Below are 72089 nucleotides of genomic sequence, written 5' to 3'. Positions count from 1 at the left end.
AACTAATCCTTTGAGATGTGACTTATATTAAGTTATGCAAAGTTATACTAGTGGGAATAAAACCCTAGGAAGCACTCTCCCATCAAATATTTATTTCCTCTGCTTTGCCTCATTTGAACATAGAAATGTGCATCCTCTCTGATTTTACACCAGACTGAAGCACATTTTAAAATTTCTATTCTGAGGAGGCCTCAACATAATCATTTGAGGAAAGAAATAAAAGCTCTCAAGAGACCCACATGCAGAACATAGTAATGAACCCTAATTTTTGAGAATTCTTGAATCAAACTTTTAATAGGAGTTTAGGGAAGAAGTCTAAAGAGACTCTGAAGAAGTTTACAGGAGAACATCAGTATATTACAAAAGCCTTATGAAAACTGCAGAAATAATAATGGTTAAAAATAATCAGGGGCTGGGCATGGTGTCTTATGTCTGTAGTCCCAGCACTTTGGGAGCCTGAAGCAGTTGGATTGCTTGAGCCCAGAAGTTCGAGACCAGTCTCAGCAACATAATGAAATCCTATTTCTACAAAACAAAACAAAACAAAAAAATGTGGGAAATAGAACAATTACCAGTTTTTTTGAACTTTATTTATTTATTTAAATTGACAGTTAAATTGTATGTATTTATCATGTATACCATGATGTTTTGAAGAATATATACATTTTGGAATGGTTAAATCTAGCTAATGAACATATGCATTAGTTCACATAGCTATCGTTTTTGTGGTTAGAACACTTAACATCCATTCTCAGCATTTTTCAAGAACACAATGTATTTTATATTAATTGTAGTCACAATGCTATATAACATATCTCTTGAACTTATTCGTCTTTATCTAACTGTAATTTTGTATCCTTTGACCAATATCTCCCCAGTCCTCCCCCTCTACAACTGTCCCAGTCTTTGGTAACACCATTCTACTCTCTAGTTCTGTGAGATCAGGTTTTTGAGATTTCACATGTAAGTGAGATCATGCAGAGTTTGTCTTTCTGTGCTTGGCTTATTTCACTTAACATAATGTCCTCCAGGTTCATCCATGTTGTTGCAAATGATAGGATTAAATTTTTATGGCTGAATGTTATTCCATTGTGTATATGTACTACATTTTCTTTATTCATTAATTCATCCATTAATGGACCCTTAGGTTAGTTCTGTATCTTGACTCTTGTGAATAGTGCCGCAATAAACATGGGAATGCAGATATCTTCTCTTTGGCATACTGATATAATTTCCTTTGGATATATGCCCATTAATAGGATTGCTAAATCATTTTGTAATTCTATTTTGTTTTTTTGAGACAGAATCTCTGTCTCCCAGGCTGGAATGCAATGCCACAGACATGGCTTCCTGCAGCCTCAACCTTCTGGGCTCAAGCAATCCTTCCACCTCAGCCTCTCAAGTAGCTAGGACTGCAGGGACTTGCCATCACACCTGGGTAATTTTTGTATTTTTTGTAGAGACGGGGTTTTGCCATGTTGCCCAGGCTGTTCTTGGGTTGTTGAACTCCTGAACTCAAGGGATGTGCCCCAACTTGGTCTTCTAGAGCGCTGGGATTACAGGTATGAGCCGTAGTGCTTGGCCTTTTTTTTTTTTTTCCTATTTTTATTTTCTTTTGGGAACAATTGTATTTTTTAGTTTTGGGGAACTTCCAACAGTGTGCAAGGATTCCCCTTTCTCCAAAACTTATCTTTTGTCTTTTTGATAATAGCCCCCTCTCTTTTTTTTTGAGACAGTCTCTCTCTGTTGCCCAGCATGGAGTGCAGCGGCACAATCTCAGCTCACTGTAACCTCCACCTCCTGGGCTCAAATGATCTCCCTACCCCACCCTCCAGAGTAGCTGGGACTATAGGTGCATGCCACAGTGCCCCAGCTAATTTATTTATTTTTATTTTTATTTTTTGTAGAGACGAGGTCCCACTGTATTCCCTGGGCTATTCTCAAACTCCTGAGCTCAAGTAATCCTCCTGCCTTGGCCTCCCAAAGTGCTGGGATTCAGGCATAAGCCACCATACCCAGATGATAATAACCATTTCAACAGGAGTGAGGTGATATTGCATGTGGTTTTGATTTGCATTTTTCTGATGATCAGTGATGTTGAACTTTTTCTTATATATCTGTTGTCATTTGTATGTCTTCCTTTGAGAAATTTCTATTTAGGTTGTTTGCCTGTTTTTAAATTAGGTTATTTGTTTTCTTGCTACTGAGTTGTTGAGTTCCTTATATATTTTGAATATTAATCACCTGTGAGATAAATAATTTGCAAATATTTTCTCCCATTCTATAGATTGCCTCCTCACTCTGTTGATTGTTTCCTTCACTGTGTAGAAACTTTTAAATTTGATGTAATTAGTTTGTCTATATTTTTACATTTGTTGCTTATGTTGTTATATCCAATAAATCATTGGATTTTTGTTGTTATATCCAATAAATCATTACCCAGACCAATGTTATGGAGATTTCCCACTTTGTTTTCTTCTAGAAGTTTTATAGTTTTGGGTCTTACATTTAGGTCTTTCATCCATTTTGAGTTGATTTTTGTAGGGAGAGAGATGGGAGTCTAGTTTCATACTTCTATATATGGACATCCAGTTTCCCCGGCACCATTTCTTGAAGAGACTGTCCTTTCCCCAAGAGTGTCTTGGTGCCTTTGTCAAAATCAGTTGGCTATAGATATGTGTATTAATATCTGGGTTATCCATTTTATTCAATTGGTCTATGTGTCTGTTTTCATGCTGGAATCATGCTGTTTTTGTTACTACAGCTTTGTAGTGTATTTTGAAGTCTGGCAATGTGATTCTTTTAGCTTTGTTCTTGTTGTCCAGGATTGCTTTGCCTTTTCAAAGTCTTTTGTGGTTCTATACACATTTCAAGATTGTTTTTTCTATTTCTGTGAAGAATGTTATTGTTTTAATAGGGATTGCATTGAATCTGTAGATTGCTTTAGGATTATGGTCATTTTAACAATATTAATTCTTCTGACCTACAAGCATGTGATATCTTTCCATTTGTATCCTCTTTAGTTTCTTTCATCAGTGTTTTGTAGTTTTCCTTCTAGAGGTCTTTCATTTCCTTGATTAAATTTATTCCTTGCTATTTTATTTATTTATTTATTTATTTATTTATTTATTTATTTATTTATTTTTTGAGACAGAGTCTCGCTCTGTGGCCCGGGCTGGAGTGCAGTGGCCTGATCTCAGCTCACTGCAAGCTCCGCCTCCCGGGTTCACGCCATTCTCCTGCCTCAGCCTCCCGAGTTGCTGGGACTACAGGCGCCGGCCACCTCGCCCGGCTAGCTTTTTTTTGTATTTTTTAGTAGAGACGGGGTTTCACTGTGTAGACCAGGATGGTCTCGAACTCCTGACCTCGTGATCCGCCCGTCTCAGCCTCCCAAAGTGCTGGGATTACAGGCTTGAGCCACCGCGCCCGGCCGCTATTTTATTTTTAATAGCTATTGTAAATGGGATTGCCTTAATGATTTCTTTTTTTCAGCTAGTTAGTTGTTCATGTATAGAAATGCTACTGATTTTTGCATGCTGCTTTTGTATCTTATGACTTTACTTTTCAGTTCTAAGAGTTTTTAGGTTGAGTCTTTAGGATTTTCTATATATAAACAGGGACAACTTGATTTCCTCCTTTCCAATTTGAATGCCTTTCATTTCTTTCTCCTGCCTAATTGCTTTGACTAGGACTTCAATTATTATGTGGAATAAGAGTAGTGAGTGTGTATTTCCTTGTCTTGTTCCAGTTCTTAGAAGAAAAGCTTTCAGTATAATGTTAATTTCGGTACGTTAGACATCAGATTCAGTATAATGGGTTTGTCATATAAGGCCTTTATTGTGTTGAGGTACTTTCTTTCCATACTTAATTTTTTGAGAGTTTTTATCATGAAGGGATATTGAATTTCATCAGGTATCTTTTCTTCATCTATTGAGATGATCATGTGTTTTTTGTCCTTCATTCTATTTTATGTGATGAATCACATTTATTGATTTGCATGTGTTGGACCATCATTACATTCCTGGGATACATCCCACTTAGTCATGGTGTATTATGTTTTTGATATATTGTTTGATTTTGTTTGCTAGTATTTTGTTGAGAAATGTTCATCAGGAATATTGGTCCATGGTTTCTTTTTTTTTTCTGTGTCCTTTTCTGATTTTGGAATCAGGGCCTCATGGAATGAGTTGGGAAAAGTTCTCTCTGCATCAACATTTTGAAATAGTTTGAGAATAATTGATAATAATTTTTCTTTAAAGGTTTGGTAGAATTCAGTTGTGAAGGCATCTAGTTCTGGACCTTTCTTTGTTGGGAGAGTTTTTATTATTATTACTGATTCAATCTTGTTACTTGTTCATGTCTGTTCAGGTTTTCAGTTTCCTCTAGGCTCCATCTCAGTAGGTTGTATGTGTTGAGGGATTTATAAATCCATTTCCTTTTGGTTTTTGAATTCATTGGCATATAGTTGTTCATTGCAGTCTCTAATGACCCTTTGTATTACTGTGGTATCTGTTGTGAGGTCTCCTTTTTCATTTCTGATTTTATTTATTTGTGTTATCTCTTAATTTTTCTGTCCAGGTAAAGATTTGTGAATTTTATCTTTTCAGAAAACCAACTTTTTGTTTTGTTGATCTGTATTTTTTTAGTCTAAATTTTATTTATTTCTGCTTTGATCTTTATTAATTCTTTTTTTAGAAGAACACATTTTATATTTATTTATTTATTCATTTATTTCTCCCCCAGTAGGTTATTGGGAGTACAGGATGTATTTGGTTACATGAGTAAGTTCTTTAGTGGTGATGTGTGAGATTTTGGTGCACCCATTACCTGGACAGCATACACAAGACCCTATTTGTAGTCTTTAACCCTTGCCCCCTTCTCAACCTCCTCCCAAGTCCCCAAAGTCCACTGTATCATTCTTATGCCTTTGTGTCCTCATAGCTTAGTTCCCACATATCAGTGAGAACATACGATGTTTGGTTTTCCATTCCTGAGTTACCTCACTTAGAATAATAGTCTCCAGTCTCATCCAAGTCACTGCAAATGCCATTAATTCATTCCTTTTTATGGCTGAGTGGTATTCCATCATATATATATACACCACAGTTTCTTTATCCACTTGTTGATTGATGGGCATTTTGGTTGGTTCCATGATTTTGCAATTGCGAATTGTGTTGCTACAAACATGCATGTGAAAGTATCTTTTCGTATAATGGCTTCTTTTCCTCTGGGTAGATAACCGGTAGTGGGATTATGGGATCAAATGGTAGTTCTACTTTTAGTTCTTTAAGGAATCTCCACACTGTTTTCCATAGTGGCTGTACTAGTTTATATTCCCACCAGCAGTGGGGAAGTATTCCCTGATCACCATATCTATGCCAAGTTCTACTGTTTTTTAATTTTTTGTTTATGGCCATGCATGCATGAGTAAGGTGGAATCACTTTGTGGTTTTGATTTGCATTTCCCTGATCATTAGTGATGTTGAAAATTTTTTCATGTGTTTCTTGGCCATTTGTATATCTTCTTTTGAGAATTGTCTATTCATGTCCTTAGCCCACTTTTTGATGGGATTGTTTGTTTATTTCTTACTGATTTGTTTGAGTTTGTTGTCATTTCTGAATATTAGTCCTTGTGAGATGTATAGACTATAAAGATTTTCTCCCACTCTATGGATTGTCTGTTTACTCTGCTGACTGTTCTTTTTGCTGTGCAAAAGCTCTTTAGTTTCATTAGGTCCCAACTATTTATCTTTGTTTTTATTGCATTTGTTTTTGGGTTCTTGGTCAGGAAACCCTTGCCTAAGCCAAAGTCTAGAAGGGTTTTTCCAACGTTATCTTTTAGAATTTTTATAGTTTCAGGTCTTAAGTTTAAGACCTTAATCCATCTTGAGTTGATTTTTGTATAAGGTGAGAGATGAGGATCCAGTTTCATTCTCCTACATGTGGCTAGCCAAATATCTGAGCACCATTTTTTGAAAATCATGTCATTTCCCCACTTTATATGTTTTTGTTTACTTTGTTGAAGATCAGTTGGTTTTAAGTATTTGGGCTTATTTCTGGGTTCTCTACTCTGTTCCATTGGTCTATGTGCCTATTTTTATACCAGTACCACACTGTTTTGGTGACTGTGGCCTTACTGTATAGTTTGAAATCAGATAGTGTGATGCCTCCAGATTTGTTCTTTTTGCTTAATCTTGATTTGGCTATGCGAGCTCTTTTTTGGTTCCATATACATTTTAGAATTTTTTTTCTAATTCTGTGAAGAATGATGGTGGTATTTTGATGGGGATTGCATTGAATTTATAGATTGCTTTTGGCATTATGGTCATTTTCACAATATTGATTCTACCCATCCGTGAACATGGGATGTGTTTCTGTTTGTGTCATCTATGATTTCTTTCAGCAGTGTTTTATAGTTTTCCTTGTAGAGCTCTTTTGCCTCCTTGGTTAGGTATATTCTTAAGTATTTTATGTTTTTTGCAGCTATTGTAAAAGGGGTTGAGTTCTTGATTTGATTCTCTGCTTGGTCCCTGTGGTGTATAGAAGAGCTGCTGATTTGCATACATTAATCTTGTATCCAGAAACTTTGCTGAATTCTTTTATCAGTTCTAGGGGCTTTCTGGAGGAGTCTTTAGGGATTCTGAGGTAAACAATCATATCGTCAGCAAACAATGACAATTTGACTTCCTCTTTACCAGTTTGGATGCCATTTATTTCTTTCTCTTGTCTGATTGTTCTGGCTAGAACTTACAGTACTATGGTGAAGAGGAATGGTGAGAGTGGGCATCCTTGTTTTGTTCCCGTTCTCAGAGGGAATGCTTTCAACTTTTCCCCATTCACTATTATGTTGGCTGTGGGTTTGTCATAGATGGCTTTTGTTACATTGAGGTATCTTCCTTGTATGCCAGTTTTGCTGAGAGTTTTAATAATAAAGTGATGCTGGATTTTGTGGAATGTTTTTCCTGCATCTATTTAAATGATCATGTGATTTTTGTTTTTAATTCTGTTTATGTAGTATATCGCACTTACTGATTTGCGTATGTTAAACCTTCCTTGCATCCCTGGTATGAAGTCTACTTGATAATGCTGGATTATCTTTTTGATATGCTGTTGGATTCAGTTAGCTAGTATTTTGTTAAAGATTTTTGCATCTATGTTATATTATTTTGCTGAATTGATCCCTTTATTATTGTATAATGACCTCCTTTGTCTCTTTTTACAGTTTTTGGCTTAGAGCATATTTTATTGGATATAAGTATAGCTAGTGCTGCTCTGGTTTCCATTTGAATGGAATATCTTTTTCCATCTCTTCACTTTCAGTCTATATGTGTCCTTAGGGATGAATTGAGTTTGTTGTAGGCAGCATGTATTTCATTCAGACCTCTATGTCTTTTAATTGGAGATGTTAGTTCATTTACATTCAAAGGTATTATTTTTAGGTAAGGACTTAGTACTGCCATTTTGCAATGATATGTTTTTTTGAGCAGTTTAGTGTATCCTGGGCATAATGTTAAATAAAATACCATTATTATATTTATGTATAAAGCTAGACAATATAACTTGTTTTCTTAATGTTCGTAACACCATATGACTCCTAAAGGGGGAGATAGTTAGGGCATTTACCTTCTGTTGCTGTGATGGTCTCATATATTGGTCAAGAAATGTGAGAGACGGAGTAGGGTTTAGTATTTCCTCCCAGAAACTCCTTTTCTCTTTCAGTCTCATGTACCCTGATAACTGTCCTCTGATGAGAGGTAGGAGGTCTTGTTCTTTCTCTATTTCTTCTAGACTTGAGAACTGCTCTTCCACTTGTTCCTGACACTCCTGCTCAAACTTTTCCAAGTTTACACACTTGCAATCTCTAAATGTTTACATGGAAATGATAATTGTCATGTGACTCCTAATAGCTACTAAATGACTCTCCCTGACAAAAGGAATATCAGATAGGAAGGAGTAGAGGGACATGGTCTTGGAAGGACCAGTGTTTGGCTTTGACCTACAGCCCTATGTACAGGATTAATTCTCAGCTTATGTTTGGTGAGAGGAATGTTTGTATTTGAGGTTGATCCTAGATGATATCTGTGATTAAGTTGTGAACAATCTCTCTCCTCTGATCCCAGTTTGGCTTCAGACAGAGAGTCCTAATAGATGAGTGTGCCAAGTATGGATTTTTGGGAATGCCAATGTGATAGAGAATCATAGCATAGAGAATTTGTTAGGAAAGAGAAACATGGTCCTGGGAGATTACTGGAGAGCAATAACATATACACCAGGACAATAGGAGTTTAGAGATAAGGCAGCAAAGAGGGAGTAACAAAAGAACAGTATAATTTACAGAAGGAATTAATTCAATCTAGTCTACAGCTTTGTGGGAACATGTGTTCATGGGTAATTCTTGATTCAGGAGGAAGACAAAGATAAAACTTTATAGTACATAAGATAGATCATTGTTTATTTTCTCTTCCAGCCCACACCACATGTTGAGAAAACTAGAAGAGAATGAACTTGGCCAGAGGAGAATGAAGTAAGTGTAGGCATGAGCCAAATGGAGCCAATTATCTTCTCTCTTTTGGGAATTTGCAGTTAGTTGTAGATTCTGGGTTGGTAAACTGTGGGTCATCAAGGCAGAAGGTGATATATAATAAATATGTGTACATTTAATTATGATAATATTTTTCCTGTTTATAAGAAATGTGAGATAAAATGATAGTAAATAAGTCGTTCAGTTTGCCCATGAATGATAATGCTGAGCTGGCATAAGAAATCCATAACCAAAAGGAAGGGCTGTTTCAGTGAAGACAATTGCTGCCCCACTATAATAGAAAGGGCCCTTTGCAATTAACTAATTAGCAGGTGGTTGATTGCATGTGGAAGTAGCAGGTGCCATGCAATAGGCTTGGCTTTGATTTCTGCTATTAGAAGATTGGACACAGAAATGACAGTAGCCAGATGAGTCTTGGTAAGGAAAGGCTCATGCTTAATTCTACAGTCCTGCTTTAATGTTTACTTTGTTTTTGAGCTCATTGAACAAGCATTAAAGTGGTGGGGAATGAGATTGATTCTCATCCACAGAAAAAGTCCGATTGTTGTACCAAGTTTTTAATAGATATATGTGTATGTCTATTTGTTGAAGAAGACTTATGGTGAGTACTCATATTCATATGGAATACAAGTATTCTCAACTCTAGTCACATTATGAGAGGTACATCTGTGTTCTTCTACTGTAGTCCTCCTGGAGTAGGTTAGCCAATCCTTCAATTTTTAAATTCTAAATCCCTGATAACACAGAGAAACCATTATTCTGCAATCATAAAATGGTAGAGATTCATACCTCTTTTTCTTGAACGACAAACTGTGTGGCTTATCAAGATATGGAAGACTGTTTCCTGAATTAAGATTGTGATACTGGCAATCTTATATCATGGATGTGTCCCAGAAAAAATAAAGCATCTTGGAGCATTGGGCACTATGTCAGGATTCAGTCAAATGCAGAAATGGAGTAGAAGTAAGGAAAAAATATAGAATAACATGGGAGAATCTAGAACTTTGGCCAGTAATAGGGTTGGAGTGTCCTAAGTTTCATTTTTGTTGGGTACTAATTGTGTATTATGGTGAAAAGTAGAACTTAGTTTAAAATCACAGAAATAAAATCAGGGGAGGAATACTCAGGAATCTTTTGATTTCACATGACAGTGACCCAAGCCAAACTATCTTAAGACAAAAATTTATAATTCACATAACTTATAAGTCCAGCAGTAACCGGTTTCAGATGTTACTAGATCTAGGATACAGGGACTCAAACATAGTTACTCTGTCCCCATTTTCTTCTTTTAAGGTTGGCATTATTCTATTGAGACAGATTTTTTCATTTGGAAGAGAGTAGACAGTCTCCAATATATAGTCCTTAAAATCTATGATCCAGAAAGCATGCCACCATCTCTCTTTTCTTTCAAGTCTAAATCGAAAAGGTCATAAGGCCCATCTTGGTTCATATGCTTAACTCTGACTCAATTTTTTAGCTAGGGTAATGTGGTATGAAAATCGAATGACCCAGATTGTATGTTTATCAATGACATCAAATAAGGAGAGATGAGTGGATTGACAGTTCTATCAGAAATCCAAGACTGGAGCAGGGTGAAATATTTATCAAAGAAAGAGAGATGCTAACACTAACAAAAAAGACAGCTATTGATAAAAGGAAGTTAATTGAATCAGGCAAGAACTGCAGGAGCACATTGCTTTGTGAGAAATTGCCAAAGCCAAAGGCGTTGAGAGGGAGAATATGTGTGGGATAAAGAGTGAGTGATACGGTCATGAGTGGGGAGGGGTAACAGTTTATGCTGAATCTCCATTTGACGTACAAGCTTCTGTTATATAATAATGAGACCCTTTTCATATATAGGATCAGACCAGTCAGAGGCATTATGGTACTAAATGTGCACAGTATGAACCAGGTACTAGGCAGTCTAGAGTTGGATGACCAAGGTGGGCACAGTTTTGGTCCATCAAATTTATGATGATGCTACATTGTGAGCATGTATATATTCTGTGAGTAATTAGATCTGTGATATCAGAGACTCCACATCCAAAAGGTCCGAAAAGATGCAGGAAGCTCCCATGAAGAAGAAATAACTTTATGCAAAGCTGTGAAAGTTCTAGAATTTCCCTGCATTTTCTCATGCAAAGAATTGTTCACCCACAGTTCAAGTCAATAAATATTTAAATCATTAATAAGCCAGTTACAATCTATATAATCTCTTCTTTTTGGATATTTATTTGCAATTATTATTGACAGTTTTAGAAAAGAAAGCAAAACAAGGAATTGCTGGTGTAGACACTGAATTTCCATGAATTTTTAACTGTTGTTGATACTCTTCCTTTTTTAAAGTTCTTAGAAATTTTATTAAAATTTTGATAATTTTCTGAATTTGCAGGAAGAACTAAATGTTATGACAGTCTGAATTGTTACTAGTGATATTTTTATGATTTTCTCTTATTTTGGGAAAGGACAAACATAACAATGGTGTGGGAACTTACCATGAAATAAAGTGTTATGGCTATTAGGATTAGATAGCTGCCTCATTGTTCAGCTCTACCCAGAGAAAACTTGAATTATGGCACAGGCCTAACATGCCTAGTATCTATGGCACGTCAAACTAGAGACAGTATTTTCCAAGAATATTATGTTCTGTGGAGTTTTCTTTGTCACAAAGGAGGCTATATCATAATATTTTGGAGGAAGTATATATGATTTCATCAAATGCCACACATTTGATAAAAATGGTCACCAACTAAAGATTCTTTATTGAGATATTTAAAATAGAGAAATGTTGTCTCCTTGTGTGTTAAATAAAATAAAATAAATTAGAGAAAAGTACAAAGAAATTTTTATACTCTTGCCTTTACGCTACTCAGAATTGAGGTTATCATGTTTTTCATATTTGCTTTTTTCTAAATAAAGGAACATAGCATAGCAGGTATTGTTGATTTCTTTCACTAATCCACCCACAGATAATTATAGTTCAGATCAGAGAGTAGTGTAGATGATCAGGCTCTGTGGCTATATGGAACCTTGACAGCAGTGCTGGCGGCTGGCCCCCTGGCCACCCTGGCAGCTTTAAGTAAAGTCGAGGCTGCCTCAGGACTGTGGGGGCTTCTGGGACCCCAAATGAGGGACAGCAGCCTGCAGCCTGATGCCATCATCCTGGGAACTGATCCAGCAGTTGGTGATCAAGCTGTCCCAGGCAGTGTGGGCCAACAACCTGCACACAGTGCTTGGCTGTGCAAGATCCTGCCCAGCAGCCCCATGCTCAGCATGCGCCTGGTCAACAGCCACTGCCTGCAGGATGGAATAGTACACCCAACAATGATAAATGGTTTGGTGATTCTGGAAGACCTAAAGACAGAAATGCTGTTCAACCCAGCAATCCCATTACTGGGTATATATCCAAAGCAATATAAATCATTCTCTTATAAAAACACATGCATGTGTATGCTCATTGTACTACTATTCACAATAGGAAAGACACGGAATCAACCTAAATGCCCATCAGTGATAGGCTGGATAAAGAAAATTTGGTACATATACACCATGGAATACTATGCAGCCATAAAAAAAAACATGTCTTTTGCAGGGACATGGATGGAGCTGGAGGCCATTATATTTAGCAAATTTACTCAGGAACAGAAAACCAAATACTGCATGGTCTCACTTACAGGTGGAAAAGCTAAATGAGGCGAACACCTGGACACATACAAACGTACACTGGGGCCTACTGGAGGGTGGAGGGGGAGGAGGGAGAGGGAGAGGATCAGAAACAATAACTAATGGGTATCAGGCTTAATACTTGGGTGATGAAATAATCTGTACAACAAACTCCCAGGACACAAGTTTACCTATGTTGCAGACTTGCACTTGTATCTCTGAACTTAAAATAAAAGTTAAAAAGAAAAAGAAAAAGAAATGGTTTGAAAACCCGTACTGAAATTTTACTGTCCAGTTGAAGGATGCCCTGCGGGCTCTCACAGACCATTTTCTCAATTTTCTCTCATAAAGCAGCACTTTATGAAAATGCGTGCTGAGAACAGAAATGTAGTAATGAGACTTGAAAAGACACTTGGAGGACTGTGGCAAGATTTTTGAGTGCACGTGTGTCTGTCCCTATGCCAGTGGAATGGTATTACAGTCTCACATTTACTAAACTGGCCATGATCTCTGCAGAACACAGATATCTATCTAGTTAGAAAAGGAAAATGTAGAGCTGTCTATAAAGCTAGAGATTGTCCAATAAGACCGTTGAATCACTAAGCAACCAGCCAACTCCTAGACACACTCAAGAACCAGAAGCTTCAGAAATAAAACTAGTAGCTTTTTTTGAATGATCTTGAAGCTCTAATGCCAGAAAGCAGACTCTTACAACACCTCTGAGATAGCCTCAGAAGTTGCGTTTACCATATCCCAAAGTGGTTTTGGTTACCTGTGATGTAGTTTTCTCCTATGCTTGTCGTTGAGCCTGCAACTGACTCCCTGCTGAACCTGTGGTGTGACGTATTGATGAGGCTTCTGCCATAGAGTCTGTGTACCTACTACCTTGTCAATAGGAACCCTGATCCATGCCCTAGATTCAGAGGCTTGCTCTCTTAAGAAGAGCCTACCTCTTTCAAAAAATTGTAAATCCTGTTGCTGTTGAGCCAATTAATACTGTTGTTCAAGTGAACCTGGGTAAAAGTCTCTCTAATCCTTTGCAAGAAATAGGGAGCACATGCCTAAAGAATAGCGTTTCTTCAATTAATGTACAGACAGATATGTCTTATGCCTCACAAAACTTTGTACCTTCTGCACAGTGGGCTAGCCTTGATTCTTCTGTGTCTTCTTGTTCTCAAGTCGATTTGTCATTTGATTCTCAAGTGTCCCTTCCCATTAGTGTTCACACAGACATTTTTGCCCAGCTTGAAGCTAACTTCATCTATAACTGCTCAGAGTGATGCATTTATAGGCACTTGTTTCCAGTCAGGTGAGATCTTCAGAGAAACCAAAAGTAGTAGGATTGTTTAAGACTAAAACCATGGGATTGAGATGGGAAAGGCTGTGGGTAAAGCAAATTTGCCAGGGGCTGGAGGAAAGGAGAGATTGTCAGGTGAGATGGGGAGGTGGTGTAGATTAGACACTTAGTTAGAATGCTTGAGTTTGAGATATCTATTAGACATCCACCACTGAATTTAGTAATGTGGCAAAAGGTCCTAGACCATAAAGATTTTCACTTTTTAATGAGACTAGACCAAGCAGAATAAATAATTTCTGAAGTTGAAAAACAGGTCTTTTGAAATAGCACAGACAGACTGAAAAACAAAAGAGAAAAGTGAACAAAGCCTACAGGATTTACAGGACACCATTAAGCAAACAAATATTTGTATTCTGGGCATTTTAGAAGGAGAAAATTAGGGAAATGGTATAGCAAGCATATTTAATAAAATAATAGGTCAAAATTTTCCAATTCTTGAGAGAGGGCTGGACATCCAAATACAGGAATCTCAAAAAAAACCCCAAATAGATTCAACCCAAACATGTCCTCTCCAAGACACATTTTAGTCAAATTGTCAGAAGCCAAAGACAAAGAAAAAACTTTTAAAAAAAGCCAGGGAAAGGCATTAAGTCATATGTAAGGGAATCCCCATTACACTAACAGTGGATTTCTCAGCAGAAGCCTTACAGGCCAGGAGAGAATGGAACGATGTATTCAAAGTACTGAAAGAAAGAAAACCCCTGCTAGCCAACAATATTATGCCCAGCAAATTCATCCTTCAGAAATGAAGGAGAAATAAAATATGTGACAGACAAGCAAAAATGAAGGGAATTAATAGTCACCATACTAGACCTACAAGAAATGTTCAAGGGAGTCGTACATCTGGAAGAGGAAAAATGATGACCACCATGATGAAAATATACAAAACTATAAACTCACTGGTAGAGCCAATAGAAAAAGGAAAAACAAAGGAATCAAATCTTATTACTACCAATCACAAAAATAGACAATAAGATAGGAAGTAAGGAACAAGTGATATACAAAACAACCAGAAAACAATAAATAAAATAATAGGAGTAAGTCATCACTTATCAACAATAATCTTAAATGTAAACAAGTTAAATGCCTACTTAAAGGTATTGACTAGTTAGGCACAGTGGCTCATGTCTGTAATCCCAGTACTTTGGGAGGCCTACGTGGGTGGATCACTTGAGGCCAGGAGTTTGAGACCAGCCTGGTCAACATGGCGAAACACCATTTCTACTAAAAATACAAAAATTAGCTGGGCCTGGTGGCACATGCCTGTAATTTCAGCTACTCAGGAGGCTGAGGCATGAGAATTACTTGAACCTGGGAGGTGGAGGTTGCAGTGAGCAGAGATCGTACCACTGCATTCCAGTCTGGGTGACAGAGTGAGATGCTCTCTCAAAAAAAAAAAAAAAAAAAAAAAGATGTTTGCTGACTTTATGGTTAAAGAAACATGACTCAACTATATGTTGCCTATAAGAAACTCACCTCACCTGTAAAGGCATTTTCAGACTGAAAGTGAAGGGATGGAAAAAGATATTTCATATGAATGGAAATCAAAAGTAAACAGAAGTAGCTATGCTTATATCAGGCAAAACAGACTTCAAGTCAAAAGCCGTAAAAAAACAAACAAACAAACAAAAAAACCAAAGAAGGACATTACATAAATAATAAAGGGATCAATTTAGCAAGAGAATATAGCAATATAAATATATATGCACCCAACACCAGGGTACCCAGGTATTTAAAGGAAATATTATTAGATCTGAAGGGAGAGATAAGCTTTTATACAATAATACCTGGAGACTTCAACACCTCACTCTCAGCACTGGACAGATTGTCTAGAAAAAAAATCAACAAAGAAACATTGGATTTAAATTGCATCATTGACCAAATGGACCTAAAAGATATTTGCAGAACATTTTACTCAACAGCTGCAGAAAACATATTCTTTTTGTCAGCACTAAGAATATATTCCAGGACTGACCATATGTCAGGACACACAAAAGTCTCAAAAATATTTTAAAAATTAAAATCAAATCAAGTATTTTACCTGACCACAATGGAATAAAACTAGAAATGAATAACAAGAACATTTGAAACTACGCAAATACATGGAAATTAAACAATGTGTTCCTGAACAACCAATGGGTGAAGAAAGAAATTAAGAATAAAAAATTCTTTGAAACAAATAAAAACAGAAATACAACATACCAAAACATGGGACACAGCAAAAGCAGTATTAAGAGACAAGCTTATAGAGATAAATGCCTACATCAAAAAACCAGAAAGATTTCAAATAACCTAATGATGCGTCTTAAGGAACTAGAGAAGCAAGAACAAACAAAAGCCAAAATTAGTAGAAGGAAAGAAATTATAAAGATCTGAGCAAAAATAAATGAGATTGAGACTAAAAATATACAAAAGATCAACAAAATAAAATGTGCTTAAATGTCTTCAAAGATTTTGACCTCGTGTGAGTATGTGTGTGTGTGTGTGTGTGTGTGAGAGAGAGAGAGAGAGACAGAGAGAGAGAGACAGGGTCTCAGTCTGTCACCCAGGCTGGAGTGCAGTGGTGAGATCCTGGTGCATGGCAGCCTCAATCTCCTTGGCTCAAGTGATCCTCCCACTTCAGCCTCCCAAGTAGCTGGGACTACAGGTGCATGCCATCACACCCAGCTACTTTTTTATTTTTGTGTATAGACAGGTTTTTGTCATGTTGCCCAGGCTGGTTTCGAACTCCTAAGCTCAAGCAATCCACCTGCATTGACGTTCCAAAATGCTGAGATTTCAGGCATGAGCCACTGTGCCCAGTCAAATTAGAGCCTTTAAAAAACACGTAGCTTGTAGAAAAGCTTATGATAATTGCTCGAACCTTAAGTAATAAAGACATTTTTCATTTGTACATTTGTTCTTTTACTAATTGAACATTTATTGAGTACCTATTATATAGTAGACACTATTATATGTAGTAGACCACCATTTCTGCCCTCAAGTCTAGAAGCCAAGGCCATTCCCCTGTAGCTCAGAAAGAAGATCTAAGTGAGTCCAGTTAGCAGCTTATATGAGTCTCCTGGTTCATTACTTAATCCTCATTGAAATCTTATTATTGTGTGTGTTGGGGGTAGGATGGAAGCAAAATACTGTTTTGTTAGTTCCCATGCTCTTTGGGATCTTTATGTTCCTTTTGAAAGTGAGAAAATAAACAGGAGATCCACATTCTTCATAAGAGATATGGATGTGGAAAGGAGAAGGATTTTGAGAGAAGTCAAGAGCCATAGGGTGGAATAATATGGGCTTGTGTATATTTGCAACTTCCTAAAGAGAATCATGTCCCAAAAGGCTTCTAACAAAGCTTGTTGAGAGCTTGGAAAAATGAGATAGGTAAAAAATCAAGGTCACTTAAAATACTTAGAAGTGTTAGGGAGAGGAAATGGTAAAACTAGTTAGAATGGCTGTATGGCTCAGTAGTTAAGCAGGCGGGTTCTGGCACCAGACAGATTTGGCTTCTGATTGTAGTGCAGGCACTTAACTGTGTGACCTTGCAGAAGTGATTTCACTTATTGAAGCTTCAGTTCCCCATATGTAAAACAGAGTGGAATTTCCAGGCAGATCTAAGTCCATATGTAGCATGTCTTGATAGTTCCTTTCTCAAAGTATATAAGCCCTCAAATGATCACGAACCTTCATTAAAAAAATCTGTTCCGGGACCCCTCATTCATTTGTCCACCCACCCATCCGTCCTTCCGTCCATCCATCCATCCATCCATCCATCCATCCATCCATCCATCATTCATCCATTTAAGAACTATTTACTGAGCACTTACCGTTGCTTGGCATTGCAGATGAAATTGTGATTAAGAAGTTATTGTCCCTGCACTCCTGTGCCTTACAGACTAGAGGTGAATATGGATTTACATCTATAACCATTATTATGATATTACCAGTGAAAAAGCACAGAACACCATGGAGAAATATAACTTGGGGTTCATTCTTCTTTTCATTTCTCTATTCTCAAAATTCCATTTTATCATTCTCTAATTTGTCAGCTCCCATTCACTAGTAACCCACAACAATCTGATTTCTTCCTACCCAACCCAACTTCCTACCCAACTTTCACATTTGCTGAAAATGGCTAGGATCAACAACAATCCAGTCGTCTGTTCTCACACTTTCATTCTTCCTATTAATCGCTCTCTGTAGCATTTCACATTGACAACAAACTATGTTTCTTGAGACATCTCTTCCCATAAATTCGATAGGTCAATTGCCTTTCTTATTAACCCCTCTGCTGCTTCTGCTCTTTAAATTTTGGGACAATCCTTAGCATTTAATATTTAAGCCTTTTCTATACATGCTTTTATATATGACCTCATTTATTCCCATATCATTAGCTACCATGTACATTTTAAGGATTGTGAAATTCATAGATCTGGTTCCAAATTCAGATGGGCATTTAACTTATTTTAAAAGAGAATTTAACTTAATTCAAAACTAAATTTATCATCTCCATAGCTTTTTGTTTTGTTTTGACTAAAACTAATAGTGGTAACATTTACTCAGTCTCTTTGGATTGAAATTTTGTGCTCCTATTTCACAATATTTCTTCTACCAAAATTTCTTTCTTTACCCCCTCTGAAAACATTTATTTTCTCTCTAACTTAGGTTGAGTTATTCAATTAAGTAACTAAATAGAATAAAACCATATTCATTTCACTATTAACACTTAACAGGTTGTCATTTATTTCCAAGTCCTTCCCACTGAACTGAAATTTAACTCTTTATTGAGTACTTAATAACCATCAGAGAGCTTAGTACATAGTAGCGACTCATCAATGAAATCTTAAATTCTTAAATTCTTTTTTTTCTTCTCTCTTTTTTTCATACCTAGTCCCACAGATAATTCTTAAATTCTTTAAAGATTCACAAGCTTTTTGACCATATCCTTGAAGGCTTGTTTTACCTGTTGGTTCCTTAGGGTGTAAATAAAGGGGTTCAACAAAGGAGCAACTGAAGTAATGAGTAGAGCTACTCCCTTGTTGAATGTATCCCCTTCTTTTGCAGAGGGATTAATGTACATAAACATGCAGCTTCCATAAGAGAGGGAGATGACAATCATGTGGGAAGAACAAGTGGAAAAGGCTTTTGTCCTTTGCTGAGCAGAGGGGAGTTTCAGAATAGTCTTGATAATGAATGTATAGGAGAGAATCACTAGCACCAGAGTGACCACTAGGGTCACAGATGCCACAAGAACGACAACCTTCTCTACGAGGCTTGTGTCTGAACATGAGAGTTCCAGAAGAGGCTCGTAGTCACAGAAATAATGATTCAGCCTGTTGGATGCACAAAAGTCCTGCTGACTCATCAGGGTGATTGGTGGTATAATAGCCATTAGCCCACCCAGCCAAGAGCAGAAAATCAGCTGGGTGCAGACTCTGCTGCTCATGATGGTGGTGTAATGCAGAGGTTTGCAGATGGCCACATAGCGGTCATAGGACATGGCAGCCAGAAGGTAAAACTCTGTGGCCCCAAGGAATATGGCAAAGAAATACTGAGTGAAGCAGCCAGCAAAGCTGATACTCTTGTCCCCTGTTGTGATGCTAATCAGGACCCTGGGAATGAAGATGTTTGTGAAGGAAATTTCCAAGAAGGAGAAGTTCCGGAGAAGGAAATACATGGGAGTCTGAAGGTGGGAGTCCAGTAAGGTGAGGATGAGGATAATCAGATTTCCAAGGATGCTGAGCAAATACGTAAGGAAAAGAAAGGTGAAAACTGCCACCTGGAGTTCAGGGATATCTGTTAGACCCAGAAGGATGAACTCAGTTAAAACGGTTTTATTTTTCATTGTTGAAAATTTTTGAGTCTCAAAGTGAAAAAGAGAGAAGTAACCAAAGGTGAGAAAGGAAGAGGTTCTCTGAAATGAACAGATAAAGTCTGACAAGAACAAAATGAAATGGACAATAAACTCCTCTGATGACATGGTCCAGACCAGTGGCCCATTTGAATGATGTTGGATCCTTCCCAGTCCCATTTGCCCTATGGAGAAAAATTCTTGTCATTGGTTTTCCACATTGTACTCTCCCTAGTGCTCACATGAGGCAAGTGTCTGCCTCACAGATGATGTTCAAAAAGTTGTGAAATAAGTTAATAAAATAATGCCTCCAGCTGCTACCTCCTTCCAGAATATTTATTTCTTTTCCCCAACATTAACTTTATTTCTCATTGACCCCATTCATTGCCCCACTTCCTTTGTGTGCCTAACTCTTCTCAGAATTGTTGTTTTTCTTACTCTTCCCTACCTTTTTTTCATATAAATATAGCAGTTTCTCATTTTTCTTCGGGTTCAGTTTCCTTAATTCCCTTGATGCAAAAAAAGTATCATCTTCCCACTTCTTTCCAGAGGACCCTCCAAATTCTTAGCCTATGTCTGTCTGTTAGATTCAAATATCTGTGTATTAAGGGTATGCTATTCTGTCCTTTGAAACATTCTACTTACTTTCTAGGGGTCAGTAAATACTAGATTAGAATACTTCCTCAAACCCATTCAGAATCTTTAGATCTAGAATTTTGCTTTCCTGTAAGGGTAGGGAGATTTTATTACATTCCAAGGAAATTTTGGGATCTTAAGAATATTTAAAGCAAGAATTTTAAAACCAGGGATCTACTAATCCCTAAATTAGATTTACTATGTCTGTAAATGCGTTAAATTATGTGTAAAACATTTTGTGTATGTGGGCATGTGAATTTTATGGGGAAAATGTATAAAACTATGATACAGGATTTTCTGGGAGATTCCATATTTGAGTACTTCATGGGCATTTCAAATAAGTTTCTACTTATTTGTGAGCTCATGCAGGTAAAGAGTCACATTATCTGGGAGTGCCCTTATTGATTTATTCAAGATTTCTTTCTAGTTATGTTTTTATAAGTGTTTATAAGGCAGCAGCTTTAAAGCATTTTGGATTAAAATTCATTCTAAATTATGTATATTTTAATAAACACACATAGATCTCACTTAAAAGTTTTATAGAGCATTTCTTACTACATATGGTATAATCTTTTTTTTTTTTTTGAGACACAGTCTTACTCTGTCACCCAGGCTGGAGCACAGTAGCATGATCATGACTCACTTCAGCCCTGTTCTCCTGGGCTCAAGTGATCCTCCTACCCCAGTTTCCTGAGTAGCTGGGACCACAGGCATGCACTACCATCCCCAGCTAATTATTATTATTTTTTTATGTTTTGTGAAGATGGGGTCTCGTTATGTTGCCCAGGCTGGTTTTGAACTCCTAGGCTCAAATGATCCTCTCACTTTGGCCTCCCAAAGTGCTGAGATTACAGATGTGAGGCACTGTACCTGGCCATGTGATAAAATCTGATATTTTCTATTTAATTTTTAAAATGCTGGTTGCAGCCCATTAAATTGATTTTATAACCTCTTATTGGGTTGCAGTCAACAATTGAAATCAGGGATCAAGAAAAGTTATTGTAAATAACTTAGGGAACAAACTTTAAATATGCAACTGAGAGAAGAGGGTCCAGAGAGGTTAGCCTGGAGATGGGTTGGTGGTGCTGAGGATGGTAACCAGAGAGCATCAGCTGCAGATGCCCTTCCCTCCTGGTTACTAACCTGGAGTCTTCAGGGAGTGGTTGAATATTCACATCTGCATCAGTTTCAGGCTTTACAACTCCTGAGAAGTAAAATAAATGAAACTATAAACAGTTAACATACTTCCTGACTTGACTGTCCAAATAACTATTGCGAGATTTTAATCCTAAATGTTCTTGGTGGTAAATTAAAATTAGAAGGCGACATAATTACAAAATAGTACAAGATTTGTTGCATATTTTTTTTTTTTACCTTTTCTGCCAGCAAGTTCTATACTACATTTCATAGAAATACACAAATTTCCAAACTTCTCTTGGTAAGAAGTAGTCTGCTGCTTCTGTTTTTTATCATCTCAGTGGGGATTTGCTGATCTCTGTTCTTCAACTAATTAAACAGGAGCTGAATCAGAGTTTTTGGACATCCTCTTTTTAAAGCATAGCCAATAACTAGGACACTAAAACAAGGACTTTGAGAAGCAGAGTACTCTTGAATTTTTCTGTTGTAGGAGAAATAAGCTGATAATCTCAGAAGGCATAATATGAACTCCCTGTCCTACCCCAGATTAAACTTTACCCAGAGTGACACAGGTTATACATGCTCTATTGAGAGCATGCACTGGGGATCAATTGAGTAAAGAAACACAAGTTCCCTGGGGGATCTTCATCTGGAACAGGCTAATGAATGTCCTTTGTGAATAACTTTGGGAACAAACTTTAAATAGACAGCTGAGAGAAGAGGGTCCAGGGAGACTAGTTAGGAGATGTATTGGTGGTGGTGGGGGAGGTATCCAGAGAGCATCAGCCACAGAGAAGAAGAGTATGGAGTCATTATAGTTTTCTTTCTCAGGTGGGTTGTCATAGCTGGACTTGGCTATGGAAAAACAGGTTGGGTAGAACCATTTGGAGGTCCTAAAAAGCCACACTTTCTTTTTTTAACTTTTATATTAGGTTCAGGGGTACATGTGCAAGTTTGTTGTATAGGTAGACTTGTGTCATGAAGATTTGGTGTACATATTATTTTGTTACCCAGCTACTAAGCATAGTACCCAATAGTTATTTTTTTCTGATCCTCTTCCTCTTACTCTCCTCCCTCACATAGGCCCCAGTGTCTGTTGTTCTCCTCTTTGTGTCCATTTCTTCTCATTTAGCTTGCACTTATAAGTGAGAACATGCAGTATTTGGTTTTCTGTTCCTACATTAATTTGTTAAGTATAATGGCTTCCTGCTTCATTCATATTCCTGCAGAGGACATGATCTTGCTCTTTTTTTATGGCTGCATAGTATTCAATGGTGAATAGGTACCACATTTTCTTTATCCAGTCTCCTGTTGATGGACTTTTAGGTTGATTCTATGTCTTTGCTATTGTGACTAGTTCTCCAATGAACTTAGATATGGTTTTGCTGTGTCTCTACCAAATCTCCTCTTGAATTGTAGCTCCCATAGTTCCCTCATTTTGTGGGAGGAACCCAATGGGAGATAATTGAATCAGGGGCTGGTTTACCCCATACTGTTCTCATGGTAGTAAATAAGTCTCACGAGATCTGATAGTTTTATAAGGGGAAACTCCTTTTACTTGGCTATCATTCTCTTCTCTTGTCTGCCACCATGTGAGATGTGCAGAAGGGAAAAGCCCTTCTGCCATGATTGTGATGCCTCCACAGCCATGTGGAACTGTGAGTCCACTAAACGTCTGTCTTTTGTAAGTTGCCAAGTCTTGGGTATGTCTTTATCAGCAGTGTGAAAATGGACTAATACAGTAAATCGGTATCAGGAGTGGGGTGCTGCTGAAAAGATACCCAAAAATGTGGAAGTGACTTTGGAACTGGGTAACAGGCAGAGGTTGGAACAGTTTGAAGGGCTCAGAAGACAGGAAAATGTGGGTAAGTTTGGAACTTCCTAGAGACTTGTTGAATGGCTTTGCCCAAAATGCTGATAGCAATATGGGCAATAAAGTCCAGGCTGAGGTGCTCTCAGATGGAAATGAAGAACTAGTTGGGAACTGGAGCAAAGGTAACTCTTGTTATGTTTTAGCAAAGAGACTGGCAGCATTATCCCCCTGCCCTAGAGATTTGTGGAACTTTGAACTCGAGATAGATGATTTAGGGTATCTGGCAGAAGAACTTTCTAAGCAGCAAAGCATTCAAGAGGTGATTTGGGTGCTGTTAAAGGCATTCAGTTTTATAAGAGAGTAGAGCATAAAAGTTTGGAAAATTTGCAGCCTGGTGATGTGATAGAAAGGAAAATCCCATTTTCTGAGCAAAAATTCAAGCTGGCTGCAGAAATTTGCAAAAGTAACAAGGAGCCAAATGTTAATCCCCAAGACTATGGGGAAAATGTCTCCAGGGCATGTCAGAGGTCTTCATGTCAGCCCCTCCCATCACAGGCCAGGAGGCCTAGGAGGAAAAAATGATTTCATGGGCCAGGCTCAGGGTTCCTGTGCTGAGTGCAGCCTAGGGACTTGGTGCCCTGCATCTTAGCTGCTCCAGCTGTGGCTGAGAGGGGCCAATGTAAAGCTCAGGCCATGGCTTCAGAAGGTGCAAGCCCCAAGCCTTGGCAGCTTCCACTTGATGTGGAGCCTGTGGGAGCACAGAAGTCAAGAATTGGGGTTTGGGAACCTCTACTTAGATTTCAGAGGATGTATGGAAATGCCTGAATGCCCATGCAGAAGTTTTCTGTAGGAGTGGGGCCCTCATGGAGAACCTCTGGTAGGGCAATGCAGAAGGGAAATGTGGGCTGGAGCCCCCACTCAGAGTCCCTACTGGGGCACTGCCTAGTGGAGGTATGAGAAGAGGGCCACAGTCTTCCAGATCCCAGAATGGCAGATTCACCAACAGCTTGCACTGTTCACCTGGAAAAATCACAGACATTTAATGCCAGACTGCGAAAGCAGCAGGGAAGGAGGCTGTATCCTGCAAAGCCACAGGGGCAGAGCTTCCCAAAACCATGGGAACCCACCTTTTGCATCAGCATGACCTTGCTGTGAGACATGGAATCAAAGGAGATAATTTTGGAGATTTAAGATTTGACTGCCCCTCTGGATTTCAAACTTACATGGGGCCTGTAGCTCCATTGTTTTGGCCAATTTTTCCCATTTGGAATGAGTGTATTTCACCAATGCCTGTATCCTCACTTACTTTTGATTTTACCAGCTTATAGGCAGAAGGCACTTGCCTTATCTTGGATGAGACTTTGGATTGTTGGACTTTTGAGTTAATGCTGAAATGAGTTAAGACTTTAGGGGACTGTTGGGAAGGCATGATTGGTTTTGAAATGTGAGGTCATGAGATTTCGGAGGGGCCAGGGACAGAATGATGTGGTTTGGGTGTGTCCCCACCGAAATCTCATCTTGAATTGTTGCTCTCATACTTCTCTCATTTTGTGGGAGAAACCCTGTGGGAGATAATTGAATCATGGGAGCAGTTTCTCCCATACTGTTCTTGTAGTGAATGAGTCTCATAAGATCTAATGATTTTATAAGGGGAAACCCCTTTCACTTGGCTCTCATTCTCTTCTCTTGTCTGTGGCTATTTGAGACATACTTTCACCTTCTGCCATGATTGTGAGGCCTCCCCAGCCACGTGGAACTGTGAGTCCATTAAACCTGTTTCTTTTGTAAATTGCCCAGTCAGCACCATGAAAATGGACTAATACAAACATACACATTCATGTGTCTTTATGGCAGAATAATTTATATTCCTGCATTAGTGTGTTCTCACACTGCTACAAAGAAATACCGGAGACTGGTTAATTTATAAAGAAAAGAGGATTAATTGGTTTACAGGTCTATAGGCTCTACCAGAAGCACACTGGCTTCTGCTTCTGGAGAGACCTCAGGGAACTTACAATCATGATGGAAGGTGAAGAAGAAGCAGGCATGTCTTGCATAACCAGAACAGGAGCAAGAGAGAGAGGAGTGGGAGGTGATACACACTTTAAAATAATCACATTTGCTAGAACTCATTATTGTGATGACAGCACTGAGGGGGAATGTTGTAAAACCATGAAAAACCGCCCGCATAATCCAATCATCTCCCACAAGGGCCCTGCTCCAGCATTGGGGATTACATTTCAACATGAGATTCAAGTGGGGGCACATATCCAAACCATATTATTCTTCCTCTGACCCTGCCCAAATCTCATGTATTCTCACATTTTGAAATGTAATCATGCTTTCCCAACAGTCCCCCAAAGTTTTAACTCATTTCAGCATTAACTCTAAAGTCCACAGGCCAAAGTCTCATCTGAGACAAGGCTAGACCCTTCCACTTATAAGCCTGTAAAATAAAAAATAAGTTAGTCACTTCCAAGATAGAACTGATATATGGGCATTGGGTAAATACTTCTATTCTAAAAGGGAGAAATCAGCCAAAAGAAAGGGGCTACATGCTCCAATGAAAGTCTGAAACCCAGAAAGGCAGTCACTACATTTTAAAGCTCCAAAATAATTTCCTTTGACTCCATGTCACACCTCCAGGAAACACTGATGCAAGGGGTGGGCTGCCAAGGCCTTGGACCATTCCACGCCTGTGGCTTTGTAGGGATCAACCTCTGTGTCTGCTCTCATGGGCTGGTGTTGGGTGCTTGTGGGTTTTTCAGGTGCATGGTGCAAATTGTTGATGGCTCTACCATTCTAGGATCTGGAGGATGGTGGCTGCCTTCTCACAGATGCAGTGCCCCACTGGGAACTCTGTGTGGGGGCCACAATCCCACGGTTTCCCTCCACTGCCTTAGTAGAGGTTCTCCATGAGGGCTGTACCCTTGCAGCAGGCTTCTGCTGGGACATCCAGGCGTTTCCATATATCCTGTGAAATCTAGATGGAGCTTTCCAAGCCTCAACTTTTGTGTTCTGTGACCTGTGGGCTTAACACCATGTGGAAGCCACCAAGGCTTATGTCTTACACCCTCTGAAGCAACAGCCTGAGTACCTGGGCCCCTTTGAGCCATGGCTGGAGCTGCAGTGGTTGGGATGCAGGTAGCAGTGTCCCAAGGATATGCAGGGCAGTGCCTGCCTCAAAGGTCTCTGAAATACCTATGAGGCCTTTTCCCTGCTGTCTTGACTATCAGCACTTGCATTCCTTTTAGATTTGCGAATTTTTGTAGCCCCACTTGAATTCTTCCCTTGAGAATGGGCTTTCTTTTTCTACCACATAACCAGGCTGCAATTTTTTCAAATCTTTACTCTCTGCTTCCTCTTTAGATGTAAGTTCCAATTTCATATCATTTATTTGCTCACATATATGAGCACAGATTGTTAGAAGCAGCCAGGCCACATCTCAGCTGGACATCTGTAATCCCAGCACTTTGGGAGGCCAAGATGGATAGATCATTTGAGGCGAGGAGGTCAAGACCAGCCTGGCCAACATAGCAAAACTCCATCTCTACTGAAAATACACACACACACACACACACACACACGCACAAAGAAAAATGTTAGCCAGTTGTATAATCCCAGCTACTTGGGAGGCTGAGACAGGAGAATTACTTCAACCCAGGAGGCAGAGGTTACACTGAGTCGAGACTGAGCCACTGCATTCCATCCATTAATCTGTTGATGAATGCTTAGGTTGATTCCATCTCTTGGCTATTGTAAATAGAGCTGCAATACACAAGGGACTGGAGATATCTCTTTAACGTATTAATTTCCTTTCCTTTGAATATATACCCAGTAGTGGGTTTTCTGGATTATATGGTAGTTGCATTTTCAGTTTTTTTGAGGTGCCTCCATACTGTTTTCCATAATAGCTGTACTAATTTACATTCCTACCAACAATGTGCAAGGGATTCCTCTTTTTTTTTTGATAGTCTCACTCTGTCACCCATGCTGGAGTGCAGTGGTGTGATCTCAGCTCACTGCAACTTCCACTTCCCAGGTTCAAGCAATTCTCCTCCCTCAGACAAAATGAGTAGCTGGGATTACAGGTGCATGCTACCACATCCAGCTAATCTTTGTACTTTTAGTAGAGATGGGGTTTCAGCATGTTGGCTAGGCTGGTCTCAAACTCCTGACCTCAGGTGACTCTCCTGCCTCAGTCTCCCAAAGTCCTGGGACTACAGGCATGAGCCACTGTGCCCAGTCCAAAGGATTCCTTTTATCCACATCCTTGCCAACACTTTTTATTTATCTATCTTTTTTTGTTTGTTTGAGATGTAGTCTTGCACTGTTGCCCAAGGTGGAGTGCAATGGTGCAATCTTGGCTCCCTGCAACCTCTGCCTCCTGGGTTCAAGTGATTCTCCTGCCTCAACCTCCTGAGTAGCTGGGATTACAGGCACCCATTACCATGCCCAGCTAATTTATGTTGGCCAAGCTGGTCTCGAACTCCTGACCTCGTGATCTGCCTGCTTTGGTTTCCCAAAGTGCTGGGATTACAGGCGTGAGCCCCTGCACCTTACCTTTATCTATCTTTTTGATAATAGCCATTCTAGCAGAAGTGAGGTGATGATGTGATTTTAATTTGTATTTGCTTGATGATTAGTGATGTTAAACATTTTTTCATATGTTTATTGGCCATATGTATGTTTTTTTTTTTTTAAAAGAAATGTCTATTGAAGACTTGTGCCTATTTTAAAATCAGATTATTTGTTTTCTTGCTATTCAGTTGTTTGAGTTACTTATATATTTTGCATGTTAACCTCTTATCATATGTTTAGCTTGCAAATATTTTATCTTATTCTGTAGGTTGTCTCTTCACTCTGTTGTTTCCTTAGCTGTGCAGAAGGTTTTTAGTTTGATGTAATCCCATTTGTGTATTTTTGCTTTTGTTTTCTATACTTTTGTTGTCATATCCAAAAAATCATTGCCCAGACCAGTGTTATGGAACTTTCCCTCTTTGTTTTCTTCTAGTAGTTTCATAGTTTTGATCTTACATTTAAGTCTTTATTATGAATTGATTTTTGTATATGCTGTTAGATAAGGGTGTATTTTCATTCTTCTGTATACCAGTATCCAGTTTTTCCAACACTATTTATTAAAAAGACTGTCCTTTCTTCATTGTGTGTTCTTGGCACCTTTGTTGACAATAAGTTGGCTGTAAATGCATGAGTTTATTTCTGGGCTTTGTATTCTGTTCCATTGGTTTACAAACCTGTATGTTTTCAAACCTGTATCATGCTGTTTTTGATTACCATAGCTTTGTAGTATATTTTGAAGCTGGGTGGTGTGATACTTCCTTCTTTGTTCTTTCGTTCAAGATTGCTTTGGCTGTTTGCAGTCTTTTGTAGTTTCATATATATTTTAAGAGTTTTTTTCAATATTCATTCATGATAAAAACCTCTAAACAAATTAGGTATAGGAGAAAAGCACCTCAATAAAACAAAGGCTATATACGACAAGCCCACGCTAACGTTATGCTCAATGGGGAAAAATGAAAAGCTCTTAACATTTTTCTACTTATAATAGCTGTGGGTCTGTCATATATGACCTTTATTGTGTTGAGGTATGTTCCTTCTATACCGAATTTGTTTAGGGCTTTCATCACGAAGTGATGTTGAATTTTGTCAAATGTTTTTTCTGCATCTATTGAGGTGATCATGTGGTTTTTATACTTCATTCTCTTAATGTAGTGTATCAGATTTATTGGTTTGCACATGTTGAACCATGATTGCATCCCTGGGGTGAATCCCACTTGGTAATCATGAATGACCTTTTTAATATGCTGGTTGGATTCGTTTTGCTAGTATTTTGTTGAGGAATTTTTTCATCTATGTTCATCAAGGATATTTTCATATAATTTTCTTGTTTTATGTTCTTATTGTGTTTTGGTATCAAGGTAATGGTGACATCCTAAAATAACTTTGGAAGAATTTCCTTTTAAAAATTTTTTTGGAAGGCCTTGAGAAAGAATGGTATTAATTATACTTATTTATTTTTATTATTATACTTTAAGTTCTAGGGTACATGTGCACAACATGCAGATTTGTTACAGAGGTATAAATGTGGCATGTTGGTTTCCTGCACCCATCAACTCATCATTTACATTAGGTATTTCTCCTAATGCTATCCCTCCCCCACGCCCCACCCCTCAACAGGCCCTGGTGTATGTTCCCCTCCCTGTGTCCATGTGTTCTCATTTTTCAACTCCCACTTATGAGAACATGTGGTGTTTAGTTTTGTGTCCTAGTGATATTTTGCTGAGAATGATGGTTTCCAGCTTCATCCGTGTCCCTGCAAAGGACATGAACTCATCCTTTTTTATGGCTGCATAGTATTCCATGGTGTATATGTGCCACATTTTCTTTTTTAAATTTTTTTATTATACTTTAAGTTCTAGGGTACATTGCACAATGTGCAGGTTTGTTACATAGGTGTACATGTGCCATATTGGTTTGCCGCACCCATCAACTCATCATTTATATTAGGTATTTCTCCTAATGCTAACCCTCCTCCAGCCCCCTACTCCCTGACAGGCCCCAGTGTGTGATGTTCCCTGCTCTGTGTCCAAGTGTTCACATTGTTCAGTCCCCACCTATGAGTGAGAATATGCAGTGTTTGCTTTTCTGTCCTTGTAATAGTTTGCTGAGAATAATGGTTTCCACCTTCATCCCTGCATGAAGATATGTCCCTGAATGTCCCTGCAAAGGGTATGAACTCATCCTTTTTTTATGGCTGCATAGTATTCCATGGTGTATATGTGCCCCATTTTCTAATCCAGTCTATCATTGATGGACATTTGGGTTGGGTCCAAGTCTTTGCTATTGTGAATAGTGCCACAATAAACATACGTGTGCATGGGTCTTTATAGCAGCATGATTTATAATCCTTTGCATATATACCCAGTAATGGGATTGCTGGGTCAAATGGTATTTCTAGTTCTAGATGCTTGAGGAATCACCACACTGTCTTTCACAATGGCTTGACTAATTTATACTCCCACCAACAACGTAAAAGCATTCCTATTTCTGCACATCCTCTCCAGCATCTGTTGTTTCCTGACATTTTAATGATCGCCATTCTAACTGGTGTGAGATGGTATCTCATTGTGGTTTTGATTTGTATTTCTCTCATGACCAGTGATGATGAGCATTTTTTCATGTGTCTGTTGGCTGCATAAATGTCTTGTTTTGAGAAGTGTCTGTTCATATCCTTTGTCCACTTTTTTGATGGGGTTGTTTGTTTTTTTCTTGTAAATTTGTTTAAGTTCCTTGTAGATTCTGGATATTAGCCCTTTGCCAGATGGGTAGATTGCAAAAATTTTCTTCCATTCTGTAGGTTACCTGTTCACTCTGATGGTAGTTTCTTTTGCTGTGCAGAAGCTCTTTAGTTTAATTAGATCTCGTTTGTCTATTTTGGCTTTGGTTGCCATTGCTTTTAGTGTTTTAGTCATGAAGTCTTTGCCCATGCCTATGTCCAGGATAGTATTACCTAGGTTTTCTTCTAGAGTTTTTATGGTTTTAGGTTTAACATTTAAGTCTTTTTTTTTTTGTTGAGACAGAGTCTCGCTCTGTTGTCCATGCTGGAGTGCAGTGGTGTGATCTTGGCTCACTGCAAGCTCTGCCTCCCGGGGTCATGCCATTCTCCTGCCTCAGCCTCCTGAGTAGCTGGGACTACAGGCACCCGCCACCATGCCTGGCTAATTTTTTGTATTTTTAGTAGAGATGGGATTTCACTGTGTTAGCTAGGATGGTCTCAATCTCTTGACCTCGTGGTCCACCCTCCTTGGCCTCCCAAAGTGCTGGGATTATAGGCATGAGCCACTGCGCCCAGCCACATTTAAGACTTCAATCCATCTTGAATTAATTTTTTGTATAAGGTGTAAGGAAGGGATCCAGTTTCAGCTTTCTACATATGGCTAGCCAGTTTTCCCAGCACCATTTATTAAATAGGGAATCCTTTCCCCATTTCTTGTTTTTGCCAGGCTTGTGAAAGATCAGAGGGTTGTAGTTGTGTGGTGTTATATCTGAGACCTCTGTTCTGTTCCATTGGTCTATATATCTGTTTTAGTACCAGTACCATGCTGTTTTGGGTACTGTAGCCTTGTAGTATAGTTTGAAGTCAGGTAGCATGATACCTCCAGTTTTGTTCTTTTTGCTTAGGATTGTCTTGGCTATGCAGGCTCTTTTTTGGTTCCATATGAACTTTAAAGCAATTTTTTTCAATCCTGGGAAGAAAGTCAGTGGTAGCATGATGGGGATGGCATTGAGTCTATAAATTACCTTGGGCAGTATAGCCATTTTCACGATATTGATTTTTGCTATCCATGAGTATGGATGTTCTTCTGGCTTGTAGGGTTTGCTGAGAGATCCGCTGTTAGTCTGATGGATTCCCCTTTGTGGGTAAACATACCTTTCTCTCTGGCTGCCCTTAACATTTTTTCCTTCATTTCAACCTTGGTGAATCTGACAATTATGTGTCTTGGGGTTGCTCTTCTTGAGGAGTATCTTTGTGGTGTTCTCTGCATTTCCTGAATTTGAGTGTTGGCCTGTCTTGCTAGGTTGGGGAAGTTCTCCTGGATAATATCCTTAAGAGTGTTTTCTAACTTGGTTCCATTCTCCTGGTCACTTTGAGGTACACCAATCAAATGTAGATTTGGTCTTTTCACATAGTCCCATATTTCTTGAAGGCTTTGTTCATTTCTTTTCACTCTTTTTTTCTCTAGTCTTGTCTTCTAGCTTTATTTCATTAATTTGATCTTCAATCATGGATATCTGTTCTTCCACTTGATCAAATCTGCTATTGAAGCTTGTGTATGCTTCACGAAGTTCCTGTACTGTGGTTTTCAGCTCCATCAGGTGGTTTAAGCTCTTCTCTACCCTGATTATTCTAGTTAGCCATTTGTCCAACCTTTTTTCAAGGTTTTTAGTTTCTTTGCAATGGGTTAGAACATACTCCTTTAGCTCAGAAAAGTTTGTTATTACTGACATTCAGAAGCCTACTTCTGTCAACTTGTCAAATTCCTTCTCCATCTAGTTTTGTTTCCTTGCTGGCAAGGAGTTGTGTTCCTTTAGAGGAGAAGAGGCATTCTGGTTTTTGAAATTTTCAGCTTTTCTCCTCGGGTTTCTCCCCATTTTTGTGGTTTTATCTACCTTTCATATTTGATATTGGTGACCTACAGGTGGGGTTTTGGTGTGAATGTCTTTTTTGTGGATGTTGATGCTATTCCTTTCTGTTTGTTATGTTTCCTTCTGACAGTCAGGTCCCTCAGCTGCGGGTCTGTTGGAGTTTGCTGGAGGTCCACTCCAGACCCTGTTTGCCTGGGTATTACCAGTGGAGGCTGCAGAACAGCAAATATTGCTGCTTGATCCTTCCTCTGGATGTTTCATCCCAGAGGGGCACCTGCCTGTATGAGGTGTCTGTCAGCCCCTACTGGGAGGTGTCTCCCAGTCAGGCTACACGGTGGTCAGGGACCCACTTGAGGAGGCAGTCTGTCCATTATTGGAGTTCGAACACCATGCTGGGGGAACCACTGCTCTTCAGAGTTGTCAGGCTGGGACATTTAAGTCTGCAAAAGCTGTCTGCTGTCTTTTGTTCAGATATGTCCTGCCCCCACAGATGTAATCTAGGGAGGCCTTGCTGAGCTGCAGTTGGCTCCACCCAGTTCAAGCTTTCATGCAGCTTTGTTTACACTGTGAGCATAGAACCACCTACTCAAGCCTCAGCAATGGTGGACACTCCTCCCCCTGCCAAGCTCCAGTATCCCAGTGGATTTCAGACTGCTGTGCTTGTAGCAAGCAATGTTTTGTGTGTGTGGGTCCTGCTGAGCCAGGCACAGGAGGGAATCTTCTGGTCCACCTGTTGTGAAGACCCATGGGAAAAGTGCAGTATTTGGGCAGAAGTGTACTGTTCCTCCAGGTACAGTCACTCGTGGCTTCCCTTGGCTAGGAAAGGGAAATACCCTAACCCCTTGTGCTTCCCAGGTGAGGCGACATCCCACCCTGCTTTGGTTCAGCCTCTGTGGGCTGTGCCCACTGTCCAACCAGTCCCAATGAGATGAACCAGATGCCTCAGTTGGAAATGCAGAAATCACCTGTGTTCTGTGTCAGTCTCTCTGGGAGCTGTAGACCACAGTCGATCCTATTCTACCATCTTGGAAGGAACAGGTATTAATTATTCTTTAAATGTTTGGTAGAAATCAGCACTGAAGCTATCAGGTCCTGAATTTTTCTGTAATGGAAGGCTTTCTGTTACTCATTCAATTGCTTTACTCATTATTCATCTGTTCAGATTTTCTGTTTATTTATAAATCAGTCTTGGTTTGTTGTATGCTTCAAGGAATTTATTTCTTCTAAGTGATCTAATTTATTGATGTATATTTGTCGCAAATAGTCTCTTATGATTATATTTTTGTGTCATTGAATGTTCCTTTTTCATTTCTGGTTTAATTTATTTGAGTCTCCTCTTTTTTCTTAGTTATTCTAGCTAAGGATTTGTTGATTTCGTTAATCTTTTCAAAAAACTAACTCTTTGTTCACTGATATTTTTCTCATTCTTCTAGTCTTGATTTTATTTATTTTCCCTCTAATCTTTATTATTTTATTCCTCTACTAATTTTGGGTTTAGTTCGTCTGTGTTTATCTAGTTCCTTGAAGTATAATGTTAGGTTGTTTATCTTTTTTTGATGTAGGCATTTATTGCTCCAATGTTTAGTTTTAGAACTGCTTTTGCTGTAACCCATAAGTTTTGATAGGTGGTGTTTACATTTTCCTTTGACAGTCCTGTACTTGGTTATTTATATGTTTCTCCAGATTTGGGAATACTTTTTTGCTATTATTTCTCTATGCAAATTTTCTACTTCTTTGTCTTTCTTTTTGCTTCCTTTAACTCTAATAACTGAAAACACTTGCTGTTTTGATGTATTCCCATAAATCTTGTAATATTTTCTTATTTCTTTTTCTTTTTTTCTCCTCTTACTTTATACTTACATATAAACTGTCTTGAAGTTCACAGATTTTTTTTCCTGCTTGATCAATTCCACTGTTTATACAAACTATTTTTATTTTATTACATCTTTAGCTCCAGATTTCTGTTTAATTTTTAAATTACTTTAATCTCTCCATTAAATTTCTTGTTCTGGTCATTTCCTGTTTTCCTTGTTTCTTTGAGAAAAATATTTCTCTGCATTTTATTCAACATTTTATTCAAGTTCACTGAGTTTCCTTAAAATAGTTATTTTGAGTTCCTTGTCAGGTCTTTCATATATATCCATTTCTTTAGGGCTTGTCACTGGCATTTTACTTTGGCCATTTGGGGATTTCATGTTTTTCTGATTGTTCTTGAACCTTCTAGTCATGTGTTGATACCTGTAATTTGAAGAAGTAGTTATCTATTTCAATGACTGCAAACTGGCTTTGTCTGGAAACTCCCTTTAACATTAAGCCAGTGCAGAGATTCTGGTCAGGCCATCTAGTGTGGTCAGCATGTCAGAGACTTTTGCAGCCATTGCAGTGCTAGGGGGAACTCTAGGCCCAGGACCTCTGTGGTTAGTATGGTGCTGGGCTGGAATCCTGTGGCCACTGAGGCTGGTGTAGCACTGCTGAATTCCTGAAGGTAGTGGCTGTGGAGGCCTTCCTGCCATGAAGAGCTGTCCAGAGCCTGAGGCTATTGTAGTCAGCTAGCATTTATGAGGACTGGAGATCTAGTCTATGACTCAGGTGCCTTGGATTCCTGGATTTCCATCTGACACCAAGGCAGGTCTAGGGGCTTAATCTGTGAGTATTGGCCTCGATCCAGAAACTGTAGAGATTTGCTTGGTACTGAGTTTTACTGTGGCAACTGGTGTTATGGCCCAAGGCTTATTTTCCTCTTTTTATCCCAAGCAGATTGTATTTCTCTCTGTGGTTTGCTGCCTGGGGTTGGGGGAGGAATGGGCAGGTAATGTAAAATTGTCCCTCCTATCCTCTTCGAGTCTTTTTTCCTGTTATTATGCTCTAAATAGGTACTGCAGTCTCTTACCTGGTTTCCTTAGCTTTTGTGAAGGCTTTTTTAATGCATGAATAATTGTTCAAATTGGTGTTTCTGTGGAGGAATGGAGATGTCTAGTCTGCCATTTTGCTCTGCTCTCCCTAATTTTTATTCTATATTATCTTTCTTTTATCTTACTTTGGTCCTCCTTTGCAGCCCTACAATGCATAGTTTCTAAAATTTTAGTTCTGGTTATGAATTACTTTTACTGGCAAAAACTGCAATTACTTTAGCACCAACCTAATCAATTTTTCTTCTTTTAGTGTCACTTTTTGAACAGACAAAATATATTATTTCCTTAAATGGGTTTTCTAAACTATTTGATTTTCTTTCCTCTCAAGAATATTGATATTTCATAAATTCAGTTGCTTTAAATAGTTCTATGCATTTTGAAGCCCTTGTTCATTCTTTTTTCTGTTTGTCTGACTGTATTATTTTTAAAGATCTGTCTTAAAATTCTGAAAGGTTTTCTCCTCCTTGGTCCAATCTGTTGTTAAAGCTTTCAAATGTAGTTTGTAATTTCTTCAATGAATCTTTCAGTTCCATATTTTTTAAAAATATATCTCATTGGTGAATTTCTCATTCATATCCTAAAAAGCTTCTGCACAGTAAAAAAAATTAATAGAGTGAAAAGGCAACTTGCAGAATGGGAGAGATTATTTGCTAACTATGCATCTGGCAGGGGACTAATGTCCAGAATTTACAAGGAACTCAAACAATGCAGCAACAACCAGAGTAAATAATCCTATTGAAAAGTAGGCAAAGGATGTGAATAGACATTTTTCAAGAGATGGCATACAAATGGCCAAAAAACTCATGAAAAATGCTCGTTGTCACTAATCAGATAAATTCAAAAATTCAAACCACAATGAAATGTCACCTCACACCAGTTAGAATGCCTATTATTAAAAAGACAAAAAATAACATATTGGTGAGGCTGTGGAGAAAAGGGAATACATACACTGTGAGTGAAAATATAAATTAGTACAAGTGTGACAGAAAACAGTTGGGAGATTTCTGAAAGAACTAAAAATAGAACTACCATTCAATCCAGCAATCCCATTACTGAGTAGCTACCTAAAGGAAAAGAAATCATTATGTGAAAAGATACCTGTACTTGTATGTTTATTGCAGCACTATTCACAACAGCAAAGATATGGAATCAACCTAAGTGTCCATAAATGAATGATGGGATAAAGAAATTTTATACACTACACAGCCATGAAAAAGAATGAAATCATGTCTTTGCAGCAAGGTGGCTGGAACTAGAGGTCATTATCTTAGGTAAAAAAAACAGACACAGAAAGACAAACATCGCATGCTCTCACTTATAAGGGGAAGCTAAATAATGTATATACATGGATGTAGAGTGCAGAATAATGACAATGGAAACTCATTAGTGTGGGGGTCAGGAGGAGGGTGGATTAAGGGATACAATGGATATTATTCTGGTGATGGATTCACCAAAAGCCCTGACTTTACCTCTGTGCAATATATCCATGTAACAAAATTATGATTGTACCCCATCAATTTATACACAAAAGGCAAAAATATACTTTATGTTTAATACAATTTTTATTATTATTTAAATCTTTCCTATTATTTGCATCATGCTTCTGTAGTTATTTCTGTTCTAATTTGTGTATTTCTTTTTAAAATTATTTGTAATTTGTTCTTTGTGTGGTGAGCCTTCTGAGGTGATCTTTTATTTTACCATCACATTTAAATGTTTGATGATCTTCTATTTTACCATCACATTTAAATGTTTGATGATCTTCTATTTTACCATCATATTTAAATGTCTGATTTTAGAGGTGCATATTTTCTTTATCTATTCTGTATGATATTTATGATATCTGCTAGTTGCTATCTTTCTATATTGTAGAAAATATATTATTTCCTTCTGTTTTTTTCCTTCTCTTTTTTCCTTTTCTTTTCACTCATGGTTCCTATTGTCCATATTTATTTTGGCATTTGCACTTGTCTTTTGTTATCCTTCTATCTATATCTATCTATCTATCTATCTATCTATCTATCTATCTATCTATTTCTCCCTATTTAATCATTTTATTGTTTTCTTTTGTCTTAATGGAGAGTTTATTAGACCTGATCTTCTAGCTCATTATTTCTGCTTTCGTTCTACCTGTCGTGGTATTATTCTCATTTGTTTTATTCTGTATTTCTTTTATTATGTTTTTTGTTTCTCTGTTTCTCTTTTCCAACCTTTTGTGAATTTGGACACTTTTTATGTTTTTAAACCTCATTATTGCATAATGTTTTGTCCTTAATTTTACCAGTATCTTTTGTATCTTTTTGAAGAAATTACAATTATTTAAAATTCTTGATGTTTCTGTTTTAATTTTTTTATATCATATATTGTCCAGTATGTAATCTTTTCTTCCCCTCCAAGTACATCTGTTTCTCAGATGAGTGGTTGCTTTAGCTTTAGAGCATGTGACTCCACTATAGCTTTAGCTATACTATCTAATGATATGTATGAAAAAATGCTTAAGCCCTGGTTTTTGACCTTCAAGTGAATTGAAAGAAATGGGTAAATATGATTTTCAGGCCAGAGAACCCAAGTCATTACAAACTGTCCTTAATCATCTCTGTGTTACATCTTACTTGGCTTCCTAAAAAATTCTCTGTTAAAGATATACAAATGGCCAAGAAACATATTAAAAAGTTCAATACCACAAATCATTAGGGATATGAGAATTAAAACTACAATGAGATACCACCATATTCCTGCAAGAATGGCCGTTATTAAGAAGTCAAAAAGCAGTAGATGTTGGTGTGGATGTGGGGGAAAGGGAAAGCTTATTGATGCTGGTGGGAATGTAAATTAGTACAACCTCTATTGAAAACAGTATGGAGATTGCTTTAAGAGCTAAAAGTAGACCTACCATTGGATCCAGCAATCTCACTACTGGATATCTACCCAAAGGAAAAGAAGTCATTATATGAAAAAGACACTGGCATATGTATGCTTATAGAAGCATAATTAACAGTTGCAAATATGTGGAACCAACCTAAGTGCCCAATAATGAAATGGATAAAGAAAATGTGGTATATATACACCATGAAATACTACTCAGCCATGAAAAGAAACAACATTATTTATTTATTTATTTATTTATTTATTTATTTTTATTATACTTTAAGTTCTAGGGTACATGTGCACAACGTGCAGGTTTGTCACATATGTATACATGTGCCATGTTGGTGTGCTGCACCCATTAACTCGTCATTTACATTAGATATATCTCCTAATGCTATCCCTCCCCCCTGCCCCTTCCCCACAATAGGACCCGGGGTGTGATGCTCCCCTTCCTGTGTCCAAGTGATCTCATTGTTCAATTCCCACCTATGAGTGAGAACATGCGGTATTTGGTTTTCTGTTCTTGCGATAGTTTGCTGAGAATGATGGTTTCCAGCTGCATCCATGTACCGATAAAGGACATGAACTCATCCTTTTTTATGGCTGCATAGTATTCCATGGTGTGTATGTGCCACATTTTCTTAATCCAGTCTGTCACTGATGGACATTTGGGTTGACTCCAAGTCTTTGCTATTGTGAATAGTGCTGCAATAAACATACGTGTGCATGTGTCTTTATAGCAGCGTGACTTATAATCCTTTGGGTATATCCCCAGTAATGAGATGGCTGGGTTGAATGGTATTTCTAGGTCTAGATCCTTGAGAAATTGCCACACTGTTTTCCACAATGGTTGAACTAATTTACAGTCCCACTAAGAGTGTAAAAGTGTTCCTATTTCTCCACATCCTCTCCAGCACCTGTTGTTTCCTGATTTTTTAATGATCGCCATTCTAACTGGTGTGAGATGGTATCTCAATGTGGTTTTGATTTGCATTTCTCTGATGGCAAGTGATGATGAGCATTTTTTCATGTGTCTGTTGGCTGTATGAATGTCTTCTTTTGAGAAGTGTCTGTTCATATCCTTTACCACTTTTTGATGGGGTTGTTTGTTTTTTTCTTGTAAATTTGTTTGAGTTCTTTGTAGGTTCTGGATATTATCCCTTTGTCAGATGAGTAGATTGCAAAAATTTTCTCCCATTCTGTAGGTTGGCTGTTCACTCTGATGGTAGTTTCTTTTGTTGTGCAGAAGCTCTTTAGTTTAATTAGATTCCATTTGTCAATTTTGGCTTCTGTTGCCATTGCTTTTGGTGTTTTAGACATGAAGTCCTTTTTCATGCCTCTGTCCTGAATGATATTACCTAGGTTTTCTTCTAGGGTTTTTATGGTTTTAGGTCTAACATTTAAGTCTCTAATCCATCTTGAATTAATTTTCGTATAAGAAGTAAGGAAAGCATCCAGTTTCAGCTTTCTACTTATGGCTAGTCAATTTTCCCAGCACCATTTATTAAATATGGAATCCTTTCCCCATTTCTTGTTTTTGTCAGGTTTGTCAAAGATCAGATGGCTGTAGATGTGTGGTATTATTTCTGAGGGCTCTGTTCTGTTCCATTGGTCTATATCTCTGTTTTAGTACCAGTGCCATGCTGTTTTGGTTACTGTAGCCTTGTAGTATAGTTTGAAGTCAGGTAGTGTGATGCCTCCAGCTTTGTTCTTTTGACTTAGGATTGTCTTGGCAATGCGGGGTCTTTTTTGGTTCCATATGAACTTTAAAGCAGTTTCTTCCAATTCTGTGAAGAAACTCATTGGTAGCTTGATGCAGATGGCATTGAATCTATAAATTACCTTCGGCTGTATGGCCATTTTCACAATACTGATTCTTCCTATCCATGAGCATAGTATGCTCTTCAATTTGTTTGTGTCCTCTTTTATTTCACTGAGCAGTGGTTTGTAGTTCTCCTTGAAGAGGTCCTTTACATCCCTTGTATGTTGGATTCCTAGGTATTTTATTCTCTTTGAAGCTATTATAAATGGGAGTTCATTCATGATTTTGTTCTCTGTTTGTTACTGGTGTATAAGATTGTTGTGATTTTTGCACACTGATTTTGTATCCTGAGACTTTGCTGAAGTTGCTTATCAGCTTAAGGAGATTTTGGGCTGAGACAATAGGGTTTTATAAATATACAGTAATGTCATCTGCAAACAGGGACAGTTTGACTTCTTCTTTTCCCAACTGAATACCCTTGATTTCTTTCTCTTGCCTGATTGCTCTAGCCAGAACTTCCAACACTATGTTGAATAGGAATGGTGAGAGAGGGCATCCCTGTCTTGTGCCAGTTTTCAAATGGAATGCTTCCAGTTTTTGCCCATTCAGTATGATATTGGCTGTGGGTTTGTCATCAATAGCTCTTATTATTTTGAGATACGTTCCATCAAAACCGAATTTATTGAGAGTTTTTAGCATGAAGGGCTGTTGAATTTTGTCAAAGGCCCTTTCTGCATCTGTTGAGATAATCATGTGCTTTTTGTCTTTGGTTCTGTTTATATGCTGGATTACGTTTATTGATTTGTGTATGTTGAACCAGCCTTGCATCCCAGGGATGAAGCCCACTTATCATGGTGGATAAGCTTTTGGATGTGCTGCTGGATTCGGTTTGCCAATATTTTATTGAGGATTTTTGCGTTGATGTTCATCAGGGATATTGGTCTAAAATTCTCTTTTTTGATTGTATCTCTGTCAGGCTTTGGTATCAGGATGATGTTGGCCTCATAAAATGAGTTAGGGAGGATTCCCTCTTTTTCTATTGATTGGAATCGTTTCAGAAGGAATGGTGCCAACTTCTCCTTGTACCTCTGGTAGAATTTGGCTGTGAATCCGTCTGGTCCTGGACTTTTTTTGGTTGGTAGGCTATTAATTATTGCCTCAATTTTGGAGCCTGCTATTGGTCTATTCAGGGATTCAACTTCTTCCTGGTTTAGTCTTGGGAGAGTGTGAGTGTCCAGGAATTTATCCATTTCTTCTAGGTTTTCGAGTTTATTTGTGTAGAGGTGTTTATAGTATTCTCTGATGGTAGTTTGTATTTCTTGGGGTTGGTGCTGATATCCCCTTTATCATATTTTATTGCATCTATTTGATTCTTCTCTCTTTTCTTCTTTATTTGTCTTGCTAGCAGTCTATCAGTTTTGTTGATCTTTTCAAAAAACTATCTCCTGGATTCATTGATTTTTTGGAGGGTTTTTTGTGTCTCTATCTCCTTCAGTTCTACTCTGATCTTCGTTATTTCTTGCCTTTTGCTAGGTTTTGAATGTGTTTGCTCTTGCTTCTCTAGCTCTTTTAATTGTGATGTTAGGGCGTCAATTTTCAATCTTTCCTGCTTTCTCTTGTGGGCATTTAGTGCTATAAATTTCCCTCTACACACTGCTTTAAATGTGTTCCAGAGATTTTGGTATGTTGTATCTTTGTTATCATTGGTTTCAAAGAACATCTTTATTTCTGCCTTCATTTTGTTATGTACTCAGTATTCATTCAGGAGCATGTTGTTCAGTTTCCATGTAGTTGAGCGGTTTTGATTGAGTTTCTTAGTCCTGAGTTCTAGTTTAATTGCACTGTGGTCTGAGAGACAGTTTATTATAATTTCTGTTCTTTTACATTTGCCGAGTAGTGGTTTACTTCCAACTATGTGGTCAATTTTGGAATAAGTGCGATGTGGTGCTGAGAAGAATGTATATTCTGTTGATATGGGGTGGAGAGTTCTCTAGATGTCTATTAGGTCCGCTTGGTGCAAAGTTGAGTCAATTCCTGGATATCCTTGTTAACTTTCTGTCTCGTTGATCTATCTAATGTTGACAGTGGGGTGTTAAAGTCTCCCATTATTCTTGTATGGGAGTCTAAGTCTCTTTGTAAGTCTCTAAGGACTTGCTTTGAATCTGGGTGCTCCTGTATTGGGTGCATATATATTTAGGATAGTTAACTCTTCTTGTTGAATTGATCCCTTTACGATTATGTAATGGCCTTCTTTGTGTCTTTTGATCTTTGATGGTTTAAAGTCTGTTTTATCAGAGACCAGGATTGCAACCCCTGCTTTTCTTTGTTTTCCATTTGCTTGGTAGATCTTCCTCCATCCCTTTATTTTGAGCCTATGTGTGTCTCTGCTTGTGAGATGGGTCTCCTGAATACAGCAAACTGATGGGTCTTGACTCTTTTTCCAGTTTTCCAGTCTGTGTCTTTTAATTGGACCATTTAGTCCATTTACATTTAAGGTTAATATTGTTATGTGTGAACTTGATCCTGTCATTATGATATTAGCTGGTTATTTTGCTCGCTAGGTGGTGCAGTTTCTTCCTAGCATCGATGGGCTTTACATTTTGACATGTTTTTGCAATGGCTGGTACCTGCTGTTCCTTTCCATGTTTAGTGCTTCCTTCAGGATCTCTTGTAGGGTAGGCCTGGTGGTGACAAAATCTCTAAGCATTTGCTTATTTGTAAAGGATTTTATTTCTCCTTCACTGATGAAACTTAGTTTGACTGGATATGAAATTCTGGGTTGAAAATTCTTTTCTTTAAGAATGTTGAATATTGGCCTCCACTCTCTTCTGGCTTGGAGAGTTTCTGCTGGGAGCTGGAGGCTGCAACTGTTCCTATTCAGCCATCTTGGGCATGCTCCCAGATTCAACAACTCAGGAACAACATTTTTTATTATTTGATTTTATCTTTTTTTGAGACAGAGTCTTGCTCTGTTGCCCAGCCTGGAGTGCAGTTGCATGATCTTGGTTCACTACAACCTCTGCCTCCCTGGTTGAAGTGATTCTCATACCTTAGCCTCCCAAGTACCTGGAACTACAGGCTTGTGCCACCACACCAGGCTAATTTTTATATTTTTAGTAGAGACAGGGTTTCACCATGTTAGCCAGGCTGGTCTCGAACTCCTGACCTCAAGTGATCCGCCCTCCTTCACCTCCCAGAGTTCTGGGATTACAGGCATGAGCCACTGCACCTGACCTGGAAAGTAACAAAAGAATGTCTTTTGCAGCAATTTGGGTGGAGCTGGAAGTCATTATTCTAAGTGAAGTAATACGGGAGTGGAAAACCAAAAACTGTATGTTCTCACTTGTAAGTGGGAGCTAAGCTATGAGTATGCAAAGGCATACAGTGTAGTAGAATGAACTTTAGAGACTCAGAAGGGGAATGATGGGAGGGGGCTAGGGATAAAAAACTACACCTTAGGTCCAGTGTATACTACTTGGGTGACAGGTGCACTAAAATCTCAGAATTCACCACTATTTAATTCATTGATGTAACAAAAGGCCACTTGTACTCCAAGTGATTCTTGTGGTTCAGCCTCCCAGTAGCTGGAATTACAGGCACACATCACCATGCCTGGCTAATTTTTGTATTTTTATTTGGTTGGTGCAAAAGTAATTGCGCTTTTTGCCATCGTCTTTAGTAGCAAAAACCACAATTACTTTTGCATCAATGTAATAGTAGAGATGGGGTTTCCCTGTGTTGGCCAGGCTGTTCTTGAACTCCTGACCTCATGTCATCTGCCTGCCTCAGCCTCCCAAAGAGCTGGGATTAGAGATGTGAGCCACTGATCCCAGCTGAAATAAAAAAATTAAAAAATTATATTTTACTGTTTTGAATTTTATTTAAAACTCTTTGCAAGAAATGATGCTGGAAGACTACCTCTTTAGAGTTGTAATCTATACATCCACAAGCTCTGGCGACTTTAAAGACAGGCAATGGAAGAGTGAGTGCTCAAATGTAGCAGACTGGCTCTTACTCATTTTCATAATCTGCTCACCCTAGCAATGGTGTAATATTATTCTGAGAATGTTAGGCAGCTAAAGCTGTTTCTTTTAATTCTTGTCCACATTGGTGACATGAGGAATAAAACTCACCATTTCATATATTTAGATACTGAATATTCTGGTAGCTCAGCACCAGACTCTGTGAAGTCATTCCTTTTGTTTATCTGTGACTTGGATTACATTCCAAGTATGAATTAACATAAAGCCAGACTAGATGAACAGTTTTAGAAGAATATGACTTGCTTTTTTTTTTGACGAGCTCATTTAGAAGGTGATACATTCTTTTCCATATTCATTTCCAAATGCTTATATAAGGATTGCTGAGTGACGTCTTGCCTAGTGATCTTAAACACTAACTTACACAAAGTACCTTGCTTCCTTGTCTCAGCACGTTAATACATCCCCTTTCCCCCATAGATATCTAGGGCAATGAAGTTGATGCTAGCCCAGTTCTTATAACCTGCTGCCAAGTATTTTGATGGCATTATCTGAAGTGTAGGTAAGACCTTTGCTGACCCAGCTACCTAGCATGCAACTGGACGTGTGAAGAGTAGGAATATGCTGGCCTTGTGTGGATGGATTTCGAGTACAATGGCCAACATTTTTACAGTCCCAGCTATATTAAACCAACCAATTTAATACCTTCTTTCTAGTTAAGCTCCAGTTCCTTGAAAAAGATATTGTTTATAATTATCATATAGCTATATTAGATATCATTTATTAAACACAATAAATACTGGCTGTTTTTAAATATTTTACATCTATTTTCTCACTGAATGCTCAAAACTATAAGATAGACACTATTATTGTAAACATTTTAGAGTTGACAGAGGTGAATCTTAGAGAGATCAAGTAAATATCACCAGGTAACTTTGGCAGAAAGTTGAAAAGCTGGGATTTGAAATAAGGCCTATGTTTTAAGCCACTCTATGACATTGCTCCACTGTACCATTGGTTTTGGTAGATGGATGTAGGGGAACTTAATGATTTAGATGTGGCTATTTAAGAACCCTTGTTGTTCTTGTAGTTAATTAAATTTGGAATATATTGAATATTATCACTAATCTCTAGCTAGCAACCAAAGAAAACAAGACATTAAAGATAGCAACAGCTTTACATAGAATACTTTTTTCAAAAATATTATACATTCTCCAATATTTTCTGTGGCTCTGAAAATTTGCTATCATAATCATTTCAATCTAGCTTGTTCCTTAAGTGCTTGAGAAGTACCTCATTCTACTCAACACATTGCCATATATAAAGCATGTGACAATACCAGATTATGTTCCACTTCTACCCCAAATAGTAACAAAACTCCTGCAATTTGTTAAGATATTATTAAACTGTGTGCAGGTGCTCAGATTAAAAAAAAAGTCCCTTCTTCCATTGAAGTTGGACACTACCACTACCTATTCAAATTCAAGTTGTCATGGCCTCGAATCCATGTGTAAAGTTTTTGGCAGGATAGTCTATTTCTAGTTGTTTTTTCAAGACTCATAATTTGGAACATTCTAGATTTTTAGATATAAAATTGCGTTGACGCTTTATATTCTTTTTCACTTTATAAAAAGGTTATCAATGGTTTATGTTAAAAACAGAAGCAAAAATTTGGAGGAAAGTTAAAGAAGTAGAGCCAGATAACAGAATTTTCTTTTCTAATATCTAATAAAGTGAAACAAAAAGATGAAAATAAAATCACAATAGGAAGGAAAAGATCACCAGAAACTATCAAAGGGAGAGAAAACAGATCTCATGCCATTAACTTAAAACATGTCACCTAAGAAAAGAAACAATAGATTTTGTCTAGGAGAATGAAAGTCTTCTAAACTTGCCTCTAGAAACCTGTTTTAACCATAAACTAGAAAATGGACATGTAAGTTGACAAAAATCTTAAGAATTTTCTCCTCATTCGGAGAAAAGTAGACTAAATGTATATTTTTTTCTTTTATTTTCCTCTTATGAAAGGATGGAAGTTGCAATGGTTACATTTGAAATATAAATGAAAAAAAGGAGAAGAATCAAAATTATTCACGCCTAGATGGAAACATAGTCTTCAGGGCTCCATGCTGAAGAACAATGCTGATACTACATTCTCCTCAAAACAATTCTGATAATTTTTCTTGACTCATGAAAGCCAACTAACTCAGTAGTTGTAATTACATACTTTTATGATCTGGTTTCCTTTTTCACTCTAAATTCTTATCCTCCTAATCTTCTAAATAAACAGTATGTTTTGCTTCTTAAATTTCAAATAATTTATGGAAAACAGAACTAATTCTTTCTAGCTGTTCCTTTTTGGATCCTTATTCACTCTTCTCTAATAACAATTAAAATGTCATTTTGTTTTTTGTAAATTTATTACATAAATTTACCATTTATATATCTTTCCTTCATTCTAGACTGTAATTAAGACATATACTTTTCCTATTTTTATCTTCAAGGGCCAATTTAGCACTGGAAATACAGACATTCAATGCATATTTGTTAAGTGAAAATATATTTTTTATTGAAGTATAATCTCCTTTTTTAACATTTCACAATCCTTTTGACCGAGTCCTTGAATGCTTGTTTCACTTGCTGATTTCTTAAAGTATATATGAAGGGATTCAACAGGGGAGTAACTGAAGTCACGAGTACAGCTATTCCTTTGTTGAAAGCACCTCCTTCTTTTGCAGAAGGATTAATGTACATAAACATGCAGCTGCCATAAGAAAGGGAAATGACAATCATGTGGGAGAAACAAGTGGAAAAGGCCTTTGTCCTTTGCTGGGCAGAAGGGATCCTCAGAATAGTCCTGATAATGTATGTGTAAGAAAGTGCCACCAGCACCAGAGTAACCACAAGAGTCACAACAGCCAGGAGGATGACCATCAGTTCTAGGAGTCTTGTGTCTGAGCAGGCAAGCTCCATGAGAGGCCCATAGTCACAGTAATAGTGATTCAGAATGTTGGAGACACAGAAATCTACCTGGCTCATGAGGATGATTGGTGGTAAGATTGCTAGGAATCCCCCCAGCCAGGAGCAGAACACTAGCTGTATGCAGACTCTGCTGCTCATAATAGTCATGTAATGCAAGGGTTTGCAGATGGCCACATAACGATCATAGGACATGGAGGCCAGGAGGTAAAACTCGGTAGCTCCAAGAAATATGGCAAAAAAATACTGAGTCAAGCAACCAGCAAAGCTGATAACTTTATTTCCTGTTGTCATGCTGGTCAGAAATCTGGGAATAAAAATGGACGTGAAAGAAATTTCTAAGAAGGAGAAATTCCTGAGGAAGAAATACATGGGGGTCTGGAGGTGGGGATCTAGTAAGGTGAGTGTGATAATAGTCAGATTTCCTAGGACACTTAGCATGTAGGTGAGGAACAGAAAGATGAATATCATCACTTGGAGTTCAGGTTGATTTGTAAGGCCCAGCAGAATAAACTCACCAAACATGGTTCTGTTTTTCATTGTTGACCTTCAGAAAACCTAAAGGCAAAAGGTGAGAATGATGAAAATTGAAGAGTTTCTTAGAGTAGGAGAGATAAAACTTATTTTAATGAACAGAATCAGTCATACATTGCTCACCATCCAGATGGCCCAAACCAGTGTCCCATTGGGCTGCACTTGGCTTCATGTAAGCCCCATATCTTTTGTGTAAGTGACCTTTTTCATTTCTCAAGTTGACCTGTTCCTAGGCACTTAAGGAAATTTATTATAGAATAACTACTCATGATTTTTTTTTCAGAAAAATAGAAGTTTTTGAACCTGTTGTTTCCTTTCAAATGTTTATAAAATCTTCACATGTAAAGTACTTTCTCTTGACTGTATTATAAGGTCTCCTACTTCTGTGCTTTTGGCACACATCTCTCTACCTCATTCTGTTTTCTGTGCTTTCCTGTTTCTTTCTTTCCTTTCTCTGCACTATTTGATGCTTAAATGGATATCTGCTATAGATCCTTATCTCCATTACTGTCCAAATCTCTGACATCCTTGTTTCAGAAACAAGTAGGAATTTCCCTACACAGGCAATGCTGAAGATCATCTCATTTCATATTGTGAGCCTTTTCCTCTACATGAACAAGGCTCAAGCATCAATAAGTCATGTTATTTAACATTTTATTATATGTTTCTCTGCCACATTCAGAGTCTTCCAGGCACTGATTTGAGATATGTCTCTGAGAAGAGAAATTTTGAGAGCTCTGTAAGCAGCATCACAGAATGGATTTTGCTCAGTCTTAGAGTCCTCAAAGGCAACTAAGGATGACAGTTTATCATGACCCAGACTCCTGTTTTCTATTCTTGTCTTACAGAAACCAGAAAAAGTTTTTGACAATACAAGTTCTTTGTGGATAAAGTGGTAATTCTCAGGGAAGGAAAATTTAGTGGTAGTATTGTGAGTGCATCTTTAGAGTTTTCTGATTAAGAGGCAAATAAAATATAAAGGGGTCCTTCTAATTTACATGCATGTGGATTAGAAAAATTATATCACAGTCATTCTTGTCAACCTTTCCATCTTTCCATACAGTTTTTGGAGGTCCTAGATGATGTTAAACATTGACCTGCATCTCCTGCAGCCCTCTTTTCCTTGTTTATACTAACCTGTGGTCTTTGGTAAGTACTGCATTTTCTTCCAGATTTTCACAGTTGATCACTTCATGATCCACATTTATAGAATGATAAAATCAGTGACTTTAAAAACATATGATGCTCATACCTTTGACAATCTGAATGACTATAGTATACTGTTTACCTTGTTGTTCCTAAGAGGTAAATCAAAGATGAGATGTGCCACATGGATCTTTGAGTAGTATAAACTTTAACATGTTTTCCATTGGCTTCCATCCACAGTTTACCTTTCCCTTAAGAAAAGTATCCAAGTTTGTGTAACTTAACCAAGAAAAAGAGGATATTATTTTCTATTCTAGGAATCCGATCCAGAATCAAATCATAGTTCCTGAGAGATACAGACCTTCATATGTGTAATAAAAAAGTAAAACAGAGCCCATAGCAGTTATTGAATTAGAAGAAAATACTTTGAGAGATAGCAAATTTCTTAAAATTTATGTTCTAAGAAAGATTATGTTGAGGTTCTTAGATGGCAGGGGATGGGCATCTTTGCAGTTTCTTTGTTAGCTGCAGTAACACAGGTTTTATCTGCTCTTTTTAGAGCAGGCACATGGGATCAATTTCCTGAAGAAGCTAAAGAAGCCCTGTGGACCCAAGTTCAAAAGGGGCTAATGAACTTCAATTGTTGGCAATTTTGAGAACAAACTGTAAACATATGGCTGAGAAGAGAGGTTCCAGAGAGACCATTGAGAAAAAGGTTCCATGAGAGAATCTGCTACAGCCATGAAGTTTGTGGGGAAATGTAGAGCAGTGGACAAACACTCCCTTGGGATGGGTGTGGCTGGCCTTGTCATTGTTTCTATTATCTCTCCTTTAATAAACCGATTTGGCCAGTGCTCAAACATGATATAAATGAATGACACTTCACAGGAAATCACCATAACCTAAATGCTGTGGTATCCTCCATGAATCTCCCATGTCTAAATTACGAAATTACTGACTCCATCAAACCAACAGCTGGAAAATAGTTTGCTGTTTGCATATTTTGCTAGTATGTTCAATTTAATGCATAGTTCAAACAGCCTCTCAGAAACAATCAGTCTTCACTTTTGAAACAAATATACGTTCACTCACTTCCCCATGGGATATCTCAACAGGTCTGCCAGCACACAGTCTTTGCAGGCAAGATCTTAACCACATTCAACTTTTTCCAGGAACACACATGTTGCTAATTACAAACCCTTGAAAATGTGGAAGCAGCTTTAAGAGTCAATACTGGGCAGAAGCTGAAACAATTTGGAGGAGTAGGCTAGAAAAAGCCTATATTCTGGTGGGGGGCTAGAATACAACAAGACTAGGGAAAACATGGAATTTCTTAGAGATTGGTTAAGTGGTTATAACCACAATGCTGATAGAAATATGAAAGAAACTACCATCAGAGTGAATAGGCAACCTACAGAGTGGGAGAAAATTTTTGCTATCTAACCATCTGACAAAGGGCTAATATCCAGAATCTAAAAAGAACTTAAACAAATTTACAAGAAAAAAAGCAAACAACCCCATCAAAAAGTGGGCAAAGGATATGAAAAGACATTTCTCAAAAGAAGACATTTATGCAGCCAACAGACACATGAAAAAGTGTTCATCATCACTGGTTATCAGAGAAATGTAAATCAAAACCACATGAGATACTATCTCATGCTAGTTAGAATGGCGATCATTAAAAAGTCAGGAAGCAACAGATACTGGAGAGGACATGGAGAAATAGAATGCTTTTACACTGTTGGTGGGAGTGTAAGTTAGTTCAACCACTGTGGAAGACAGTGTGGCGATTCCTCAAGGATCTAGAACTAGAAATACCATTTGACCCAGTGATCCCATTACTGTGTATATACCTAAAGAATTATAAATCATTCTACAATAAAGACACATGCACACATTTGTTTATTGCAGCACTATTCACAATAGCAAAGACTTGGAACCAACCCAAATGTCCATCAATGATAGAGTGGATTAAGAAAATGTGGGCTGGGTGCGGTGGCTCAAGCCTGTAATCCCAGCACTTTGGGAGGCCAAGATGGGCGGATCACGAGGTCAGGAGATTGAGACCATCCTGGCTAACATGGTGAAACCCTGTCTCTACTTAAAAAATAAAAAATAAAAAAAACTAGCTGGGCATGGTGGCGGGCGCCTGTAGTCCCAGCTACTCGGGAGGCTGAGGCAGGAGAATGGCATAAACCCGGGAGGTGGAGCTTGCAGTGAGCTGAGATCTGGCCACTGCACTCCAGCCTGGGCAACAGAGCAAGACTCCGTCTCAAAAAAAAAAAAAAAAAAAAAAAAGAAAATGTGGTACACATACACCATGGAATACTATGCAGCCATAAAAAAGGATGAGTTCATGTCCTTTGTAGGGATGTGGATGAAGCTGGAAACCATCATTCTCAGCAAACTATTGCAAGAACAGAAAATCAAACACTGTATGTTCTCACTCTTTGGTGGGAATTGAACAATGAAAACACTTGGACACAGGACAGGGAACATCACAGACTGGGGCCTGTCAGGGGATGGAGGGCTGGGGGATGGATAGCATTAGGAGAAATACCTAATGTAAATGACGAGTTGATGGGTGCAGCAAACCAACATGGCACATGCATACCTATGTAACAAGCATGCACATTGTGCACATGTACCCTAGAACTTACAGTATAATAATAATAATAATAATAATAATAATAATAATAAAATATGAACAGTAAAAGCCTTTCTGATAAAATTTCAGATGAAACTGAAGAGCAAGTTTTTAGAAACTGGTGGAAAGGCCATCCTTGTTATAAATTAGACAAGAACGTGGCTGAGCTGTGTTAATACTTGAGAGCTTTGTTCATCAAACTTGAGATTGATGAACTAGAGTATGTAGCAGAAGAAATGTCTAAGCAAAATAGAAGGAGCTGCATGGTTGCTTTTGGCCACTTTCATTGAGATTTAGGAACAAAGAAACAATTAAAAACATAATTTATAATTAAAGGGGAAGCAGAGTTGAAATATTTCAAAAACTTTCAGCCTGGCCATATAGAGTGAAAAATCATGTTCAGGAGAGGAAACCAAGAGTGCAGGACCATTTGCTAAAAAGATTAGCAAAGGCGAAAAAGAGTCAGATACTATTTCTCAAAACAATGGAAAAAATACCCTAAAGACATTTCAGAGATCTTCAACGGCTGCCTCTATCATCACAGGCCCCGAGGTCAAGGGCAGAATGCTTTCAGTGGATTGGCCTGGAGTGATCTTCATGGGTTCACTGCCCAGGGTTGCCTCAGGACTCTGCTCCCTACATTTTAGCACAGTACTCCATGGCTGCCTCAGTCATGGCTAAATTTGCCCCAGGTGAAGCTCATGTTGCAGCTCTGGAAGGCACAAGTTATAAACTTTGGTAGTGTCCATGTGGTGTTAATTCTGCAGGCTTTCAGAAAATGAGAGCTGTGGAGGCTTGGCAGCCTCCACCCAGATTTCAAAGAATAGCTTCAAAAGCCTGGGGTTCTCAGCAGAGATGTGTTACAGGGGTGGAGCCATCACAGAAAGCCTTAATCAAAGTAATAATGAGCAGAAATGTGGGGTGGGAGCTGCTACAGAGTCCCCACCATGGGGCTGGTGGGGCTGTGGGAGTGAGGCCACTGCAGAAAGTCCTCACTAGGGCCATGCTTAGTGGAGTCATGGGAGTAGAACTGCTGCTGAAACTCCAGAACTTGAGAGCTACCAATGTGCAATGCCATCCTGGGAGAGTTGAATGGACTAAGCCTAGGAAAATCATAGGGGCAGGCCTGCTTGAGGCTTTGGGGGACCAAATCATCAAGCCCAAGTGCAGAGAGTGCCAGACATGGAGTCAAAGGAGATTATTTTGGAGTTTTAAGATCTAATGTCTACTTTCTTGGGTTTTAAACTTGCTTCAGGCCTGTTATCTCTTTCTTCTTGCCTATTTTCTCCCTTTTGGAATAGGAGTGAGCCTTTCACAGGCTCACAGTTGAGACTTTGGACTTTGGCCTTCTGAGTTGGTGTGGGAGCAAGTTAAGACTTTGGGGCTTTGGGGGTGGAATGAACGTATTTCTATGTGAGAAGAACACAAGTTTAAGGAGCTCAGGGGAATAATAGTATGGTCTGAATGTCTCCTCCAAAACTTGCATTGAAACTTAAATTCCAATGTAGCAATATTGAAAGGTAGGACCTTTAAGTGGTGATTGAATCATGAAGGCTCAGTCCTTATAAATAGACTAATCCATTCACAGATTAATGGATTAATGGGTTATCATGGGTGTGAAAATACTGACTTTATAAGAAGAGGAAGAGAGATCTGAGCTAGCATGTTTGCATGCTCAGCTCCCTCACCACATGATGCCCTGTGTCACCTTGGGACACTGCAGGGTCCCCAAGAGTAGGAACACCCTCACCAGATACATCTCCTCAATATGCACTTGTCAGACTTCATAACTGTAAGAAATAAATTTCTTTTCTTCTTAGAGGTTCCAAGATGGCCAAATAGGAAGAGTTCCAGTCTACAGCTCCCAGCATGAGTGATGCAGAAGATGGGAGATTTCTGCATTTCCAACTGAGCTTTGAAGAGAGTAGTGGTTCTCCCAGCATGGAGTTTGAGATCTGAGAATAGACAGATTGCTTCCTCAAGTGGGTCCCTGACCCCCAAGTAGGCTAACTGGGAGGCACCTCCCAGTAGGGGCTGACTGACACCTCATACACCCGGGTGCTCCTCTGAGACGAAGCTTCCAGAGGAATGATCAGGCAGCAATGTTTGCCGTTCTGCAATATTTGCAGTTCTGCAGCCTCTACTGGTGATACCCAGGCAAACAGGGTCCGGAGAGGGCTTCCAGCAAACTCCAACAGACCTGCAGCTGAGGATCCTGACTATTAGAAGGAAAACTAACAAACATAGAGGACATCCACACCAAAACCCCATCTGTATGTCACCATCATCAAAGACCAAAGGTAGATAAAACCACAAAGATGGGGAGAAAGTAGAGCAGAAAAGCTGAAAATTCTGAAAATCAGAGTGCTTCCTCTCCAAAGGAATGTGCCTCCTTGCCAGCAGTGGAACAAAGCTGGATGGAGAATGACTTTGACGAGTTGAGAGAAGAAGGCTTCAGACAATCAGTAATAACAGACTTTTCCGAGCTAAAGGAAGATGTAAGAACCCATCACAAAGAAGCTAAAAACCTTGAAAAAAGATTAGATGAATGGCTAACTAGAATAAACAGCATAGAGAAGACTTTAAATTACCTGATGGAGCTGAAAACTATGGCACAAGAACTACGTGACAAATGCACAAGCTTCAGTAGCCAATTCGATCAACTGGAAGAAAGGGTATGAGTGATTGAAGATCAAATGAATGAAATGAAGCAAGAAGAGAAGTTTAGAGAAAAAAATGCACTGGGGAGTTATACCTGATATAAATGATGAATTGATGGGTGCTGACGAGTTGATGGGTGCAGCACACCAACATGGCACAGGTATACATATGTAACAAACCTGCACGTTATGCACATGTACCCTAGAACTTAAAGTATAATAAAAAAAAAAAAAAAAAAGAAATGAACAAAGCCTCCAAGAAATATGGGACTATGTGAAAAGACCAAATCTATGTCTGATTGGTGTACCTGAAAGTGACGGGGAGAATGGAACCAAGTTGGAAAACATTCCGCAGGATATTATCCAGAACTTCCCCAACCTAGCAAGGCAGGCAAACATTCAAATTGAGGAAATACAGAGAACGCCACAAAGATACTCCTCGAGAAGAGCAACTCCAAGACACATAATTGTCGGATTCACCAAGGTTGAAATGAAGGAAAAAATGTTAAGGGCAGCCAGAGAGAAAGGTCGGGTTACTTACAAAGGGAAGCCCATCAGACTAACAGCGGATCTCTCAGCAGAAACCCTACAGGCCAGAAGAGAGTAGGCGCCAATATTCAACATTCTTGAAAGAGTCCTTTCCCTATTGCCTATTCTTGTCAATCTCGTCAACAATCGGATGGCTATAGGTATTCGGCTTTATTTCTGGGTTCTCTATTCTGCTTCATTGGTCTATGTGTCTGTTTTCTACCAATACCGTGCTGTTTTAGTTATTGTAGCCTTGTATGATAGTTTGAAGTTGGGTAATATGATGCTGCTGGCTTGGTTCTTTTTGCTTAGGATTACTTTGTCTATTTGGGCTCTTTTTTGGTTCCGTATGAATTTAAGAATAGTTTTTTTTGAGTTTTGTGAAGAATGACATTAGTAGTTTGATAGAAATAGCATTGATTCTGTAGATTGCTTTGAGCAGTCTGGCCAGTTTAACAATATTGATTCTTCCTATACAGGAGGATGGACTGGTTTTCCATTTGTTTGTGTCATCTGTAATTTCTGTAAGCAATATTTTGTAATTCTCATAGAGATATTTCAACTCCTTGGTTAGATGTATTTCTAGGATTTTTTAAAAAATGACTACTGTAAATGTGATAACATTTTTGATTTTACTGTAAACTTGAAAGTTATTGGTGTATAGAAATGCTACTGAGTTTTGTACATTGACTTTGTATCCTGAAACTTTACTGAAGTCATTTTTTTTTTTTTTTTTAGTTCTAAGAAGCTTTTGGCAGAGTCTTTAGGGCTTTCTAGGTATAGAATCATATCATCAACAGAGAGATAATTTGACTTCTTCTTTTCCTATTTGGATGTGTTTTATTTCTTTCTCTTGCCTGATTGCTCTGGCTAAAACTTTTGGTACTATATTGAATAGCAGTGCTGAGAGTGGACATCCTTATTTTGTTTTTGTTCTTAAAGAAAATGCTTCCAGCTTTTGCCCATTCAGTATGATGTTGTTTGTGGGTTGGTCATAGACAACTTTTATTATTTTAAGTTATGTTCCTTCAATGCCTAGTTTGTTGAAGGGTTTTGTCGTGAAAAGATGTTGGATTTTACCAAAAGTTTTTTTCTGCATCTTTTGACATAGTCAAATGGGTATTGTTTTAAATTCTGTTTATGTGGTGAATCGCATTTATTTATGTAATTTTTTGTGATAAATTCTATTTATATATTTATTTTAAATTATTATTATTTCAATAGTTTTCAGGGAACAGATGATATTTGGTTATGTAGATAAGTTCTTTTCTTATAACATTTTAAGTTCTGGGGTACTTGTGCAGAACGTGCAGTTTTGTTACATAGGTATACATGTGCCATAGTGGTTTGCTGCACCCATCAACTCATCATCTACATTAGGTTTTTCTCCTAAAGCTATCCCTCCTCTAGCTTCCCAACCCCTGACAGGCCCTGGTCTGTGATGTTCCCCTCCCTGTGTCCTTGTGTTCTCATTGTTCAACTCCCATTTATGAGTGAGAACATGTGGTGTTTCATTTTCTGTTCTTTTGTTAGTTTGCTGAAAATGGTGGTTTTCAGCTTCATCTATGTCCCTGCAAAGGACACGAACTCATCCTTTTTTATGGCTGCATAGTATTCCATGGTGTATATATGCCACATTTTCTTTATCCAGGATATCATTGATGGGCATGTGGTTTGGTTCCAAGTCTTTGCTATTGTGAATAGTGCTGAAATAAACATACGTGTGCGTGTGTCTTTATAGTAGAATGATTTATAATCCTTTGGGTATATACCTAGTAATGGGATTGCTGGGTCAAATGGTAGTTCTGGCTCTAGATCCTTGAGGAATCACCACGCTGTCTTCCACAATGGTTGAACTAATTTACGCTCCTACCAATAGTGTAAAAGCATTCCTATTTCTCCACATCCTGTTCAGCACCTGTTGTTTCCTGACTTTTTAATGGTCACTATTCTAGCTGGCATGAGAGGTATCTCATTGTGGTTTTGATTTGCATTTCTCTGATGACCAATTATGATGAGCTTTTTTTCATGTTTGTTGGCTGCATAAATGTCTTCTTTTGAGAAGTGCCTGTTCATATTCTTTGCCCACTTTTTGATGGGGTTGTTTGTTTTTATTCTTGTAAATTTGTTTAAGTTATTTGTAGATTCTGGATATTAGTCCTTTGTCAGATGGATAGATTGCAAAAATTTTCTCCCATTCTGTAGTTTGCCTGTTCACTCTGATGATAGTTTCTTTTGCTGTGCAGAAGCTTTTTAGTTTAATTAGATCGCATTTGTCAAATTAGGCTTTTGTTGCCATTGCTTGTAGTGTTTTAGTCATGAAGTCTTTTCCCATGCCTATGTCCCAAATGGTATCCTGAATACAGCACACTGATGGGTCTTGATTCTTTAACCAATTTGCCAGTCTGTGTCTTTTAATTGGGGGCATTTATCCCATTTACATTTAAGGTTAATATTGTTATGTGTGAGTTTGATCCGTCATTATGATGCTAGCTGGTTATTTTGCCCATTAGTTGATGCAGTTTCTTCATAGTGTCGATAGTCTTTACAATTGGATATGTTTTTGCAGTGGCTGGTACTGGTTGTTCCTTTCCATATTTAGTGCTTCCTTCAGGAGCTCTTGTAAGGCAGGCCTGATGGTGACAAAGTCTCTCAGCATTTGCTTGTCTGTAAAGGATTTTATTTCTCCTTTATTTATGAAACTGAGTTTGGATATGAAATTCTGGGTTGAAAATTCTTTTCTTTAACAATGGAATATTGGCCCCCACTCTCTTCTGGCTTGTAGGGTTTCTGCAGAGAGATCTTCTATTAGTCTGATGGGCATTCCTTTGTAGGTAACCTGATGTTTCTCTCTGGCTGTTCTTAACATTTTTTCCTTCATTTCAACCTTGGTGAATCTGACAATTATGTGTATTGGGGTTGCTCTTCTCAAGGAATACCTCTGTGGTGTTCTCTGTGTTTCCTGAATTTGAATGTTGGCTTGTCTCACTAGGTTGGGGAAGTTCTCCTGGATAATAACCTGAATAGTGTTTTCCAACTTGGTTCCATTCTCCCTATCACTTTCAGGTACACCAATCAAATGTAAATTTGGTCTTTTCACATAGTCTCATATGTCTTGGAGGCTCTGTTCATTCCCTTTCATTCTTTTTTCTCTAATCTTGTCTTCATGCTTTATTTCATCAAATTGATCTTCATTCTCTGATATCCTTTCTTCAGCTTGATCATTTCAGCTATTGGTACATGTGTATGCTTCATGAATTTCTCATGCTGTGTTTTTCAGCTCCATCAGATCATTTATGTTCTTCTCTAAACTGGTTATTGTACTTAGCAATTCATCTAATCTTTTATCACGATTATTAGCTTCCTTACATTGGGTTAGAACATGTTCCTTTAAAAATTGGAGGAGTTTTTTATTACCCACCTTCTGAAGGCTACTTCTGTCAGTTTGTCAAAACTCATTCTCCATCCAGTTTTGTTCCCTTGCTGGCGAGGAGTTGTGATTCTTTGGAGGAGAAGAGGCATTCTGGGTTTTGGAATTTTCAGTTTTTTGCACTGGTTTCTCCCCATCTTTGTGGATTTATCTACCTTTGGTCTTTGATGTTGGTGACATCTCTAATGTGATATTCATTAGGGATATTGGTCTAAAATTCCCTTTTTTTTGTTCTGTCTCTGCCAGGCTTTGGTCTCAGGATGATGTTGGCCTCATAAAATGAGTTAAGGAGGATTCCATTTTTTTCTGTTGATTGGAATAATTTCAGAAGGAGTGGTGCCAGCTCCTCCTTGTACCTCTGGTAGAATTCGGCTGTGAATCCATCTGGTCCTCATTTTTTTTTTGGTTGGTAGGCTATTAATTATTGCCTCAATTTCAGAACCTGCTATTGGTCTATTCAGGGATTCAACTTCTTCCTGGTTTTGTCTTTGGAGAGTGTATGTGTCCAGGAATTTATCCATTTCTTCTAGGTTTTCTAGTTTATTTGTGTAGAAGTGCTTATAGTATTCTCTGATGGTAGTTTGTATTTCTGTGGGGTCAGTGGTGATATCCCCTTTACCATTTTTTATTGTGTCTATTTGATTCTTCTCTCTTTTCTTTTTTATTAGTCTTGCTAGCAGTCTATCAATTTTGTTGATCTTTTCGAAAAACCAGCTCCTGGATTCATTGATTTTTTGAAGGGTTTTTTTGTGTCTGTATCTCCTTCAGTTCTTCTCTGATCTTAGTTATTTCTTGCCTTCTGCTAGCTTTTGAATGTGTTTGCTCTTGCTTCTCTAGTTCCTTTAATTGTGATGTTAGGGTGTCAATTTTAGATCTTTCCTGCTTTCTCTTGTGGGCATTTAGTGCTATAAATTTCCCTCTACACTCTGCTTTAAATGTGTCCCAGAATTCTGGTATGTTGTATCTTTGTTCTCACTGGTTTCAAAGAACATCTTTATTTCTGCTTTCATTTTGTTATGTAGCCAGTATTCTTTCAGGAGCACATTGTTCAGTTCCATGTAGTTGAGCAGTTTTGAGTGAGTTTCTTAATCCTGAGTTCTAGTTTGATTGCCCTGTGGTCTGAGAGACTGTTATAATTTCTGTTCTTTTACATTTGCTGAGGAGTGCTTTATTTCCAACTATGTGGTCAACTTTGGAATAAGTGTGATGTGGTGATGAGAAAAATGTATATTCTGTTGATTTGGGGTGGAGAGTTCTGTAGATGTCTATTAGGTCCGCTTGGTGCAGAGCTGAGTTCAATTCCTGGATATCCGTGTTAACTTTCTGTCTCATCGATCTGTCTAATGTTGACAGTGGGGTGTTAAAGTCTCCCATTACTATTGTGTGGGAGTCTAAGTCTCTTTGTAAGTCTCTAAGGACTTGCTTTATGAATCTAGGTGCTTCTGTATTGGGAGCATATATATTTAGGATAGTTAGCTCTTCTTGTTGAATTGATCCCTTTACCATCATGTAATGGCCTTCTTCATCTCTTGATCTGTGTTGGTTTAACGTCTGTTTTATCAGAGACTAGGATTGCAACCCCTGCCTTTTTTTGTTTTCCATTTGCTTGGTGGGTCTCCTGGATACAGCAAACTGATGGGTCTTGACTCTTTATCCAATTTGCCAGTCTGTGTGTTTTAATTGGAGCATTTAGCCCATTTACATTTAATGTTAATATTGTTATGTGTGAATTTGATCCTGTCATTATGATGTTAGCTGGTTATTTTGCTCGTTAGTTGATGTAGTTTCTTCCTAGCATCAATGGTCTTTACATTTTGACATGTTTTTGCAGTGGCTGGTACTGGTTGTTCCTATCCATGTTTAGTGCTTCCTTCAGGAGCTCTTGTAGGGTGGGCCTGGTGGTGACAAAATCTCTCAGCATTTGCTTGTCTGTAAAGGATTTTATTTCTCCTTCACTTTTGAAACTTAGTTTGGCTGGATATGAAATTCTGGGTTGAAAATTCTTTTCTTTAAGAATGTTGAATATTGGCCCCCACTCTCTTCTGGCTTGGAGAATTTCTGCCAAGAGATCTGCTGTTTGTCTGATAGGCTTCCCTTTGTGGGTAACCCGACCTTTCTCTCTGGCTGCCTTAACATTTTTTCCTTCATTTCAACTTTGATGAATTTGACAATTATGTGTCTTGGAGTTGCTCCTCTCGAGGAGTATCTTTGTGGCATTCTCTGTATTTCCTGAATTTGAATGTTGGCCTGCCTTGCTAGGTTGGGGACGTTCTCCTGGATAATATCCTGTGGAGTGTTTTCCAACTTGGTTCCATTCTCCCCGTCACTTTCAGGTACACCATTCAGACATAAATTTCATCTTTTCACATAGTTCCATATTTCTTGGAGACCTTGTTCATTCCTTTTTACTGTTTTTTCTCTAAACTTCTCTTCTTGCTTCATTTTATTCATTTGATCTTCAATCACTGATGCCATTTCTTCCTGTTGATCGAGTTGGTTACTGAAGCTTGTGCATTTGTCACGTAGTTCTTGTGCCATGGTTTTCAGCTCTATCCGGTCATTTAAGGACTTCTCTACATTGGTTATTGTAGTTAGCTATTCGTCTAATCTCTTTTCAAAGTTTTTAGCTTTCCGCCGAAGTTCCTCCTTTAGCTTGGAGACGTTTGATCATGTGCAGCCTTCGTCTCTCAACTTGTCAAAGTCATTCTCTATCCAGCTTTGTACCATTGCTGGCATGGAGCTGCATTCCTTTGGAGGGGGAGAGGTGCTCTGATTTTTAGAAGTTTCAGCTTTTCTGCTCTGTTTTTTTCCCATCTTTGTGGTTTTATCTACCTTTGATCTTTGATGATGGTGATGTACAGATTGGATTTTGGTTTGGAAAGCCTGTTTGTTAGTTTTCCTTCTAACTGTCAGGACCGTCAGTTGCAGGTCTGTTGGAATTTGGTGGAGATCCACTCCAGACCCTGTTATCTGGGTATCAGCAGCGGAGGCTGCAGAAGAGTAAATATTGCTGAACAGTTAATGTTGCTGCCTGATCATTCCTCTGGAAACTTCATCTCAGAGGGGTACCTGGCTGTGTGAGATGTCAGTCTGCCCCTACTGGGGGGTGCCTCCCAGTTAGGCTACTCAGGGGTCAGGGACCCATTTGAGGAGGCAGTCTGTCTATTCTCGGGTATCAAACTCCATGCTCAGAGAACCACTACTCTCTTCAAAGCTGTCAGACAAGGGCATTTAAATCTGCAGAGGTTTCTGCTGCCTTTTATTTGGCTATACCCCGTCCCCAGAGGTGGAGTCTACAGAGGCAGGCAGGCCTCCTTGAGCTGCGGTGGGCTCCACCCAGTTCGAGCTTCCCAGCTGCTTTGTTTACCTACTCAAGCATCAGTAATAGTGGGCACCCCTCCCCTAGCCTTGCTGCTGCCTTGCAGTTGGATCTCAGACTGCTGTGCTAGCAATGATGGAGGTGCCATGGGCGTGGGACCCTCCCAGCCAGGTGCAGAATGTAATTTCCTCGTGTGCCATTTTCTAAGACCCTTGCAAAAGTGAGTATTAGGGTGGGAGTGACCCGATTTTCCAGGGGCTGTGTGTCATGGTTTCCCTTGGCTAGGAAAGGGAATTCCCTTCCCCCTTGCACTTCCCTGGTGAGGCAATGCCTTGCCCTGCTTCGCCTCTTGCTCAGTGGACTGCATCCACTGTCCTGCACCCACTGTCTGACATGCCCCAGTGAGATGAACCTGGTACCTCAGTTTGAAATGCAGAAATCACCCGTCTTCTGTGCCACTCATGCTGGGAAGTGTAGCCTGGAGCTGTTCCTATTCGGCCATCTTGGAACCACGCCCCCATTTTCATAACATTTTCTAATCACTTGGATACTAAGTTCAAATATCTTACAAGTTGTATTTCTTGAATCTAACAAGTGGTACTTCCTTGGCAAGTCTGTTATTCATTAATAGAGCTCTTACTAGCTGTAATAATTCTGTGCTGTGTTCTTTCTAAATCCACTCAGTATTTGTCATTTATTCTTTGCAATTTGTTGAATAGTATCCTGACAAGATTTATTAATTCATCTACATCTCCTTAAATTCATGCTCAACTGCACCCAAACTTCAAATTCTCTTCTGGGTCATTTTGGTGCCCTGACATTTCAAAACATTGTGTTAATTGAGAATACCTTTATTGAAACTGCCCTGCTAATTTAGCCATCTCTTCCACACACTATTTGTGTTTCCCTGTCTCTTTCTTCATTAAAAAAAGCAACTCAGCCTTGGTGGATCTTTACATACAATTATTACCTGTAGATTATGAAGAGATTGATACGACCTTAAATGTAATAAATATTGTCAAGTATTTTGTTCACACTCCTAATTTTGAGGTTGAGAACAGATGGTTGGAAGCTATTAGTGGCAATGAAATAAATTTAAGGCTCTTGAATCCTAATTACATATATTTTTTTATTATAAATGTCAGAAAAAAACTGAAGGAGTGTGTTTTCTGATTTTCATACTAACTAATGTGTTTTCTAGCTTCTGACAATAACTAGCCCACCTATTTTTTTCTGTTCCTCCGTTTCTAAAATTCTCTTAGCAAACAATAAGTGAGTAATTTACTGAATTAAAATAATTAAAAAATTGAGAGTAACTAATTAGTGAATATGTATTATTATTACAAAAGCTGCTCTCAGCTAGCTTTCTTGTTGCAAATTTGGAAAAAATGGATCAATACTAAGCTTTCCAAAGCTGGCAATAATGTCAAACTATTGATTCTAGAGATATTTTGTTTTTAATAAAAAATACATTCCTGATGATAATATGTCATCAGATAAGACATGCTTCTAAATAAGGAAATCAGTTTTCTTCCTTCAAATTAATTTGCAGATCTCACTAGGATAACAGCTAACCTTTCTAGAAAATTTGGTATTTGCCAGATACTGTGCTAAACACCTTATATGGTTTATCTTGGCTAATTCTCAGAACAACTTTCTGCAATGTGCAGTATTATAAACCACATTTTAGAGATGAGGAACCTGAGGCTAGTAAGTTTTAGGCAACCTAAAACTTATCCATCTAGAGCATCCTCCATCTAGGGCATGGTAAAGCAGGAATTTGAAAATAAGCAGTTTGACTGCACAGAGAGTCCTAAATATTTCAAAATACTGCCTTTTTACTTGTCTTATTTTCTAATGTGTAAAATTTTCATGACTGGGAAAATGGTACAAATATAGATATCTCCCTCCTTTTGTTTCCCCTGTTTTCTGAGTAGATAATTAATCTTTTATATGATACCACCCTGCCTGTCTGAGCAAAGTATCTATCAGTTGTGTATATGTACCTGAATTAGGACCAATAATAGACAGATGATGGTTCTTCAACACTCTATAATTAATCACATTGTAGCTACAGAAATGTTTTTAATCTGTACGCACTGTCTCCTCGGCTCCTGATTTGTCCTATTAATTAAATGGAACAGGATCCTCCCAGAAGACTCCAATTCATTTTTTGCAAGAATGGTTTGTGCTTGGTTGTCAGAAAACATTTTCCACAAATAGCCTTGAAATGTGTTTCCCCTGAGTCTGGGAAAATATGGTGGTTTGCTTCCCAGTAAGGAATGGAATGTGCCCCTGCTATGGGTTTTCAGACCTTGCAGGGAAATGGAATTTCCTCTGGCTCTTGCTACCTATTAATTGGTACCATCCAGGTAACACAGAGTTCTCTGTCAGTATTTATTTTTCTCCATATCTCTATCTTACCTGTAAAAGAAATTAATAAACTCTTGCACAAAAGGATATACATTTTCCAACTTAATGTGTTCATTGACTCATAGTCTAATGGGGCCAAAGCACTGTAAACATAAAGCCCATTAAAGCGGGTTATATTCTCAACTTGAAGATTCAAACTGGAGAGCATTAGGGGATACATTTTCATTGGGTTGAGGAGAAGAGGACTTTCTCAGAACCTTTCATAGGTGACTGTATCTTCTGTAAATCCTCTTTTTCTGTTCTTAGAAACCCCTTTCCCTTCCATGAACATCACTCAGAGATCTTGTTCAAAGTCATGTCACATGCCATAGAACAAGGTGATATTTCAGTTATATTTCTCTTCTGGAATATTGATGAAGATTATTTAGGAACCAAATTTGATTCTTTTAGTTTTTAGATGGTAAATATCTGTCATAACAAAATTAATCACGCTCACCTCTCTGATGGTTCTTCATAGCTTCTGAGTGCACTGTAACAACAAAGGTCCTTAGTGTCACTCAAAGCTGGGCAAGAATGGATGACTGGAGGCAAGTAAGTGTAGACTTAACCACAGTCCTTATGCATACTTTCACAATAGTAATCACAAAAATTCTGAGTGAGAAAATTCTTGGTAACCAATGTCCATTAATTCCCAGTCACTTCTCTTTAGAACATTAAAAGAAGCAAATGCCAAATATATTGTTGCCCTGTATTAGTAGGAGGAATGGTCATGTATTTTGGTTAATTGAGAAGATGAAAAGACTGTCAAAATGGATAGAAACTGTTCAGTTTGGAAAATCTATATTCTAGCCTTTCTGAATAGGGAGGCTGGTCTTCCACTATACCTTTATAAAAAAGAACTAGTTACATTCATTTAGTTTGCAACAAACTAACTGAGGGGCAGGATCAATTGACTGAACAAACCAAAGACTCCTTTGGAAGCCCAGGTTTAAATGTCACTAATCAATCTACTGTGTAACAAATGGGAATTAACTCTTTCAAATAAAAGCTTTAAATATATATCAGTGGGGAGAGTGTCTTTGGGGACAGAAAGAGCAACAATAGGTTGTGAGAAAAACAATGAGTCAGATTACAGGTCAAAAGTCTTGATTTTCTTCACTTTGTCTAGGAATATTTTCAGTTGAACTCGGGGGTGAAACTGCTAAGAATTCCTAAGGAAAGCCAGATTTAGATCAAGTCCTATTACACCAAGTCACAGCAGAAACAGCTCATTCTATCTATAATCTAAGAAGCTTTCTTTTCTAGTGATCATTGTTTATATGAGGCATCATAAATAATTGGGAGAATTTGTGTTCAGTTTTCACATGTTTAACTTAAGCATCAAAGTCAGTTACTGTCCAACCCCAAACAAAAATTGTTATAAATAGTGAAGGATAATAATTCTATGCAAATTTGAGTTTCACTTATTTAATAAAGAAAATATTACAGAATGTTTTCTTCATTCAATATACTATTATATATTTGATTAGGGTAGGATAAATGTGGGAGTATCTAACATTGTATAAAACACGGTGAATATTTTAGCTCAGTAAATAACAAGTTCTTCTTTGGCTTAGTCCTGTTCTAAGTCTTTATATTTTTTGGTCTCATATAATCTGTATGACAAGCCTTGTGGGTGAGTTTTATGACTATACCCATTTAACAGATGAAAAATTGATTTAAAATTGAGAGATTAGAGTTATTTTTATATCAGACAAAACCAACTTTAAAGCAAGTCACTAAAAAAGACAAAGACGGATATTATGTAATGGTAAAAGGCTTGTCCAACAGGAAGATATCACAGTGCTAAACATATATGCATCTAACACTAGAGCTCCCAAGTTTATAAAACAATTACTGAGAGATCTTGGAAATGAGATAGACAGCAACACAGTAACAGTGAGGAACTCCACTGACAGCACTAGACAGGTCATCAAGACAGAAAGTCAACAAAGAAATGATGAATTTAAATTACACCCTAGAAGAAATGGGCTTAACAGATATATACAGAACATTCCATCTGACAACTACAGAATACACATTGCATTCAGCAGTGGATAGAACTTTCTCCAAGATAGGACATATGATAGGCCACAAAACTAGCCTCAACAAATTTAAGAAAATTGAAATTATATCAAGCACTCTCTCAGATCAGACTACAGTGGAATAAAACTGGAAATCAACTCCACAAGGAACCCCCAAAACCATGCAAATACATGGGAATTAAATAACCTGCTCCTGAATGAGCACTGGGTCAAAAATGAAATCGAGATGGAAATTTAAAAATTCTTTGCACTGAATGACAATATCAAAATAACACGTATCAAAACCTCTGGGATACAGCAAAGGTGGTGCTAAAAGGAATGTTCATGGACCTAAATGCCTACATCAGAAAGACTGAAAGCACAAACTGACATTCTAAGGCCATGCCTCAAGGAACTAGAGAAACAAGAGCGAACCAAACCCAAACCCAGCAGAAGAAAGGAAATAATCAATATCAGAGCAGAATAAAATGAAATTGATACAAAAAGTATAAAAGATAAATGAAAGACTGTTTCTTTAAAAAAATAAAATTGATAGAGCATTAGCAAGATTAACCAAGAAGAGAGAACATCCAAATAACCTCAATAAGAAATGAAATGGGAGATATTACAACTGACACCACAGAAATACAAAAGATCATTCAAGGCTATTATGAACACTGTTATGCACATAAACTCGAAAACCTAGAAGAGATGGATAAATTCCTGGAAAAATACAACCCTCCTAACTTAAATCTGGAAGAATTAGATACCCTAAACCGACCAGTAACAAGCAGCGAGATTGAAATGGTAATGAAAAAATTACCAACAGAAAAAGTCCAAAACCAGACAGATTCACAACAGAATTCTACCAGACATTCAAAGAAGAATTGGTACCAATCCTGTTGACACTATTCCATAAGATAGAGAAAGAGAGAACCCTCCCCAATTCATTCCATGAAGCCAGCATCACCCTAATACCAAAACCAGGGAAGGACATGACCAAAAAATAAAACTGCACATTGGTATCCTTGATGAACATAGACACTAAAATCCTTAACAAAATACTAGCTAAGTGAATCCAACAACATATCAAAAAGATAGCCCACCATGATGACATGAGTTTCATATCAGAAATGCAGGAATGGTTTAACATATGCAGGTCAATAAATGTGGTACACTACCTAAACAGAATTAAAAACAGAAATCACATGATCATCTCAATAGATGTAGAAAACTCATTTGACGAAATCCAGCATCGTTTTATGATTAGAACTCTCAGAAAAATCAGCATACAAGGGACATAACTCAATGTAATAAAAGTCACCTGTGAGAAATCCACAGCCAACATAATACTGAATGGGGAAAAGTTGAAAGCATTCCCTCTGAGAATGGGAACAAGACAAGGATGTCCACTCTCACCACTCCTCTTCAACGTAGTACTGGAAGTCCTAGTCAGAGCAATAAGACAAGAGAAAGAAATAAAGGCCATCCTGATCAGTAAAGAGAAAGTCAAACTGTCACTGTTTGCTGAGGATATGATCATTTACCTCAAAAACCCTAAAGACTCCCCCAAAAAGCTGCTAGAACTGATAAAGGAATTCAGCAGACCAAGAAACAGCTTCTCCACTTCTTCTGGGAACTCTGCCTGGTTCAGTCCTCCTGCCTCTACTCCTGCCTCCACCATGTCCATCAGGGTGACCCAGAAGTCCTACCAGGTGTCCACCTCTGGCCCCCTGGGCTTTCAGCAGCTGCTCCTACACGAGTGGGCCTGGTGCCCACATCAGCTCCTTGAGCTTCTCCTGAGTGGGCAGCAGCAGCTTCTGGGATGGCCTGGCAGAGGCTATAATGGGCCCAGCGGCATGGGAGGCATCACTGCTATCACGATCAACTAGAGCCTGCTGAGCCCCCTTAATCTGGAGGTGGACCCCAACATACAGGCCATGTGCACCCAGGAGAAGGAACAGATCAAGACCCTCAACAACAAGTTTGCTTCCTTCATAGAGAAGGTATAGTTCCTGGAGTAGCAGAACAAGATGCTGGAGACCAAGTGGAGCCTCCTACAGCAGCAGAAGATGGCTTGGAGCAACTTGGAAAACATGTTTGAGAGCTACATCAACAACTTTAGGTGGCAACTGGAGACTGGGCTAGGAGAAGCTGAAGCTGGAGGTGGAGCTTGGCAACATGCAGGGGCTGGTGGAGGACTTCAAGTATGAGGATGAGATCAATAAGCATACAGAGATGGAGAATGAATTTGTTCTCATCAAGAAGGATGTGGATGAAGCTTACATGAACAATGTAGAGCTGGAGTCTCCCCGGGAAGGACTGACTGATGAGATCAACTTCCTCAGGCAGCTGTATGAAAAGGAGATCAGAGAGCTGCAGTCCCTGATTTTGGACACGTCTGTGGTGCTGTCCATGGGCAGCAGCCACTCCCTGGACATGGACAGCATCATCACTGAGGTCAAGGTGCAGTATGAGGAGATCGCCAACCACAGGCAGGCTGAGGCTGAGAGCATGTACCAGATCAAGTATGAGGAGCTGCAGACACTGGCTGGGAAGTACGGGGATGACCTACGATGTACAAAGACTGAGATCTCTGAGATGAACCATAACATCAGCTAGCTCCAGGCTGAGACTAAGGGCCTCAAAGGCCAGAGGGCTTCCCTAGAGGCCACCATCATAGATGCTGAGCAGCATGGGGAGCTGGCCATTAAGGATGCCAATGCCAAGCTTTCAGAGCTGGAGGCCACCCTGCAGGGGGCCAAGCAGGACAAGGCGTGGCAGCTGCCTGAGTACCAGGAGCTGATGAACGTCAAGCTGGCCCTGGACATCAAGATCACCACCTACAGGAAGCTGCTGGAGGGTGAGGAGAGCTGGCTGGAGTCTGGGATGCAGAACATGAGTATCCATACGAAGACCACCAGTGGCTATGCAGGTGGTCTGAGCCTGACCTATGGGGGCCTCACAAGCTCTGGCCTCAGCTACGGCCTGGGCTCTAGCTTTGGCTCTGGCATGGGCTCCAGCTCCTTCAGCCGCACCAGCTCCACCAGGACCATGGTTGTGAAGAAGATCAAGACCTGCTATGGGAAACTGGTGTCCGAGTCCTCTGATGTCCTGCCCAAGTGAACAGCTGCAGTAGCCCCTCCCAGCCTGCCCCTCCTGTGGCTGCCCCTGAGCCCAGGAGGGAGGCCACTATGCAGGGTAGCACAGGGAATGGGAGACCCACCTGAGGCTCAGCCCTCAGCCCACCCACAGGGGAGTTTACTGCCTGGGGACCCCCTTGCCCATGCCTCCAGCTACAAAGCAATTCAATTGCATTTTTTTTTTTTGTCCAAAATAAAACCTCAGTTAGCTCTAAAAAAAAATTCAGCAAAGTTTCTGGATACAAGATTAATGTACATGAATCAGTAGCCCTCCTATACACCAACAGTGACTAAGCAGAGAACCAAATCAAGAACTCAACCCCTTTTACAATAGCTGGAAAAAATATAAAATGCTTAGGAATATACCTAATCAAGGAGGTGAAAGGCCTGTATAAGGAAAACTACAAAACAGAGCTGAAAGAAAACATAGATGACACAAGCAAATTGTAACACATCTCATGCTCTGGATGGGTAGAATCAATGTTGTGAAAATGACCATACTTCCAAAAGCAGTCTACAAATTCAATGCAGTCCTCATCAAAATACCACCATCACTCTTCACCGAATTAGAAAGAACAATTCTAAAATTCATAAGCAAGATTAAGCAAAAAGAACAAATAGGCATCACATGATCCGATTTCAAACTATACTATAAGGCCATAGTCACCAAAGCAGCATGGTACTGGTATAAAAATAGGCACATAGACCAATGTAACATAGTAGAGATCCCAGAAATAAATCCAAATACTTATATCCAACTGATCTTTGATAAAGCAAACAAAAACATTAAGTGGGGAATGAACACCCTTTTCAACAAATGGTGCTGGAATAATTGGCTAGTCACTTATATGAGAATGAAACTAGATCCTCATCTCTCACCTTATATAAAAATCAACTCAAGATGGATCAGAGACTTAAATCTAAGACATGAAACCATAAAATTTCTAGAAGATTAGAAGATAACATTGGAAAAACCCTTCTAGACATTGGCTTAGGCAAAGAGATCTTGACCAAGAACCCCAAAGCAAATGCAACAAAAACTAAGATAAATAGATGGGACTTAATTAAACTAAAAAGCTTCTGCTCAGCAAAATAATTAGCAGAGTAAACAGACAACACACAAAGTGGGAGAAAATCTTCACAAACTGCATCTGACAAAGGACTAATACCCAGAATCCACAATGAACTCAAACAAATTGGCAATAAAAAAACAAATAATACCATAAAAATGTGGGCTAAGGAGATGAACAGACACTTCTCAAAAGAAGATATGCAAATGGCCCACAAACACATAAAAATGCTCAACATTATTAGTTGTCAGGGAAATGCAAATCAAAACCACGATGTGATATGACCTCACACCTGCAAGAATGGCCATAATTTAAAAATAATAATAATAAAAAAAGGATGTTGGCGTGGATGTGGTGAAAAGGGGACACTTTTATACTGCTGGTGGGAATGGAAACTGGTACAACTACTATGGAAAACAATATGGAGATTCCTTAAAGGACTAAAAGTAGAACTAGCATTTGATCCAGCAATCCCACTACTGGGTATCTAGACATCCCAGACAATTCCTTTGGATTCTATCCAAAGGAAAAGAAGTTATTATACGAAAAAGATACTTACACATGCATGTTTATGCAGTACAATTTGCAATTGCAAAATCACTGAACCAATCCAAATGCCTGTCAATCAATGATGAATGAGTTAGTAGCATTCACAGAGACCTGGATGAGATTGGAGACTATTATTCTAAGTGAAGTAACTCAGGAATGAAAAACCAAACATTGTATGTTTTCACTGATATGTGGGAGTTAAGCTGAGGATGCAAAGGCGTAAGAATAATACAATGGATATTGGGGACTTCAAAGGAAGCGTGAGAGGGGTTCAAGGGATAAAAGACTACAAATAGGGTGCCATGTATACTACTTGGGTGATGGGTGCACCAAAATGTCACAAATCACCACTAAAGGACTTACTTATGTAACCAAACACCACTTAGACTCCAATAACCTATGGAAAAACATTTGCTATAGGAATTTCACAATACAATTGGAAGCATTAACAACAGAATAAAGCTGAGGAAAGAATCTCAGAACATGAATACCAGTCCTTCAAATCAACACAAGTGGACAAAAATTAAAAAAAAATTAAAAAAATGAAGAAAAGCTGTGAGAAATATAGGATGATGTAAAGAGACTAAGCCTGAGAATCATTGGAATTCCTGAAAGAAAAAAAAGGGTAAACAACTTGGAAAACATATTTGAAGATACAGTCCATGAAATTTTTCAAATCTTGCTATAGAGGTTGACATGGAAATTCAAGAAATTCAGAGAACCCTTGTGCCATATTGTACAAGATGACCATCCCCAGCACACCTAGCCATCTGCTTCTCCAAGGTTAAAGTGAAAGAAAAAAAATCTTAACAGTAGCTGGAGAGAAGGGGCTGGTCAATTACAAAGGGAACTCCATCAGGCTAACAGTAGGCCTCTCAGCAGGAAGCTTACAAGCCAGAAGAGACTGGGGGCCTATTTTTCAGCATCCTTAAAAAAAAGAAATTTCAACCAAGAATTTCATATCCCACCAAAGTAAGTTTTGTAAGTAAATAAAATAAAGAGAAAATCCTTTTTCAGATAAGCAAATGCTAAAGGAATTGGTTACCACCAGACCTGCCTTACAAACAGTCTTTAAGGGAATGCTAAACATGGAAATGAAAGATGTGCCATCAAGGACTTCATGTCTAAAACACCAAAAGCAACGGCAACAAAAGCCAAAGTCGACAAATGGGATCTAATTAAACTAAAGAGCTTCTGCACAGCAAAAGAAACTACCATCAGAGTGAACAGGCAACCTACAGAATGGGAGAAAATTTTTGCAATCTACTCATTTGACAAAGGGCTAATATCCAGAACCTATAAAAAACTCAATCAAATTTACAAGAAAAAAAACGAACAACCCCATCAAAAAGTCATAATTATGCCTAAAGTAATACAACTATCCTTCATACAACTGGAAACGCACCAATCCCCAACCCAAATGCTATTACATAAAGTTAACAACACTTAAATGCTGATATGATGTTAATAAATCTCATGTCACAAGATAAAGGAAAAAGAAGAAAACCAAAAGGAAGATATTTTCTTAGTAAAAATGTATACATGCACAAATATGTTCTTATCAAACTAAGGAGAAAATAGTCATGACAATTACAATCCTCGTTTCTGCAACTGGTCATGTGGTCATAGCTGGTATTGATGATTAACTTCTTCTACTACCCATTCTGTATTCCCTTGGCCTTCAACAAGCACCTCAGCAAGTCATGATTTTTTACCTGGTGGAGTGACCCAAACCTTCGTTCCTGAAGGGTCTGGGCCATTTATAGTCCTGCCTGAATTGGGCTGTTGTTTCCATTTACCTTAATCACAGGGCATGGTAATATTAAGAGATGTCCTAAGGGATCTCCTGTATTCCATGCCTACCCTTCCTTGCCTCCATTGTGGAGAAGTAGACTGATTTCATCTTGATAGTCTTGGTCAGTTACCCCAGCCAACACCATTACTCCTTTCGTAGTCTGTTGACTTAGAGAT

At 38.5% G+C, this 72089-nt stretch overlaps 2 protein-coding genes and 2 pseudogenes across 2 annotated transcripts; 2 read left to right on the top strand and 2 right to left on the bottom strand.

Annotated features, from left to right (window-relative positions):
* The first annotated feature begins 11693 nt into the window (after positions 1-11693).
* On the top strand, positions 11694-14737 carry LOC111541749 (annotated as a pseudogene).
* Positions 14738-18465: 3728 nt separating this feature from the next.
* On the bottom strand, positions 18466-19395 carry LOC111541890 (olfactory receptor 2AP1). Its single transcript, XM_023210865.1, has one exon. It carries the CDS (start codon positions 19393-19395, stop codon positions 18466-18468), a length of 930 nt encoding a protein of 309 aa, XP_023066633.1.
* A 26784-nt stretch (positions 19396-46179) lies between these two features.
* Positions 46180-47218, bottom strand: LOC111541891 (olfactory receptor 6C4). Its single transcript, XM_023210866.1, has one exon. It carries the CDS (start codon positions 47194-47196, stop codon positions 46267-46269), a length of 930 nt encoding a protein of 309 aa, XP_023066634.1. The 5' UTR covers positions 47197-47218; the 3' UTR covers positions 46180-46266.
* Positions 47219-67279: 20061 nt separating this feature from the next.
* On the top strand, positions 67280-68482 carry LOC111541893 (annotated as a pseudogene).
* The last annotated feature ends 3607 nt before the right edge of the window (positions 68483-72089 follow it).

Source organism: Piliocolobus tephrosceles, chromosome 10, assembly GCF_002776525.5.
Source record: "Piliocolobus tephrosceles isolate RC106 chromosome 10, ASM277652v3, whole genome shotgun sequence".
NCBI classification, from domain to species: Eukaryota; Metazoa; Chordata; class Mammalia; order Primates; family Cercopithecidae; genus Piliocolobus; species Piliocolobus tephrosceles.
Note: the sequence above shows the minus strand (reverse complement) of the source record. Positions and strands in the feature narration are given on the sequence as shown.

Excerpts from the sequence above, each read along its gene's own strand:
- LOC111541890 (XM_023210865.1), bottom strand. The coding sequence starts at position 19,395 with ATGAAAAATAAAACCGTTTTAACTGAGTTCATCCTTCTGGGTCTAACA.
- LOC111541891 (XM_023210866.1), bottom strand. The coding sequence starts at position 47,196 with ATGAAAAACAGAACCATGTTTGGTGAGTTTATTCTGCTGGGCCTTACA.